Consider the following 71,373-nt stretch of genomic DNA (forward strand, 5'->3'; position numbering starts at 1 on the left):
TTTTTGTACATGTATATACTTTCGCAGGCTTTTTGAATAGGTATGCCGCAGTTATGGAAGAAACACAAATTTTTGCAGGCCAGCTTACGCACTCAAAAATACTTAAATGCATGTTGTTGATGTCACTACAGCTACATGTTCTAAAACTGTGGTTGGTGTCACATGCAGCGTAAGTGCAGCACTCCAGGCAAAGGTGTGGGGATTAAGGAAAAAAAACCTCTGGTCATTTCTTAAGCATTCTTTTGTAGCTAAACTTAATTTATAAACTTGTTTTTGAGAGTGTGTTTGGTATTTTAAGAGAACTGTATTAAGCTGTTTTTACAGCTGACTTGGTGACATTTTTCAAAGTATAATACGCTGTTGTTCCAGCATGGCAAAGGTCTGCGTAATTCATGTGTGCTCAACTTAATCACTGGTTTTCTTCTTGTGACAATACATGGCACTGTACCAAAAGCAATATATCCTGTGTGTAGTTAGTAGTGGAAATAATTATTACTGTGCAGCTTTTATTTTCATTGTCTTTCCAGCCACTAGCATGGATCGTGTGCATTGACAGTTGCTCCAGGCTATTAAAGATGTCTGGGGGGAAAAAAAAAAACAGTTCTGAATAATACTTTTTTGCTTTCTGGAAGCTGCTGCTGTACTTTGAAACAGAAAAGGGTTGCATCTGATGCTGCATTAAGCTTATTTTCTTCTGAGTCTTATCACCAGAATACATCTAGATCTAGAGCGTTTCTCCGGAATTGCTCCTCCACATTTTCCTCTTGAGAAAGGCCCAGGCTCAGCACCAGCATCGTTAGAGCCAAGGATTATAAGAGAGCGGAAGGGCTTTTTTTTCTCTGCTTGATTTTGGGATTCTGCTAAGCTATGCTCAGCCTTATTAGATCACAGCACTGTAAAAAGACTTGTGGAATGCTGCAACTGGTTTTGCTCACCTGCTACTTAACTCGAGACCAGATAAGACCGCGCAGGCAATATGCAATGCATGGGAACTCTAAGTTCTGTCCCTCCTGCCCCCCCAGTAGCAATTCTGCACTACTGGCTCTGCAAGTAAACCAGCCCTGGATAACTTTCCCTTCAAAGACGGAAGCTTTGTTTTTCCTTTCTGGGTGCTCAAAAGGGCAAGATATTAAGACCGTTCTCTCCCCACCACTTGCGTTTGACTGCTAGTGTGTAGTATTCATCATACTAAAGTGTCACTGTACAAAAATTTTAATGCTGTAGAACTAACAGGGCTGAAGAACTTGCTCTTCTCGACATGTATATTCCTCCTCGCTTTCAGTCTGTAGAAAAATACCTACTTTCAGTTATAGCTGAACAGCTTTGCTGCACTCTCTGCGCACATTTTTCTCTGCTGCCTCCTACTCTTCTTAGATGTGACTTATTTTACTGCTAATGGTGTTATAAAAACTGTAGTACTACAGGTGTCATGTGGTAACTTGTAAATAAAATTACTGTAAACACATGGTCAAGTTATTTGTGGTGCTGCTCGGTAAATGTGTGACATTACCTTAGCTGTAAATCTTAACTGTGGTCTCCTGAAGGACCTGTACATTGCACTTGGAGATTATAGAGCCGATGTCTGTGCCTTTTACAAGAAACCTTTCGCTGTGACCAGCCCCCACAGCAATCTGGTCCTAGTAACAAGTTCCAGGCAACTACAGCATTGACAGCAATTATTTCTAAGCAGTAACTTTGCAACGTTATTTGCTAGATGACAGCAGATCAACACGTCAAACACATTGTCAGTGGAGCAATAATACGTTTTTATGTAAATATCTCTAACAATTTGTAGAGCAAGTAGAGAATGTGAGGTTATTTATGGTTGGAAGCTGATTGCTGTGGTAGTGTTTTGTCCTTGGAGCCTATCGGCTCTAGCAGAGGACTGTTTCCTATCCAATTGAGAGGGTGGTGGAAAAAAGTGGAAGAGGTCTGACCTGTGCAGAGAACACAGTGCTGTGTTATAGTTAAAAAAACAGATACACTGCTCTGCTGTGTTCCCTTGGTGGCACGCTGTCAGAAACGGAGCAACAAACGCTGCGTGGCTGGCTCCAGGGGTGCGCAGGCAGGAGAGGTACGGCCTGCACTGCCAGGAGCTGGTGGGGATGTGTTTATGCACAATAGCCCCTTTCTCTTCTAGGAAACAGTCCTGAGGAGATGTAATTAGCAGTCAGATGTGAAGCTCTTCAGAACAATTTGCCTTCGTGTATCCATGTGCTGTGGAGCCTGTCATTGGTTGCTGTAGCTGTAGATAAAACCTAACGCTTGAGGGTTTTCATGGCTTTTCTCTGGGGATGAATGTTTTAGTCCTATGGAATAAGAAAATATTCCAATGGCTGAATTTGCTGCAGTGCTGGAGAGATGAGGCGCCTGTCCTTCCCCGGTACCTGGGCTCCAGGCAGCGGCCTCTGGTGCGCAGGTGAAACCCAGCGGCGGCTCTGGGACCCCCCGGCCCTGCCGCTGCTCCTGCTGGGCCCCGCATGGGACCAGCCCCTGCTGGGCTCCTGCCCCGGCCCTCGGGCTTCAGCCCCCGCCGCGTCCCGTCGGTGCAGGCTCAGTGATGTTGCTTGTCGATGCCTCGTCTATGACTGATGAGACTTTCCTCCCTCTTCCACTCCGTTTCTCTCGGTTCCCCTGGAAGCAACATTCACTACAATACTGAAATCAGTAATTTTCTTTTTTTTGGTGAGAACTGTTGGTAGTTATTACGGAGCTGAGTGTTTTGCTAGGCAAATGACACTTCCTCGTGAGACAGTAATAAAAACCTTGGCAAGCACCTTTGCCTGTGCTTGTTTTGTACAATGGAGTTGACAGAGGGATAAATCAGAACAGATTTTTTGCTTTCCTTGTGTATTGTGGCGACAGTTACGAAGAGCATGCTAATTTGGAAGAAACAGTTTTTAGAGAATCGCTCAGGTTTAGCAAGCATTTTGTGCATTTATTTTTAAAAATAATTGTTGTAATGATCTGCAGTGCCAGTACTGTTATTTGAAGGGACGAGCTGCAGAGGTCTGGGGACAGGCAGGCAGCGCTTGCACAACATCCAGTCTGCAGTTCCCCTGAAACTGCCCAGGAGGGGAAAAGCAAAGACGAGTTGTAGCTCTTTTTAAAAGCAGCTGGTGAGCCAAGAAAATGCTATGTGGTGCTGTCTGATAACCTTAGCTGTGTTCAGGGCTTAAATAGTGCCAAATAAATGAGCAAAGAACATATGATTTGCCCTCTGCTTTCAAGATGTGGATAACCAACCGTTGGGCCAGACTCCATCATCACCCTACTGCAGATACTGCCAGTCGTAGTTGGTCTGATCAAAGTGCCTGTATTAACGTGTGTATTTTTGACTACACCTTCCCTTCATGCCTTTATTAAGTAATTAAGAAAATTGCTTTCCATTCAAATCAATCCTTTAAAGTCGGAGGAGAAAGAAATGACCTTTCAGTGTTGCTCATTACTTTCAGTGACTGGATAGGATAATATTTCTGCTTCTCAGCTGTCAATTACTCCTGTAATTCTTCACCTTATTCTTCCCTTTAAATCTCCTTCCCTGCGACTGTTATGTACAGTCTTTGGGAGCCTGATTCTTTTCAAGGTATTTAAGTGAATTAACAGGCAAATACCACATGAAAACATTTATCAGGAAACAGTTCCACTTAACATGGATCAAACAGCTTCTTAAAGCAGGAGCTTGTGGCCTTTTACTGTAAGGGGTAATTGAGTTTATTTACGGCAAGCATATTAAACTAAACACTTAGTTCAAAGAATAAACATACTCCGAACCAATGCAACCCTTTTGAGAATAAAATGTCATGTCCATGATAGCTACTGAATGGAATCTCTGATCAAAAAAAACCCCAGGTACTAGAAAACAAAAATGTCTTGGAAGCAATGCGCCTGAATGGATGAAATTTGAGCATGCAACCGAGCTTGTCTGAAGGTGGTGATTATAACCCAGGCGTTTTTTTGTGGGTGGGCAGCAACAACGAAGCCCATGGCATTTCTTGTATAAACATTTCTATCCACAAATTGCCACACACCACCTCAAACGAAGATAGCAATTAATTAACCAGGAGAGCGCATTTCAGCTCTTAAGGTGCTTATTCAGGATATTTAAGTCTTGCCGTGGCATTCACTTGCACTGAGAATGGATTCATGATGACATTTTTGTGTTACGTTATTGAAATTTTGCATGTGTATATTTTGGTTTTATTTGAATGTATGAATCACTTGAACACCTAGTAATTTTCACTGTGAAAAGAAGTGTGACTGCATTTCAGGGATCCTGCCAACTGTACTTGAATTAGGAGTAGGGGGAAACTTCATTTGCCTTTCTTTTAGAGTGCACCCTTCCATGCCCTGGAATGTCTTTAGAATAAAATCATCTTCAGGTAAACTAGTAAAAATTACAAACTCTCTGTATGACCTGTTCAGGGATAACAAATACATCCGTATACCCTTTGCACCTCCTTAGGCAGTGAAGAGCTAGCTAATATCCAAAAGCTGGAGGAAAATAGGTAATGCAAACCCAGCTCGTGCTCTCCTATAAACCCAGTTCCTGGCTCCTGCTGGTGACTGAACCACAGGCTGTCAGCTTCCCGGGCTTGGTAGTCAGCTGAACTTACGATGCCACTGGGTGGTTTTTCCGATGCCATGTTGGCTTGTTACAGCAGTCCAGACAATGAATAAACCCAGTGCCCTGTCTCCTTCAGGCGGTAACGGCTGCAGCCAGAGGTGGGCTACCTGCTATCCTCTTGCAAAAATTTTTCCCTTTTTCCATTTGTTGTCTCCTGTAATCAGTTGTTTTCTTTTTTTTTTTTTTTTTTTCTTTAGTCCTTGAAGACTCAAAGGTTGAACTGGGGTCAGGTTAATGCCTGGCCTTAGCTGTCCATCATGCGAACTTTCTGTAATTCTTTGCAATTAATCATACATTAGCTTTTGTCAACAGTAGGCCGAGCTAATGAAGGGATCCACAGAAAAATGGAAGGAACCCCTGAGGGTCACCTGGTGCAACCCTGGCTGACAGCAGTGAAGAGGTGGAGAATGTAGATCTTTAGTTCTTACTTGCTTATACCTTACACTGCTAGTTTTTGCAGTTTTTAAGAAATACAGTGATAAAGTCAAAGATTGAGGCATGGAATTTCCCTTCACTTTTGTTTCCATCCATACTTCAGTCACGTTGCCTGTGGGCTATACAGAGTGCTACCCCTCACAACATCCTTTTTTCTGTGTTGACTGGAACATGTTGGGAGCAAAGAATGTGACTTTTGTACAGAGCCTTCAGCTGCCCAGAGGTGCAAACAATGAACCTGCCTTGCTGCACACGCTGCTCTTCCCAGCACCACCATAGTTTGGGCTGTTCCTGCTCTCGGGCTAAGCTTTCATTCCTCTTGTGCTGCCCCTTGCACGTTTCAAGCACTGGATTTTACACATAAAGACAATCTATATTCTAGAAATCAAAAGCTGTTTTGTGTAACATTCACTATTAATTTTGTCCGCAGGTCAAATTTTTCAGCAACAGGGCTATATGGTCTCCAAGAGAGGAAAAACAGCACAGATAAAATTGGCCCTAGAAAAGATGTAATAATACTTTTTATTCAGGCTCCCACCAGAAACCTTGCCTCTATGAAAATCCAAAGAAAAGATGTTAAAGGATATGGAAAAGCATAACCATAGCTCAGGCCTATGTGTTTCAAAGCTCTCCAGCTTATTCCAGTCACTGTAGAACATGATTATGGTCTGTACTCGTGCCATCTGCTGGTGGAAAGTTGCCATGAATATCGTTTATATAAATAAAAACCTCACTGAGAGACACTTAAACTTGATCATTAAAGAGCAAAATCAATAATACCTACAGCATTCTGAAATATATTATATAAATCCTCTAGAATTTAGCTCCAGAAGCTAACCTAGCAACAGTTTAGAGCACCAACATACCTCTGAAACTGCTAATGAATTGTTTATGTTTTTAGGTGATAGGTTTGGGGATTGTTTGGGTTTGGGTTTTTTTGTGTGTTGTTTTTTTTTAAGCAGGCTGAGTCTCACAGTGAGTGTGCAGTATGGCTGGTCAAGGCAGTAGAAATGAGAATTAAAAGAAAATTTTGTTGTATGGAGACTGGTTTGATCATTCTTCCTTTTTTCCCTGGTTTCTGGTATGGGTCCAAGCAATTCCAACCACTGACGAATAAAGCTCACCACCGTGTTAGGGCATGAAGCACAGGAGCAAGGTGAAGCATCAGGTACTTTCTTAATATAAATATTAATGATGATTGTTATGCTGGTTATGATTGTCAAACTTTGTACAATCTGTTCTTCCCGTCTCCATACCTGTCCACGCCTCTTCATACATACGGATCTAAGTATCAAAGGAGCAATTCAAGATAAAGAACTGGGAGAAAACAGTATTGTACCTTGATAACATGAAAAATTAACTTTAACAAACTGTTGCCATGTTTTAAAACTGCTTATATGTGATTCCATTTCTCTCTTGTAATGATATCTGAGGGACTGCAGGATCTTGTTTGTAGCAGAAGCAAAGTGTCTTGCAGGAAGTTTCTGGGTGCTAATGCTCGGGGGATCTTGCTGGTTCCAACAGTCACTCTGGGGCTCTGCAGTGGTTCCCACGCGCTGCTTCCCACCCTGCTCACCTAGGCACTCTAGCTGCTCTGGGGTTCTCTGAGTGCACAAAAGAGCAGATATCGCTTTTCTGATTAAATGTGAGTGACATTGATTTGTGCTTGTGTGCTCCTGCCAGAGCATCTGCTTTGGGCCTGGCCTGTGCTTCACTGAGTCAGGCAGAGGTCTCGGGTGACTTTTTTTTGAGCCTAAAGGTTTGAGATACCCCAGAAATGAGGCACAGGAATATGGATATTTTTGAAGCACTTGCAGAAAAGGGTGGCTGAACAGGGTCTTGACAAAGATACCAGGGAGATATCAAAACCCAGGATGCAAAATGGTTTTCAAAAAAGCAAAGGGCGAGTGTATCAAAAAAATCAAAGGGCAAGCACGCAAGCGCACCTTTGACAGTTACTTTGCCTGTGTGCCAGCACTGACACAACTTTTCTTGTACATGCTGATGCAGAAAAGGATGCTGAGAGCTGTGACCCGTAGGCAGTGTGGATGAGATACACCTGAGTGCCACCCTCTCCAAAACTCAGATACCGACTGAGATGCCATTGCAACATGTGCATTTCATCCCTGTGTTGCCAGTCAACTTTCTGTCCTGGTGCACTGCAGAACACGGAGCAGCATTACCTCTGCCTTTATTTTAAGTAATACTATGACATACGCCTGGTAACTTTGATGTGTGGTGCTGGATGCTGCTGTCGAGAGCAGATGTAAGATACTCTTTTATAGCTTCCTCCCACCCTTGTTCCAGTCACGTAAAGTGCTAACCATGCTGCGCTTGCAACAGCCTGGCCACCCCATTCCTCTCCCATCCTCTTCCCTGTGCTACCTCACTGGGCTACAAGCTATGCTGGTGACTGTGCCAGGCTCAGAGAACATTTTGACAAAGATGTCAGTACAGAATAAGCGTTCAGTGGCTGTATGGCACAGTACAGAGCACAGCATGTAGGTACTGTGTGCATAGTGCCTTCTGACAAAGCGACATGCTTATTTAATGCAAATGTTTTTTCTTGGTGCAAAATCTAGTAAGAAATTCTTCATATAAAACTGTAGTGCAGCTATGAGCAAATTTGATTTATGAAACGCATATGATGTACAGCAGAAAGACTAAGACTTTGATACTATTAATTCACTATGTGTCAGTCTTGCAAACATGCATTTATTTTCAGATTTCTGAGCATGTCTGCAGGGGATATAAATTAGAATTCTAGATATGGAATGTGCTCTGGCTTGGCACTTACGTTACAAGGTGCTTTGTCACTCCCCTTTGGATATCGTGGATGCTCTATGTGACATGGCAAGAGAGACTGTTCTTGCCAGGCACATTTTGCTGGGGCCTGTGACTCCTTGGAAACAGGCACTTTCTTTGTTTCCACGTCACATGGATCAGGGGATATATCTTTCATATTAAGACTGCCAAAATATGTGTGCAGCTAGCTTCATCTTGTCACATACCCAGTAACCAACGTTGTACCACTTTCTGGGAACATAATTTATATTCTTTTGTTCTCTGCAATCTTGCATCTCTGAATATTTTTAGAGTGATGAATGCAGTTTCTAACGTGACTGTTAGAAGCTCTATCCAGTAAATACAAGCTAATATACAAACAAAACAGAAAATCCAGCATACCTTGTTAGCTCGCTGCCTTCCTGCTGCCAAGACTGAAGGTGCTAAAAGTGAAACACTTACTTTTGCAGTCTGAAGAAAATATGTAGTTATGCTATGCACCAAAATATGAACTTACATAACCAGGATATGACCACGAGACTTGCTGAGCTAAGTAATTTCTGCAGTTTCTGCTGTGTTTTGCCCTTTCCTATGCCAAGTTGATGGTTTTGGTGGTCAAGCAGTCAAACCGGGGCAGTTACTGAATACACTTCTAGTTCAGGGATAGCAGGAAGAGCTCATCTGAAACATATCTGTTTTTTTTTTTTTTTTTTTTTCTATTCAAATGCTAGAATTTTATTTAATGACAACCACCTGAAAAATATTGGGTTTAGAGATAAAAAAAATAAATGATCCCAAAATAAACAACACTCTATGGTTTGGTAGAAATTCTAGGCAATTCTTGAAGGTAAGTGACAAGTTACTTCCCTGGCCACACCTAGTTAATAGTGAACAGCAACACTGCTGCCGGTTGGAGTTAAAAAATGCTGACAGACGCTTGTTCTCACTATGCCTGGCTGAGGCTTCTCTAACAGTAAGGAGGAGGATGTAATCAAATACCATGACTGATAGTGTTACCCAGGGAAACAGGCAATGCTTGCTTGAGCAAATCTCGTGTTTAACCAGTCTCCCCACTTCTCTATTACCAGAACCCATTTGTTCTAAAAGTTATAAAGGAAGTTCACACATTTGTTTGTCAATATTTATGTAAGGACGATGGTAAGAAGATTCAACCTGTTCTAAAACAATCAGTACAGTTTCAGCCACAAGATGGAGCCAGTACAGTACCAGGCACATCTTCCGGGTTGAAGAAAATGTTACATGCTATTTTGTCTCTAAATCCTTCAGCAGCTTTAAGAGGATTGTTTGCTTCTCAGTTACTGAGATAGCACTGGAGGAAAGAAGCAGTGATGCTTCTTTCTTTACTCTGATTAAAACTAGTCTTTAGACTCAGTTGCATTCTCTGTGGGTTTACAGAATTAAGTGGCTTGAGGAAAAGAAAGAAGGAAATATTAAGAGGAGGGAAAAATTAAAGGGTGGCAGATAGGGCCCTTGGGTTAATCTTAAAGAACCACGTGTAGCACTGTAAGTAATAAAACAGCAGAGGCAGCTCTAGCAGCTACCACAGTGAATTTACTACAGTGAAAATCCCAGTGAGCAGGACAGGAAGACAGGGTTGCTCTGTATGTTCTCCTTCCAGCAATCTTTTTAGACACTTTTTAGATGAGTTGTTAAAAAGAAATCCATCAGTTAGGCCTGCCTGCTGTGTCAAGTTATAGTGTACAATCCTGTGTTCTGACAGTTAAAGAGCATCTATATTTTCTTCATGTTACTACTGTTCTCCTCGTCAGTCTTCTTCTCATTCAGAGTTACACTAGACCATACTAATTACAATAAAAGCTTTTCATTTTGCCCTTCTCCGACAGAAAATTTCTGTGGCAAACATCACTTTTTACTTTGTGATCTTGAAATTGCAAAAAAGAATAAGCTCTTTAATAATACGTGTCTTTTTACAATTCTAGAGAACAGTGTGATGCCTTGAAGTTTTACCCTGTCCTGGTACATTTTGCCCTGTAAACAATGTGCTGGCTACCACGGGAAGTCAATCCTCCTAGTCAAAATAGGGATCTACTTTTTTTCCTCGAGCATAGCTGTACTAAGGAAACCTGTGTTCTGATTCACCTCTGAAAAAATCCAAATGACCCACTGGTTACTCTTGACAAGAGATGCCTCCTGAATGTAGCTAGGATTTTAACTTGTATGGTATGTCTGGACCAATCCAGGACAAAATATTAACAAGCTGAAAATGTTTTACAATCAATTATCTAACTTCTTTTTTTTTTCTTTCCCCTTATAGCAAGATTCTCAGTAGCCAAAGTCTTCATTAAAGTGTCAGTGTATTTGGTCAGTCACACCTCCACTGCTTTCAGCTTAAGAATGGATATGTTTTTATAACATATGATCTGCACACCTGTACTGCTTGTAGAAAAGACAGAAGTTAAACATCTGTAGTATTCATTTTATCATTCATATATTGTTTATTCAAACAGCTAACTATATTAAAATAGTTGCCATGAGGCTGATGGATTAATGGTAACAAAAATATAATGGTAACAGAAATATATTTTCTTAAGATTGTATAATCTATCATTGTCTAAAACCAGCTATATGACAGGGTCTGTGGGGTGCCCTAACATTTTTATTAGACGAATTAACAGGTCATCTCTTCCCAGAAGTCCATTTTCCTTATATGCTCTTAAACATCCATGATTTTCAAATCTAGTTTGCATGTAAGATGTTAGAGAAACTTTATATGTTCCTAGTAAGTTATTGAAAGTTGTGTTACAATAAAAAAAAAAAAAAAAGTAAATTTAACCAAGTGTCTCTGATGTATCCAAAATGCTGCTTATAATTCAAAGAAGGTAACAGACTCACCAAGATTTTGTTTCCCTCTCTATAAGGCTTCTCTGGGCTTTAAACTTTGCAGATCTCCTTGCTTAGAATGAAAGATGGGAGCAGGCAGGTATTCAGCATTTCTGAAATGCATTTGGGGATCCTAATGAAGAATCAGTTGAATGCCTGGCAATTAACCAAACAGATATGATCATCAGACTACCTAAATAGGAAAAGAACAGTCCTGTGCTTGACAGGGACAAAAATTGCTGCTGGGATCCACAGTTCAAGAAATCATTTGATAACTTGGAGAAGGATCTGAGAAGAGATACAGAAATAATTCAGAATTTGAAAAATGTGCTTTATAAAATGCTATTACTCAAAAGGGTCACTTGCTCTTCCATCTACAGTGAGTCCTATTGTCTCCTCAGACTTACAGATGAAGGTAAAAACAGCTGAACGATAAAACTAAATACATCCAAGGGAGAAATAAGATGCATATAATTGTCAATGAGAGTAATAAATGACTGGAACAAGGAATTAACAATTTGTAAAGACAGGATGTTCTAGGATGTTTTCCTAAGGGATGTTCTGGTTTAAATGACAAGTAATATCAGAAGTCACATGGCTCCTATTTTACAGCGACTTGTACCACATGATTCCAGTAATCCCCTTGGCCCTATTTACCTGTGAAACAATAGAAGGTGTTTGTGCTGGATGCCCTAATCTGGTCAGGATATAAAATGAGGATGGATATATAAGTCTAGGTTTTAAGATGAGAAGCACACCTCTTGAAGGAAGGGGGAAAAAAAGAAGAAAGAAATCAAATAAACCTAAAACAGAAAAAGCTTGAATCCCTGCCTTTAGCCAACTGTTTTGCATATATAGGCAAGCATATGCAGAATGTGTTTATACAAAACATGTATCAACAGAAAATTAATCTCTGCTTTTCTACAGCTCACAAAACACAGGTTTAACTTCTCAGATAAGTCATGGCTGGCCAACATTAGCCAAGGAGTCTGTAGCTGCATGAAGCAGATGACAATCCTATATAAAGGTGGATTTTATAATATGTATGTGTACATTGAAAAGCTTATGCAGTTTTTTTATTCTGCTACCTTTTCCTTTTGCCTTAGAGAAATGTGTCTTATGTTTTCTTTGCTGCTAAATGCAGACAATACATGCTAGCATTTGCTTTTGCACTTTAAAATACTATGGTCCTCATAAAGTGTGATTAGTTTGTATGTGGTGGTGTGCTGGTTTAATGTGTTGCCATTTCTGTTTGCATGCTAAATTGAGATTCAAATGTTCCACTGTGTTGTGTAATTTACTTACCATGAGTGAATAGCTGCAAAACTGATGATACCATTTCCAGTTTCACGGTAAAGTGAGAGAGCCCTCTCCACATTCAGAACTACCTGGCCACTGGCAGGGGTTCTGAATAGTTCTGTTTTTCCAGTCTTTGGATATGATCTAGACATCCCCCTCCCAAAGGAGCTTGGGGGGGTGGGTTTAAAAATAATTACTACTCTTTCAGAGATGAGGGGGAGGTTATAGAGCTACTGGGTTAGGCTCTAGTTCACTGACAGATTTTGTCCATGCCAGTCATCTATACCAATGCACTTTCAGAATCAGAAATTAAATCCAAATACTGAGTTCTGAAACAGGTCACAGACAGAGGTTAAGACTGCCTACCATTTTCATCCTCTTTTCCATCCCTAGTATGCTTTCACAACATTAACTATCAAAACAAGTCTGTATTTGCTAGATAAAATGCTTGTGCTTATTTCCTGTAAAGAGAAACCTGGAGTACATTGCCCATAGACAGTAAGATTTGGAATTTGAGATCTACAGTTTTAATTAAAATATAAAGACCTTCTAATTATACTTTTGGTACTGCTTTTTGATCTTGAATCTTCTTTTGTAGCAGTATAAAGCATATAAGAATGAGTCACAACACTAGGATTTAAGCTCTACTGTATCTCACCTCTGGGTCTTGATCTACAAATCCTACAGTTGCAGAGGTTGTAATTGATTGTGCCAGATAGATACACAAATGGAACAGTTATAAATTCTCCCATTAGAAAAATACTGTTAATTTTATATAGAGAGATATACATATGTATTCATACACTAGAATTATCTGCTGTGCTCTGGAGTCTCTTGAAAGGCTCTGCGAATCCAATAACAGCTAGCAGGAAAAGCAGAAACAACCAGTTGCAGGTCTTCCCTGTTTACCCAACCAGGCAAGTAGCTGCTCGCAGTCCCTGCAGCTGACTCTGCTTTTGTGGACAGTCAGAACTTCATGGATCCAGCATCTTTTTCCTTTCACAGCTTGACTAGTACAGGAAACAATTTTCAGGAATAAATATGGCTGTCACTTGTTCTTAGCATCACCATTTTCATTTACTATGCTTACATCAAGATAATTATTTTGTTTGCCTTATATTTTTGTTTAAAGACTAAAAGGAGTATATAACAAAACCTGAACTCTTATAAGCTCCTATTACTGTTATCCTACAGTGAAATGTCTAGATTTTATAGTGAAAGTAGATATTTAAGTATTATAAAACCAAATTCTGGAAAATAAAAAAAAAAAAAGAAAATACAAGTTTAACCTAGCTGCTAGGGCATGCTGAAGCTTGAAGGGCTTGTATGTTGGCTTATTCCCTGGTGAACTTCTCTGCTTTAGATAGACACTTGTATATCTGCCAGTCTGAATATTAGAAAAGTTTAGTTAACATCTGGCTTTGCTATTTCAAAAGTCACACAAGAGATAAAAGTAGAGCTTCCACAGTGATGGTGGGGATAAAAAAGAGCACTTGAGATTTTGCAGATGACAAATCACCCTCTAGTGGTGTATATTTCAGCCCTCTGATTAGAGAGAATATATATACTCCTGAATTAGGTATCTGGAGTTCGGTGATACAGACTTTTTTCCACCTCACATCCATTTATATGTATATGAGCAGATGTCTACATCATATAAAAATCATGATACAAATTTGTTTGATTCATAGCCCCCAAATAAATTCCTTTGCCTATTCTCCACTTGAGGATAGCTTGAAACATCAAAGTATTTCAGGACAGCTGAACGTATCACTTGATATTCACTCATCCACTGAAGCAATAGCTTCACTGCATCTTCTCTGGGTTTGCAGGTTTTATGTTGGCATATGTAGTACAATTTAATACTTATTCCTACTGGTTTCAAAAAACATCCCAAATGAAAAGATACTAAATTATTTGTTCATCTGAAATACCTCCCTACACACAGCATTCCAGACAAGCAACTAAAATATGCTGTGACAAAAACAAGTATAATTTATGACCTAGCAACAAGCTGGTTTGCAATTAATGCATAGTTATATTTTCATATTATATAACCAGAAATTCCATATAAATTTTGTCAGTTATTTCTATATTATACTTTTCAGGCTGGCTGCTGCCATGTCCCAAGAAATCAATGTGTATTTCTTTTCCTCGGAGAACACAGTGTTATAAACTTGAGTAACTGGGAAGAGCAAACTTTTTTTTCTTTTCATTATTAAGCTCACATTTATGGCAAACATACAGGAAATAAATTATTTTTGCTTTAAAAAAATATATTTTTCCTTCTTTCGGTTGTTTTCTTTCAGCTAAAACAGAGAACACGGAGCTTGACAATTCTAAGACAAACTGATTTATTTTTTTATAAATTTGGTTAATGTCTCCAAACTTTTGAGACTTAATATAGCCTGAAGAAGCAAAGGAAGAAATGATCCTGACATTCTTTCTCTGTTTAGCTGCCTTTAATGGTCTTTCCTGCCTCTACCTATCATGTTTTGAGCTCGTCTTGCTTTCAGAATGGCTTTTGATGGTTTCAGATACAATTCACCTACCAGTTCTATTTCTAATGTGCTAAACTACACAGGCAATGACTGCCTGCCATCCCTCCAATTCCTGTAACCCAGTGAATTCCAGATCCATAACCTGGATTAGAATCCCAATGAGAAACAGCAACACCACCCCCTCCTATTACAGAATTATATCTGAAGAGAAGTTTCATGATGCTCACAACAAAAACATAGGCAAGATTTCTCGGCGTCAAAATTGGTCCCATTAAAATGGTGCACATTATATTACTGATTATAATATGGTTGCAATATAATTAGGACACTACACAGGATTTTGTAGTAGTAGTAGTATGCCATCTGCTTTCCTAATCAAGATCAGATCTCCACTGTGAAAGGTAGACTTTGCCCTAAGAGTGTACAATCTAAACAGTATAGAAACTCAGATGCAAGCATTTTATTTCTTCCACACTTTTATTTTCACTGTCTCAATGGACTACATGCAGTACTTTCAAGTACATCATGCTGTACGAGAGGTTCATACATACAAGCAACCTTAACCTGCTACTGAAAGCACTGAATACATCCTTGACATGTCTTTATCTAAAAAAAAAAAAAAAAAAAAAAAAAAAAAAAGAAAAAAAAAAGAAAAGGATGGTATTCTAACAGTGCAGCTTGTGTATTTGTTACTAGGGAAACAAACAGCAAAGAGAAAGAAACCCTCAGTGTCCTTGTCATTTGGATCTCTCAGTGGAGAAGCAGAGCTTGTGTTAAAACAATGGAAACATTGTTCAGCTTTCAGGATCCTTTGCTGTCCTTGCTGAATGACAGACACTTCTTTCTCTCCCTTGTCCATCTTGTCATCTCTGAAAAGGAGAGTCATTTCTATATTCAGGATTGGACTGCTGGTTAATTTTTTCATTTCTCATGTAGTGTTTCATTCCTGATTCTGTGTAACCTGGTCAGTCCCTAACACCTAAACCAAGATGACAGCATGTCTCTCAAGGCAAACAGAAGAGAGAAACCTGATGTTGCATTCACATCAGTAGAAAAGCCTGTACAGCAGCACCAGTGATTCCAAATTTGCTCTTCTTTGAGTCGGTACTGAATGAGAGAACCAGCAAGACTTTAGAGAGTGCGAGAGCTACTGCAGCATTTGCTGCATTTCAGCATCAGGACCCTGTGCAGCTATGATCCCTGAAGAGGACTGTGCATGTGGGGTAGCACTGCCTTCGAGGTGCAGGGGCTGGGTACTGTGGTGGGAGCTTTGTTGCCAGCTTTGGTGAAACAGTGAGGTGTCGGTCCACCTAAGTCATGACTGACACCTCACTGGTTTCAGCCAGTCATGACTTAAGTGGACCAGCACCTCACTACATGAGTTGGGAGGACTACCTGCAGAGATCAATTATTTTTATTGTGACTTTCTGGCTGTTGCTTAATATTCCTTCTTCCTAATCCTCAAAAAGAGGTTAAAAGTTGAACTATGGTAAACATACTGTGGTATGGTACTTAGAACCTGTAAAATACAATGTAACTTAACTGTTACTAAAAGGTCAAAGCAATTACTTCTAAAGCATACATATATGAGTATTTTTATAGGCAACTGTATGGCAGCTGTGCAAATAGGGTCTAGGATCAGCCAAACCAAATGAAACAGCCATCCATCTAGTCAGGAATCTCTTAGCTAGATAAAGCACAGACTAAGAAGTCTATCCTGTTGAGGGAGAGTAGTAATAGGCCTCTCAAAATGAAGTAAAAGAAACAGCTTGTTAAAAATTTGTAAAAACCTTTTACAGAATATTTTTAACAGGCTGGAGCTGTTTTTCAAGAAGCATGTCGAGATTTACGTACTCTCTGCACTGTATCAGGTTTAATGTCATTTCTCTGCTCACCTATGCTACATCCCTGCCGCCTGCTCTGGTCCGGTTGTCATCTTGTTGCACATCTTTATCATACGCCTCATCTAACTCAGTTGTGGGAACTGGATTAGGAAGCTTGATTTGGTGCACTCTGAAGTGTAACTAAGTAAATCAAAAGGATTATCACCTTTCTCCTTTTTACAAGACTACAGCTACCAGCACTGGAGCTGGAGAGATGATGGGGAAATTGCAGTAAAAGTCCTACTGGAAATATGCTCACAGTTGTTTGTTTCCTGATGTTTTGCCAAAATATATTGTGCAAGCATGACTTTTTTGTACTGTTCTTCAAGAATGGCCATTAATTTGCTATTAAGAAGGAAGAAGCATATGACAAAAACTGTATAAACTTATGAATTGTAGTTAAAAAATGGATAGGCAGAATAAAATCAACTAGCACATGGTTTATTGATTACAGCCACTAGCTGAATTGTAATGGATTCTATTTCTTTAATATTCTGCAAAGTACCAAGGCCCCTTGGGTAAAAAAAACCCACTTCATAAAGATTAAAAAAAAAATATGCCAGTACCGACAAGAAAAGGAGGCGAAGAAAATTTTACTGATGCTGCATTTCTGTAGCATGACAAAAGAGCCCTGCCTCGGGGTGCAAAGTATAAATGACAGCTTTGTCACAGGCTTCCTCGGTTTGTATCTCTATACTCTGCCCCTGGAAACAGAAGAGTACAGCCAAAAGAAACTAGCGGCTAGCTTTTATTTACTTTTTAAAGGAAAACATGATCATTGCCGACAGAACTCAGATGCTTTGGAAACTACTTGGATGTGAGATGTATTTTGGTTTCCTTAATTTTTAAAATTGTTTTTATACCTTAAAACCTGTGTATTTTTCTCTTTATAAGCAATGAGCTCTTCACAAAACTCCCTTTCCAGAAACAAGTGTTCCGACCTATCCTACTTACCTTCCGATCTCCAACTGGGCGTTTGTTCTTAACGCGTTTCCTACGGCACTGAAATTTTAACAGACCCGTGTCATCTTCCAGGGTTTTACCTACTTTCAGCAGATATGTGGAAGACAAATACTCCCTGACGAGAAACAAAAGTCTGAGCAATCTCACATTGCTTAGTACAGCGCCTTCACGTGAAAACCCCTCTGAAAACACTCCGGGACGAAACCATAACCCAGCCGGCTGCTTCGGCGGGCGGTGCTGCCTCAGAGGCTCCTCTTGGTTCCGGAGCGGTGGGTGCAAATACAACTCACCCGAAGACGGGGTCTGAGCAGCCATTTAGACACGGGCAGGCAGCAACCCGTATGCTTAATTTTGCAGTTTCTTTCAAATCTTAAGGAAACCCAGCTGTCATGTGCATGACCGAAGCACAGCCTGTGCTGTTGTCTGGGAGTAAGAACAAAATAGTTGCCTCAGGTTTCTACGCAGCCTTCCACAAGATACTGAACAGCAGCTGTGAACCTGCTGCTGCTCGTAAGAGTGGAGTGAGACTGGAATTATTCACCATTACTAGAACAACTACGAAATGGTTCATGTTTTGAATCTTGCCTTTAGCATCACAAAGCAACAAGCTCTGTGGCTCTTACAGTGTGTATCAAACACCTAGGATTGCCCTCTTTTTGAAGAGAGCAGTATCAAATACAGTTTTGTCAAAAGAGCGTTGGAATTCTTTAGTTTATGCAGTTGAGCCTGAAAGAGCCCAGATTGCTTTTAGAAGTGTGAATTAAAACTTGCTGAACTCCTGCAAGCATTGAACTCATGTTTCAGTTACTGATCAAAAGGGTCTAATCCAAACGTTTTAGCTTTAGGTGCCTTTCATTCTGAAACTTTGGGGGTTCTTTTCCATTTCTGCAAACCTAAATAGAATCTGTATCTTTCTAACATTAAGAGGTCAATTGGGGAATTTAAAAGGAACCTCTTGCTTAACTTCCAGGATTTTATTTCTTGTGTTGTCTTTCTCCTATAATCTGTTACCTAATAAATGACTTAATATCCAGCTGTTCTACAGAAGCATGATCTTTTCTCCAAGCACTGAAATCATTTGTCCCTTTGCAGTTATAATTAAATTATCTTGAGACAATAAGGATATAATATTTAAATTACTGTATTAATAGTAAAGTTCTATGCTTCATGCTAACTGTGTTAATAGCTGAAATATATTCATGTATTCCGTATCAAAATTGTTTTCTTTTTCGGTGTCTTAACAGAAGTCCAATCATTCTGGGGCATAGATATGTGCTTTGGATGGCAACTTGTTCCCATTCTTGCTTATTCTTTTGGATTGCATCTGTTCTGCTATATGTCTTGTTTGTGCTTTATCTGTCTTTGTAATCCTTTGTTTAAGAAATTTTCTTGTAGCAAGTCCTTTAGTTGTTCTTGAATCTATTTTTCTGCTGCAGTCATAATCTCCAGATTAAAAAAAACACCAGAACAAAACCCAAACCCCTTTAAATCTTGCTGTGGCTGTCTCTTGTGCTAGGGTTGTTGTACAGATTACTTTCTCAAGACTTCTTTTGAAGCACAGTGAGGGCTTCCTACAAACAGTCTTTAATTTATGTGGTTTTCATTATCTGCTCTATTTGTATTACTAGTATCCTACTGCTAGAAGAGTGGTTAACTGCTGCCCTGCACACAGTTTACAACTGTGACAAGTGTTTGCATGCTCGTTTTAATAGCTGGATCAAGATACTGTAAATTCTTTATACTGGCTCTCATTTCTGTGTTTGTGCTATTGACCTACTCTGTCAGTCATCTGATAGCTGATGACATAAGTGACTGTGCAGTGTTCATGTTTGGATTGCTCATTAGCTTGACGCATATAGTGTGGTAACTGATGGCCTTTGACAGATCAGTAGATGGTGTTATGAATATTTAGAATCTGTAATTTTGAGGCAAACTCTAAAAAAGGCTTGCTTTCCAGCATAGCAGGAAGGTCTGGCCTTCTCTGTGCATGTAATGTCTCTTAAAGGCACTCTGGAGGATTAAGAACGCAATTGGGTGTTCTCTCTGTAGAATTTGGCTTTTTTTTTTTTTTTTTTTTGGTAGGATCCATTAAGACTATTCTGGTAGAGTGGGGAAGTATCTAACTAGGTTTGATCAAAACACCAGTCAAAAAGGTCTTTGCCTAAAGGCATAGTTCTCCTGAGCTCAAATGAGGAGGCATGGATCATCTTACTTATTTCAGTTAAAGCTAGATGTGATACAGCAAGATTTTTGCTGAAAGCTGAAGTGTGAGTATCTATTGTATGTTTATTGGATGTGGCAGGTGTTTTCCAAGATGCCTTGTCACTTCCTATATTGGAACTGACCACTGGATTTTTAAAGACAATTCACTTTCTCTAATCCCCTGCTTTCTGCTGTAATTTTCTGCATGGAGGTCTTAGAGTATACCTGATATATTAGAAAGTGCTCATGTTTCCTGGAGGACTGTTTGAATCTCCTTTGTTAGAAGCGTGATGGAGTAGAAGCCACTAGTGGAACAGAACTGCTTGTTTCTGTGTTGAATGGAACTTGAATCATGCAGCTTCATAGAAGGGGCCTGTAGCTTGCCCCAAATAACACCTTGCTTTGTCTAGAATTGCTGAATAACAAGTTTATTCTGGCCTTGTTGTAATCTGCTAATTGTTCTGCTCTTTTCACCTGCAGGTTGTGACTGTTTCTCTTCTGTCACTTGTGTGGAAAGTGCCACACACACTCCAGAACAACAACGGCTTTTGCTTGCATATTCCAGTGTTTCTTTTGTCAGCGAGTTCAGCAAAGTTGTAATTCTTCAAGTGCCAGCCCTGAGCTGAGTGAGGAGCCACCAGCAGAGATGGTAAAAATGACAAAATCAAAAACGTTCCAGGCTTACCTGCCAAACTGTCATCGAACCTACAGCTGTATCCACTGCAGAGCCCATCTAGCCAATCATGATGAATTGATCTCCAAGGCAAGTGGTTTGTTTAGAGACCTCATGAATTATTTCTTAACCAAAATGGTTATCACTGTATCACTGCTCCCGGTAGATAAGGGATGCAAATTGATGCATACTTCAGAGCATCTTCCCTGGGTTCACTCTTGGGTCATACATGTTGTGTGCTGAGGACTGGATATATTCTGGAAACTTTTGAATGTGGCATAAAGGCTGATCTAATGTATTCCACATATTGACAACCTCTGTCTGCTGTCAGGTAGGTACTATTTGTGAGCTGTCATATCTGAAGTCTGCTAAGGAATACTGTCAGAAGAAAACATGAATCTCTGGGTAGGGAAATTATTCTGGTTAGGTTTATTTCTGATAAAGACTTTTGACTCTGAAGGTCACAAAACTGGCTGTTTCCAGAATGTTCCACTTTTGTTATGGAAGCTGTAAACACGTTTACTTCTGCTGTATACCAGTTCCTAAGGAATATGATTAGCTCCAGATGTTCAAAATAGTTGGACTCTCTAAACTTAAGCTTAGAGGATGTGCAGATCCTTGAAACAGGCTAGGCCCATCCTTACCTGTTTCTGGAAGAAACCAAGATTTTTGATGTAATACGTAGATCTTCAAGGTCTTTTCCAACCTAGATGATTCTGTGAGTCTGTAGAAAAACCTGAAGCTTGGGCTAAATACTTGCCAGACTGTTTAATTCTTTGCTTCAAATAAGCTCTGGTGAATTTGCTCTTAACGGTGTCTTGGAGGAAACGCTTTAGTTACTTTTCGAACCTCTTAATACAAATTGCTTTCTATATAACTGTTATGTCAAATAAAATGCTTAGTGTCAAACTCTTTAATTTTCTGTTGCTTCTGCCTGTTTGTATCTTCAGCAGCGCTGAAGAGATGACGGGGAGGGTGTGAGAATGCTGCTACTTCTGAACTGAGGTTTTCTTTGGGTGAGGAGAGAGTATACCTGCTTGCTTATCCCTTAGAGGGCTGTCAGGAAATACGGGGTTTTCCCCATGCCATTTTTCTTGTTACTGATCTTTTTGATCTTTTAGATCACAAGACAACTTTTTGGTTCTAATAGTAAAATTGGGGATGGTTCTTGGAAGTGTTGTTTATTACTTGCTTCTGCTCTGCTTTTAGTCTTTCCCCATAAACCATTTTTTCCCACAGCTTAGTACATATATTGAGGCATGGAACTGCAAATGTGACAGGAAATGTGAAAGTGTGAGCTACCTACATATGTAGAGTGATGTGAAGAAATTAAGGAGGCCTTGTTTTACTTGTATTAACCTGAAGAATGTTCCTCACTTTCATTGTAGTGATTAATCTTACTTTAAGGTCAGCAAAAGCAAGAGTGTTATTCAAATAGTAATGTGAATGCATTTGAATTTCGTTTGTTTCCATGTTGACTTCAGAATTTGAATATAAGGGATCTTCTTGGAAACGCTGAATTCTAAATTACAAGCAATCATAGCTTCATTATTCACTACATGTTCTGGGCCAAAAACTAGTGGGAGGGGTTAATCTTTCCTGAACTTCAGGTTGTAGATGCCTACAGGAAGAATTAAACTTTCCTAGCTCTTGTCTCTTGATGTATAGATTCATTGAGACAATGTAATCCAAGCACACATACTTAATAGGAAGTTCTTCTTTTGATGGTCTTAGATGATGCATGTTGACTAAACTGTCACAGTTACCACATGAGTCGGCTGTTATCCAAGGTCTTGGGAATCTTGGTCAACAGAGTATTTTAAGTTCTTAAGCAAATTGCATGTTCCTATTACAGCTTCATAAATAATTTCAAACATTAAAAAAACATGTTAAATTCAAAGAATGTGGAGAACTCTCATCTAGTAAATGCAAATACTTATTTCTAAGTTGTTTCTGATGGTGTGGGGAAGCGTGTTAGATATGGATTCTGCTTTGTTTCCGGCTTCCATAATTTTCAGTGAAGACACCTTACAAAACTTTCTGTACTTTCAGGTCGACCATGTGTTTATTTGACAACTGATCCATATTCTGTCAACTCAAGATTTATTGATGGTGTTTTATTGTCTAAACCTGTGATAATGAGAAATATATTTAAATCTGAGGTGTATCTTTTTGTATGTTTGTAAAATAAAAAGAACATTTCTCATCTATTGTACTTGTATTTGGAACATAGCTTTAAAAAACTCACCCTTCTTTAAGCTTAACTTGTATGTATTCCAACATTGGAGAAGTTATTCTGGTGGAAACAACTGCAAAGCAATAGACACACTTGGATGACTGAAAATTAGTGCTGTCCTGGGGGGTGGCAGGGAAAGTGCTGGGAGGAAATAAGATGTGATTTGTTTTAAATGAAAACACAGGTTAACATGGAAAATAAACTGAAGAAATATCCTGGACAACACTTGTAGACAGAACTGTGAAAGGACTAACAGATGAGTGTACCTCAGAACTGGTGTTTTATATTAATCTCTTTTCTGAAGTTCTCTTAAAGTGCTTTCATTGTTGTATATTATGTGCAATGAACTTAAGTTAGAGAGAGGTGGGTTTTTTACTTATACTGACTATATAGAATCCTAGTTACTATATCTATCCAGCTGCTGCAAAAGTACTTAAAATAACGTGAAGGTAGCAATACTTAAAATAACCTGAGGTTGATTCTATACCATCTGAGGTTAACTAAGAACAGGGCAGTTCCTGTGCTGTTTGGGATTTGTTGATGGAGTAGAGAATGGGACTGCTCAACCACCATTTCCCCCACCTCCACCTTACTTAAGCTCTGTGTAACACTTATTAAATACAATTTTTGGTTAAGATTGTCTCACTTTTTTCCAAATGCTTACTCTACAATCTCACTCCAGAACCTTAGTGCCACAAATACTCGTCAGCAGATAAACACTATTTGATACCTAGCTGTAACTGCTTCATGTGGGTGGTTGCTGTCCCCCACCCCACCTTTCCTGGGTATGTGGTGGTTGCTGTTGCTGCCTTCTGTGTGGTTGGGGAAAAGAGCCTAAATACATGGTGCGCTCTTAATTTAAAGCAGCTACAACTAGCTTTCTAATGTGCTTTGAGGTATAAGCAGTCGTTATGCCTGACACCATAATGTTTCCAACTCCAAGATGAAAAGATAAGCTGTGCTATGAAATGAGTGGTGTTTCTCTTAAATGTTGGTCTGTCATGGAAAAGTAGAGTGTGCTGCATATTTCTGTCAATCATCCTTTTGATTCTCGTCCTCAGCATACCAGACTTCAATACAGATTCACAGTTCTGCTTTGGAGAACTGTTGATGCCAATTGTCTGACAAGGATGGCAGTGTACACGAGTCACCTTTTCATTTTATTTCGTTTCTGTTTGAGTAGCAGGATCTCTTTCTTGCCTTAGGATTAATCATCGGGCTCTTTATTTTTTTTCTTATGCCCTTGCTGGTGATAAAATGGCAACTGAGAGTCTTGGCAATGGCTTAGAAATAAGAATGCAGACTAATAAGAGTATAAAAATGTGCTACCTGCACAAGTGAATTCATTGTCTGTAGCTTTAGTTTGCAGCTATGAAAGGACTCAGTGTGTTGCCTAGTGTTGGAATCAACTTGGATGTTGGCGATTAGAATGTATATTTCTAGATGTTTTCACTATAACCTTTTCTGTTTCTTTTCACTATAACCTTTTCTTTTCTTTTCTTTTCACTATAACCTTTTCTATTTCTAGATGTTTTCACTATAACCTTTTCCTCTAGAGAGAGGAACTTGGGGAAAAGGGGAGGAGTGGGAAGAAGGCCCATTGAAAACAAGTCCCAAACTAAGAGGTCACCAGCAGTAGACATGTTGACAAACATTAGTCTATACAGCTGAACACATGCACACATTAATGAACAGTTGCCTTAATTTATAATGCAAATCATCTGGGGGAAGCACTGATTTGAAGGATACATAATAAGAGAAGTAACAAACTGTAGATGACTTAATTGAAATGTCTGATCTTGAAGTGATGTAAGGTAGATCTTAACAGTGCAAATCAGTAGTGTCTAACAAGTCTGCAAGTGCAGGATTTTTGATTTCTGTGGCGAAGACTACAAAGTGAATGTTAAACATCTTTTAAAAAGTACTATTAGGAGTATAGCAGTCTTTACTGCACTGGGAGACAGAGAACAGGGGAAGAACCTGCAGTTTTGTTGTTTTTTTTTTTTTTAAAGAATCAAATGGATATTTTTAGTCATATCCTACTATGACTACAAGCACAGAAGAAAATTAACCTCTATCAAGTAATCACGGGCTTTAATAAAGAGCAAGGCAAAAAATTGATGCCATAGGCGGTGTTTGTTGGATTTAAAATGTTCAAATAGCGCACAAAAAACAACCTAAGAGTATATGTTAATAATAACTTTTAAAAATCCCAACAATTTAAAAAATGGACAGTTGTTTGAGGAGAGACCTCTACAAGACACTTTGAAGACCAGGGGAAGTTGCCATTTGTGTGGCCTGTAAAAAAAGTTGTGTGTGGCTCTTAAAGTGATTCTAAAATAAGTTTTGTGAAAGGCTTAACTGAAAGAGTTTTCTTTGGATTTGTTTGTAAATGGTAGAAAATGTGCAGTGATTATTAGCGCTATTTAATTTTATAGGAGGCAAGTTTTGCTTGAAGAGTGTAAGTTCCAAAGCACTTGACAATGTACCCACTAAGTTCCAGTAACTGTTTAGAAATTCAGGCATGGTCCAACAAATTACAAAAATACAAATATCTAATAGAAATCTCAAAACCTAATGGATATGTTATGAAGCATAATGCTTTGTTACTCAAGGCTGACCTGCTTGAAAGACTGTTGAATTGTCTTCCAATGTCCCTTAATGCTGGGGATGGAGGAAAATCTGAATTATTTTGTATAGATGCCTGTAGGAATACTGTCACTTTCTTCTGTCTCATTCATTGCAAAGCATTTCTGATCAGAGGAGGAAAAAGTCATATGAAGTCACAGACAAGACTAGATGTGTCAATATTTTCAAGAACAAGTTCTGCATAAAGGTGTGTGTGTGTATGTATATATATATGTAACTGTCATTGACTTCACTGGGAAATCCTTGCACCTTATGGGTAAAAGAACAGTCTTGGTGGTTAAATTTAGTTCTCCATGGCATTCGGTATGTCTGCTATTATATTATTGATGAGAAGGAAAAGTCTTCAGCTTAAATAGCATTTTTAGCCTTGCTTAGCAATCCATGTTTTTGTCCTCCACTGTTTAGCTGATGAGTTCAAGAGGATTTTTTTTTCAAGTGCTTATTGTCTTTAAGTAAAAAATGCTGTTCTTAGCTTGATTCAGTTTGGTAATTCCCCCTTTGCTTATGCTATAAGGAGTACTTGGAAAGATACTTGGGCCTCTTGTATGCTTGAAGGCCATTTTTGTTCCCTGCTGAAAAAGTTGAGAATGGGCCTAATTTCATAAATATTCTGGTGATAATTTTTTTATCTAAGAGGCTTCCAGTTTTTTGGGTTCTGTTTTTTTTCTTCTTGGGGAACAATCTAGTTTTTGGAAGAGAAGCAATCTTTGGAGAACATCCAAGAATAGATTTGAAGGCTTAAAGGAGCTGGAAAATGTGCAAGGGAAGTGTTTTACTCTATGGGTGTTTTGACATAATTATTTCTGAAATATGTTCAAGATGCTGTATAACTGTCCTGCCTGACAAAGTCTTCACTTCAGGAAATATCACTCGCCAAATCTGCAGGCATGCAGTTTTTGGGGTGGAATTTTTTATGGTTATTCTTTACATACTGAACTTTATAACTTGCTTTACTAAAATCAGTAAATAATTGAATAAAAATATACTTTGAAAAATTTTTTAAAATACTTATGGAGTCATCTAGAATTTACCTAGTAAGCAGCTGAACAGCATTATCTCTAGTTCTCTGGAGTATTGAGGAGTTGGATCTGAGAGAAATATCAAATGGAACACATCTTGGTTTTCCCTAATAATTTTTTTTTTGTCGGTAGTTTATGTTGAATTCAATTTTCTAAATTAATTTTGCAAACCTTGAAGTGACAGGATATCCTTACAGTCTCTGATGCATCTTACTGAGAAGATCATTTCAGTCATCAGAGCACCTGTACATGTTTCTGGTTTACTTAACAATACTGCCCCTAAGAATGCTGTCTTCTGTATTAGTAGTATTTATTTGAACTGCATATTGGTTCACAATACTAATTCAGGTTGATCTATCTTAGCTTATAAAGTGAACTCTAGCAAATGAAACTCAAGAAAATGAAACAAAAAACCCACTTATGGACTCCTTTCATTTCCATTCTTTAAAATGATTTTTTTGTATTGAGTAGCTTGCAGGCTGTGCTTAAGAATGCTACTGTTAATGCCATTCTGACTTGCTCATAATAATGCTTGCCATAACTTTAATACATGCGAAGGTGGCACTTTCTCTGGATGTTTTCTGTGGAGCATGATCTCTAGCCATGCAATCTAATCCCATCTGTGGGGAATAATTAATTACATAAACTTTTTTGTAGCTTCCCTTCCCCCACCCATGCCCTTAGGTTTGCCTTGGGGCAGTAAATACACCTTCTGCTTAACTGATACTTCCTTTTCTCCTGGGTAAACCAGCTAATCCTGGGGTTAGAGTTAATGACAGGTTAGAAGCATAGATCATACCTAATTCTGCAGGTAGGTACTAGTGTGTAAGTGAAACAGCTATAAAGTTTCTTTACTACAAAATGTGTTGATGACTGAGGTCTGTCAGATGATTTGAAAAGATCATAATACCAAACTATTCTTTCAGTCGACTTTATAGCATAGTTCCTAAGTGCAACTGAGCAGTTTTGCTTACACTATCAGACATTCTAGATACAACTGTGCTGAAACAAGAAAAAATTATGGATCTTGTAGATCTTCCTGTAGGAATGGACAGCTAGTCAAATATGAGAATTTTTTAGGGAAAAATTTAACTCATAAACCAATATTATTAATTGAGGATCATAAAAAGTCAGACTTAAAACTGTTTTAACTGTGAATAAATTGCCTAGCCTCTAAGTAAAAATCCTGGTTGATGTGAATCATTATTGATGAGAGTTGATCACACTTGCCACTATCTTCTAATTCCTCTCTACTGGGTAAGGCATGTGTTTAAGACTCAGTACAATGTTCTGTTTTAGTTGCGATTTATGTATAGTGCTAGCAATCTTGGAAGCACTGAACAAATCCTGCAAAGTAGAAGTTTGTGTTTGCATAGGTGGTGTTTGTTCTGTAGAAGTAGTTTTTCTGGAGACTGGTTTGAACAGTTATGCCTGTTAGTCCTTGACACTGCCATTTAAAATACTCTCATTTCCTTTGGGGAGTTGACACACAAGGCGTTTAACCTGTCAGTCTCTTAAAATTCGTATCAGTATAACTAATTCATACAGAGCAGAGTGTGAGAAACTTAGTGCTGGTAAAAACAAATGTTTGTTCAGTATTAATTTTTTTCTGGTTATGCAGAATACTCTGTTTCTAGCCAAGTTACAAGCTTAGCAGGCAGTTCAAGTGCTGAAATGGACTGTCCTCTTCGTGTCTGGTAATAGGATGCATCAGGAAGTAGAGCTCTGATAATAAATCTTTCTTATACCTGCTCGTAGGTGGAACCCTACATGCTAATCAGTATGCTGTGGTCAAGAGAATGTATATGTGACAGGTGTATACTGTTTTTTATTGTTTGAATACAGGTTTTGGAAAAATATCTTCTGAGCTGTTCATGTGAGTAAGAAACTATGGCTGCCAAGCTCTGACAAGTTAAGAAATTCCCAAGAAGAATTGAAAGGCACATGTTAAAAATTGATATCTTTACAGTGCATTTGCTTCAGTCAGTGTATGAGTTCCACATGGATGGACTGCAGGTCATGAAAGTGCTCAATGTCATACTGATGTTGTCGCTGGACACTGATTTTAAAGGAAAGTCTGAGTTGTCTAGACCCAAGTTCTGTATTCCAGAATGCACTAACACAAGTTGCTACAGGTTGCTGTTATCTGTGGGTGACATAAACATGGAGGAACTTACTTTTTGCAGCTGGGCAGAGAAACAATTGTTCTATGGCATGTAAATGTAATATTTAGCCTCTAAACATGTGTGTAGGTAAGAAAGATGGTATCAAATGAATCAACTGCTAGCAGGAAGCTAGAGAAGGTGGGAATGGAGGAGCTTTTCACAGTGGAATGTTTGTGAACAGATTTTCTATCTAAAACCACTTCCCAGGAAAAGGTTCTGGTTTGTGTTGTTTTTCCTTCCACTCTACCTTGATAATCCTGAAAATGAGAAGGTAATGATGACAGCCATTTCTGAGGGGGAAAAAGCCTAGGAGAGTACAGCATATTTAGGTCAACAAGGCAAAGGGTGCAAGAAAGAAGAGTCATCTTTAGTTGTCCCTTTTTCCTTATGTATTCCTAAAGCAATACTTTCCAACCTGCAGCTTGTATTTCATTTGGCTAGAATTTTTCAGTTTATGTAACAAGAGAAGGGAAGAGCTGCTTTTTCTGCTATTCCTGGCATCCTGCTACTGGCCTCTGCTTAATTTTGAGAAATGCACGGTCAAGGGAGAGCTTTTATTAGGTGATATTAAGTCAAGACTAAACATAAACCTGGCAGAAATAATTGCATGATGTAGTTCAAAAGGTCTCCTGCCTGTTGATTTGTTTTGGAGTATTTTTCTTCCCCAGCTAGGTGAGGAACTTCAAGTATGACATATAAGTAGTTTAAAAAGTGATTGTGTGGGACCAGACAACCCCCCCCCACACACACATTAATTTGTATGTGATTATCATGTCTAATTACATGTAAATAGAGAAACTAGCGCATGATTAATAGGAGATAGTATTTCTTGGTGCAGTTTGAAAAAGGACTTAAGGATTCTGATTCACAGCATAAGAGTTTTTAAAGCAAAGATAAATGGCTGCAACTGTTCTAGTTTAAGAATTTTTACAATAGCTTAATAAAAAATAATGGTCATCGTGGCTTTGAACGTTCTTTTTTTGTAATTTTGTGTACATGGAAAAAGGAAGTTCTAGTTTAAGTTTACTACATAAAGAATAAGAGGAAGGAGGAGCTTTAAAATGTTTCCTTTGCCTTTTTCTTAAATTTTGGGGTTGCACAACTGTAGTTGTTTCTAAATTCGGATGTACTTGGCTTAGGCTAGTTACTCATTTGTTAATGGGCAGTTTTTGAGAGTATATACCTGACTAGTTTTTGTTTCAACTTCAGTAAGCATTCTCTGCATCGTTCTTGATCGTGAGACACTGGCTCTCATTTGGAGAGCGCTGCTTATTTTACAGAAACTACAGACTGTAGGTTCTGTACCACTCTGCCAGTTTTGTGATGCATGTTCAAGTATCTGAGAACTGAACTAGTGAGGATTTTTTTTGTCTGTTTGGTTTAAAGGTAGGTGTAAGGATTACTTCCTGGCAGAGCTGCTCAGACTATACTCAACTGAGTCTCTCCTTTCAGGGTCAGTCCTACCTGAAGTTTTAGCTTTCACTGTACTGCATAGCCTATCTTTTTTTCCTTGCCTTGTGAAAAATAAGACTTGCAGTTCTGGCTAATGGAGAGAGACTACCTTTTCTTTCGTCTTTGCTAGAGGTGAAGAAATATGTTCTGTCAATAAAAATCTCCATGTATTATTTTATCAAACATTTAAAATAATTGTTACTAAAATATGAATGCTGTGAGCTGTTAGGTAGAACTTCTCATTTTAAGGTGAGATTTTTCTGAGTAGCTAAGGGCTGTATGTAACTACACTGCCATAATTTCTACTTGCAGTAGCTCAGAGTCATGGATTTCTTTTAATATTATTTGTTGCACTACATAATCTGGTTAATGTTGGTCCAAAGTGTTCATTTATATACATTTCCCTTTTACATCTTTCTTTGCAAACTGGTCTGAGTAAGTAGTTAAGATGCGACAGTTATTGGTGGTGTGTTGCTAATCATTAGACTGGCAAAATATCTGTTTTGGTGTCAAGTGACTTCTAATGGTATAACTAAATATCCATTGCAGAAGGGTCAATCTGCCTTATGGTTCCATGTTACTAAAACCATTCAAAAATACTCCAGGTGAGATTTTTCCTTCCCAAAACCTTCCATGTTGATCTAATGTAGGTTTCAGAAAAGTTGGTATTTGGTCTTCAATACTAGAACTGCGAGAATTCTTAAAAATTATTGTGCTTGCTCCTCAGCATGGATAAAATGGTTCATTTTGTTTTGAAGTATGTTGGGGAAGGGAAATTCTAGAAAAAAATAAAGATAATCCAGGAACTTTTTAAAAATGGAATTTAGTATGGAAGAGAGAAAAAAGAAAAAAATCCATCTCAGTGTGATCCTGTTTGAATGGTAAATAATGGCTATGTCTAAATTATCAAGTAATTCAGTACAGAAGGAGCAAATCAACAGATGAAAGCAGTGATGTGTCTTAACATACATTTTGAATGTTTTACCTATGGCTGAGTCTAGTCTGCTCAGAAGTTTTGCCAGTATGTTTGTAGCTCAAGGCTGTTTGATCATGTTTGATCTAACATAATGTTCAAGCCTTTATGTCTTCATTAGCGTTTGTAGAATGCATAGTAGGAGAGCTTCTGGTTTAGTTTGGTACAGAAGGAACAAAGATGTAGTTCACAGGCACTGAAACTGCTCTGCAAGCCAAACCAACCCCCAGTAAGCGTGGTTGATTAGGGGTTTTACTACAAAACTGTGCTACTGCTCTGAACTAAAACATTAATTTAGATCCAGCTACGAAAGTCTAACAGTCATGTTTTGTCCATCGTCTATCAGGAATGTAAGAGATTTGAAAGCATATGGCTGTGCTTGGGCATTTGATGATAACAGTTGTTTTATTAAAATAAAGCTGAGCTTATAAACTGATCAGATGCATTTGCCAAACAGAGTATGCTGGTTTTATGCTTGGTCCAGAATTTCACTGGTCTTACATCAAATGATGCAATGAAATTGAAATAAATCATCTTTTGACTGCAGCAGGAGAGAACAGAGGAGATGGAAATAATTCTCTTTGAGTTAAAAGCAAATAATTTAAATAGCATCAAGGATGTCTAAGAAAATGAGAATTGATACCTTGCAGAGGGGTAGGAAAAAGTATGTTTTGTTTGCATTATGGATGCCTTCTTTTGAACAGTAATCCTTAACAACTTAAAATAGCTGCTGGGTAAAATAGTTGTGGGTAAAAACTTTGCTGACCAGGCTTTCCTATCAGGAATTGGTATAAAGTAATTTGCCTGAAATAGTTTATGTCTGTATTATGTTTATATGCTTACTAACACACTGTTGTGGGACTATTTTTTTTGTTTGGTAGGGGTTTTCGTGTTGTTTTAACAAGTGCAACTTTTTTTTTTCTTAATGCAGTCCTTCCAGGGAAGCCAGGGACGAGCCTACCTCTTTAATTCTGTGTAAGTACATTGTTATGGTTATGCACACTACCTACAGAGTGTAATTTTTCTGGTATGCTTCATAAGTGGAGAACAGTAGGAATTAATATTGCTGCACTTTGCCCTGTTCTTTTTAGTGCTGGCTTTACTCGCCAGCAATAGTTATTAAAGAGCTGCTGAGTTGATTCGTAAGTATTTCTTTGCACATATTAGTTTATCTTATATTTTGAGTAATTCTGCTACTATCTGAAAGTTGAGGGGAGGGTGTTAATGTGAAATTCCTTTTGTGCATGTAATGGTAGCTGTCTTGAGTAAGAGTTGCCATTCTGAGATATTCCAGAAGTCAAAAAATAAATACTGTGATTGTAAATTTGCTTTAGACAACTCTGCTGTAGTCTAAAGAAGAATTTTCCAGTGTGATAGTTAGATACATGTACAGGTTAATGTTTCAGTAAACTTGGTACATCTTAAATGACCTTGAATATTGCAAATGTGCTAGAGGCAAAAGGTCTCTGATCTTATCAAGCCTAATATTTGCAATTTTAGGCACGTTCTAGCCATGATATAAGGCTCTTTGAATTTGCTAATGGATTTATTTTAAGTTTCTAATATGCAGGATTGCATTTTTGTCTTAATTTTTCAGCAGTTTATTGTGTTGGAGCGTTTTGGAAAAAGAAATGCAGTTAAGTGTCTTAGTCTATTTTAGACCAGGATAATGGAACTGTAGCTGCAGAGGATTTGATTGCAGATCCTTGAAATTCTTTTTATATATAGTCATTCAGTGGTGACCTGGGACTTCTAGTATAATTGTAGTAGTAAGAATATGGTAATACAACCAAAAAATGGCAAAATCTTGTTCTTGTATATACAACTATCTAAAAACTTGGTTTAGCCTTGCCTTATGTTTTCTGCATTGACTGTTATTCATGAAAAAACCAAGTTTGATGCAGTCCTTCACAGGATGTTTAGTTTTGATATTGCTGTTTTTCATCATGGCTTACTCTGCTGATCTGTAGGAAAGAAATATTTATGAGCCTTTTTCCTTGCTGCTATTTTGGAGTTGGTTCTAAATTCAGCTGTTGGTGCTAATTTACTGGTACAGACTTCCATTATAGAGGTCTCAAGTTGGTTTTGAAGGAAAGCCCGAAACTGTAGCTGTGCCCTGTTACTGCTTAGTGTTCTGTTCTCTGAAAGTTTAAATATTTAACCTTTGTTGATGGGAGTAAGTGGGCATCGCCAACACTAGCCACTTGAAAAACAAAACACAAACCCCATTTTCCTTCCTGTCCTTCAGCTCAGTGTAACAGAGGAAGTTACATTTACAGCATTAGGCACTTTTTTTTTTAAACTATTTTTTGTCCTCTGGAGAAAAGGTGGGTAACTGGTAAGAAAAGAAACACTCTAGTGCAGTTGATGTAATTTATTCTCTTTTTTCAGGGTAAATGTGGGCTGTGGTCCAGCAGAGGAGAGAGTTCTTCTGACAGGTTTACATGCTGTAGCAGATATCTATTGTGAAAACTGTAAAACCACTCTTGGATGGAAATACGTAAGCAATATACTTAAGTCTTTGATAAATGTTTATATGCTGAAGCACAGATATTTGAGTAGGCCATTGAATAGCACCTATACTGACAGTTTCAGTGAGCTAGCTCTAGTGCTTTTGCGTACGTCAGACTGTAATGCAGCTCTCCTGCTTTACATCTGCTGGAATGCTGTAGCAGATAACTTTATTCTGGACTGCAAAACAGGCATGAACTATAGGTGTTATGACAGGTATGTAATACTTTTGTAATACCTTTTTACAAGATTGCCAACCACATACACTAAACTGGATGGAAGAAATTGTCAAAGTGGGTCTTTGATTTCTTGGGTTGCAAAAATTGTTTCACTAGCAAAAATACAAATTACAGTAAGTGGTACTGAGCACATTTACACTGCTTACAACTAATGTGAAATGGATTCTGTTGTTTGAAAAGTTACCTGTGCACTTGCACAGTTACCTGTAACACTAGCAGATGTGTTGCAAGTTTGATGTTTTGAAAATGTTAGATTCTGGGTTTTGCATGTAGGATTTCCATTGATTCAGTATAGCTTCAGATCTTACGGAAAGAAGTTGTCCTAATGCATTCCCTCTGATGATGAAAATAGAGATCTTTTGAAAAGGTTCCAGTTCCCTCTTTCATTGCTTCTGGGAATAAAGAAACTAAACACACATAATGTGGTATTTCCTAATCTTCACTTTAAAAAAATGTGTTAAAAATCCCTCAGCAGTGAGAGAACATGGGAAGTTCTAAAGCAAGATTTGTTTTGCAGTGGATCTGCTCGTTCCACTTAGGAGGTTTACTCCTATTTCCTTCTCGACCCTCTTCACCCTTTTTTTCCTCCCTTCCGCCCTTGATTTGATATAACCGATATGGGATGTTAACTTGAATTTCTCCACATTTGTATTTTTAATGCAAGTTTGATGTTTAAAATACTTAATTAATTTCCCCAGCTTAATTCAATGTCTTGTTTTTTATTCTTCCCAGGAGCATGCTTTTGAGAGCAGTCAGAAATACAAAGAAGGAAAATTTATCATTGAACTTGCCCACATGATAAAAGACAATGGCTGGGAGTGAATTGTAACCCTTTTTCCTTCTGTTTGGACAATATTCTGTGGAACATGCTTTACAAAGACTAACGCAAAGTAAAGGAAGAGCTTGGCTAGAGTGGCCCTGAGAATATCACTGAACTCTGAAACCTCACAAATGAGTAGTGTAGTGTAAGTGGCTATTTCAGGCCATGTTTGCCTTTTCTCCTTGTGTAAGTTCCCTCTTTTGTACATGTATTATTGTGTGAACAGTTGTTTTGGAACATTTTGGATGACCTTTTTCTAAACTCTCTCAAACTAGAGAAACAATTCACTAATTGAAAGCGGATTTTACTGGTTAGCATCTATCTCTGACCTATGCCTTCAATGCTACCTTCTGCTGTGCATGCTTCTTGCCTAAACACCTACACTCCAGTCCTGTAGAAGTTCTATATCTGAGCAGTCCTAAAGAATGTATGGGATGGGGTGCTTTTTTATATGTAGCAATTTCTGATGTGTTTGGCAGTGAAGAGGATGCAGTATTGTAGTTATTAATTTCTTTTTTAAATTTGAGTGTACCACAACCTATGTACATCTTGTAGGTGAATTGGTTAAAGGTACAGTGCTCACTTTAAAAAAAAAAAAACAAATTTCAATTTTTCAATTGCACTGACTGAAGTTAGCAGGTCTCAAGTTCTTAGGAAAGGTTATGCTAGAGGTTTTGTATCTTAATGAAATACCCTAGAAGGATTTTAAATCAATAATGCTATAGAAAATCTTCATTTAAGACCAACATATTCCCTAAGGAGTTTGCTGGATAAGAAATCTATAAAACTATAGCTTGCAAGATTAAAAAGGCAGAAAAATATATGCATCTTCTATTTTGGAAAAAAAAATTAGTTGGTGTAATAAAGTTTTGGTACTGTACCTTTGCCAGTAACAGGGACTTGAGCATAAGTAAAGTTTTATGGCTGGTTCCATGTAACTGTATAGTCCTAATGCACTGGACGAAGAGGTTGATGTCAAGGAAACTTGTTGAAGTATTCTGCTTCTGCTACATTTGAACAAAAATATTTATTTTTGTGAGAAATGGCCAGAGCCTATGACATGAAAATTAATATAGTACCTGTAGGAAAAGGAGGGGTAATAATAGGGAAGGGAAGTTTGTCTCAGTTTTTCATAAAGTAACAAGATAGTTTTTAAAACTTGGGGGTGGGGAAAGGGTTTCTTGGTTTGCTGGCTAAATCATCCCCAAGTACCTTTTTATAATAAAAATTTATATGAAACTCGCCTTCTCTTCTGTTCTCGTGCTGTTTCTTAAATGGAATGAGTTGAGAAAAACTTCCGGAAAGTGTATGCACAGTATTAGCTGTTGGTATCTGTGCATGCAAATTCTGAGCAACTGTGAAAGAAATGCTCTACATAAATTTGCTATCTTTATTTTCAAATTAAACAGTCTCTGAAAACTTTTTGTATTTTAATCTTTTTAATGCTTGAGGACAAAATGTTTGGAAAAAACCTTTAACACTACGTAAGTACTATAACTGAACAATGTGGAAGCCTTGCAATACAAAATCACTTTCTCTCAATAACAATTCTAACATGGCACCTGCAAGATTAGTCATAGGTGCTGTTGCTGCTGTTACGTTTTTTGGGAATCTCTTGATAGGCTTTCTAAACTTTGCTGCACTTTAGAAATTTTGTCATACATGAAAAATTATGCCAATGGGTAGGGGCAATATGAATCTTTAAAACCAGCTTTCCGGTCTCTTTGTGGAGAGGAAGAGAGAGAAGAGAGTTTGCCTATGTGTACTCACTCTCTATGATGCAGGCTGGCTAAACTGCAGTCAAGATGTAGTGATCTACAATTACGAATTAAAATGTAAGAATTGGAGAAGTAGTTTAAGCTGTTGGGTTTCAGTCCAGAGACCTGAGGTGGTACAGTCATGTTTAATCTGGATTTTGTGGCTTACACTTTACTACTTCACGTTCACATCAGGCTTCAAAGACTCTTTTTTAACAATGTTAATGATGCAAGATGGGCTTTGGTGTTGCCTGTCTCTTGATCTTTTTTGACCTGGAATTCTTGGGATTTTTTTTTTCCCTCCATTGTAATATATGTTGCCAACAAAGAAGGCAGTAAAACTTCTGTTGGCAAAAAGTTTGTGTTGGCTTCAAAGTCCAGTTGCAATGTTGATGCTTGTGAACATGCTTACGTGAAGTTTGTGTATCTTTGGGCTTTTCATATTTTCTGGCTACAGACTTGTTGAAGCAGTACACTGGACTGAACACAAAAGTAATGGCTGCTTTTCAGTAGAGAGTTGAAATTAAAGAAGATATGTAAAGTATTAAAGATTTTTCTCTCTAAAATTGGAGGTTTGGCTATCTCTTGTTAGTAAGTTAATGCTGTCTGTAACAGTCTGATTCTTACTTAGAAATTCAACCTCTTTCTTCAGTGCATTATTTATATTTCAAACTGGACATTTTCACCAAAACCTTAATTAACTTTGATGCCAAAGGTTGGGACTTCATCAAGTGCTTAGCACATAGAGCTTCAGACTGCTGGCATAAAGAGTTAATGATCGGTATGTGATGTTTATGGCTTTTAAGAGAACCAAACAAAGCAATATTCTTTTTGGTCTTTTAAGGGTGGACGCTTAGAAGGAGTAAGGAGTAGAACTAGTACAGAAATTGCTATTTCTTGCTGCCATGTAACAATTCTTGAGGCTCATTCTATTGAGGAGGGAATATGTGAATTTTCTTCCTATGTTGCTTGGCAGCATCGGTGATTATTTTCTCCCCTTGTAAAGATGTAGAGAGTTCTTGTTATTGGTTTTGGTGAAAGTAGAATCCAGATAGCAATGGCTGCTGGCTGATGTGAAGAGGTCAGTCTGGTCACTGAACCCTCCAGCAGCCATTTGAAAGAAAAATAAACTTACTTGAAAAAAAATTTTACTAAAGCATTTTCCCTCTAACCAATTTTTGTAATATATTAAAGATTATATTTAAAGTTTGTATGTGTTTGCTCTGGGCAAGTTTACTTCCCCTCCAACTTGAGCACTTTTGTTACTTGTACTGGTTATTTTTATTGTTGGTCTTAACATTTATTTTGTATTTTGTTTTTTATAAACTGTAACAAAAAGCTTTTGTGAACCTTTGTTTCTTGCTGGCTCTTTCTTGGACCAAATGAACTGACTATGAGCTGGCTTAGAAGAACTGTTCATTGGGATGCATAGGAATTTGCTAGCAAAAAATGTACATGTATTGAGTGTTTTTTCCTCTGAACCTCTAAAGCCACGCCTGTTCTAAAGTAATTAATCATAATTTGATGTGATTTTAGTAATCTGACCACACATTCTCTGTCTAGGTCCAAAATAATGGCTGTAACAATGGTATTCCAGGACTGAGTCTGCCTCCAAACACTAGAGTTATCCTTTGGCTGGTCACTCCCAAGTACCTTTTTGATTAATAAAAGGTAATACTGCCATCTATAAAAATCCAGTTAAGTTGCAAACTTGCTGTGAAATAAGCTGCAGAATTTGGTGAGGGATTGCTGACAGATCAACCTAACCACTTCTGCTGTATGCTTTTAGCAGTCGAGTAATCTCAAATCTGCCAGTAAAAAGGGCCAGAATATGAATTTCCCTCGTTCATTGTAAGATGTACAACGACAAACTGTATTAATGAAGTTTGTTATAATTCCATCTTAATTTCCCACTAGCACAGCCGGGTATCATGGCCAGTGTGAGTGGTGTGCCTTGCATGCTTGCTGTCTTTTGCAATCCATGGGACAGGAGGGGGAATTGAGTTTATGAGGTTTCTTTGAATTAAAATCAGGCCTCAGAGGTTCTGACAAATAGTCATTACTGTGCCCGTAACTGATGGTCATCCGTATTTCTTATTGGTGTATCAAGTTAGTGCAAGAGTTCATGAATGCTCTGTACCATTTTTGGTGGATTTAATGCTTCCCTCTGAGTAATGCTTGTAGAGCTTTTTCTGCACGCTCATCTCAGCAGTCAGGTTGCAACAGCAGTGACCTACGGTCTCTCAGACCAAATTTTGAACATCTCCATTCTTTGATAATGGTGATGAGTGGAAGAAGCTGTCAAATTACTGTTAAACTTTTTGGACACTATTGTACTTCATCGAGACTCATGTTAAACCAACCAGCAGTATAAACACTTACTGCAAAAGGGACAGACACTTCAGAGGTTTTTTTTTTTAAAAGGACTGTTACAAATGGTTTAAGGCCTAAAGCATGAGTCGTAAATGGCAGTTGAGTTGTGCCTCATTGTTTCTTAAACTCTTTACAATGCTTTCTTTTACAGGTGACATGGCTGTGTTGCTGTTTTGTCCTAGCAATACTGTACATCATTTGTTGTTTCACTATATTGTATCTACTTGAGGTATCACAATAAAAGCTTTCAATTGTTTTGTTGAGTTACTTGTTTTGTGTGATCTTTTCTTGCTAATTAAATTCTCCTGCTTTATCCCCTGATGAAGCCAGAGGGAAAAGCCAGTGCTCTTAGTTGCTCTTAAAAACTTCTAAATGTGGGTTGAATCTTACTTTTATGTGGTTTTAAGACTGTTACTAAACATTTGGTTTTTTCCTTTCACTAATCTTTCCAAAATACAGAAAGTTGTGTTGTTGCTTTCAGAGCTTTTGCTCATTTTGAGCCAATCATGGAATTCTCTTCAAAAAGGGAATGATTCTGTCCACACCCCAAAACTAACTTTCAGAGAAATTGGAGGAAGTGTGGGTGTGCTTTCTGTTGCTTTATCTTGGTCATGTGTTGTCCAGAGGAGCACTGTGAACACAGTCACTCAATCTATTTCTGCGTTGGCTGGGAGGAACTTCTGTAGTTCCTCTAATGAGATTAACAGTCTTCTCATGTGTCGGTGGAGTTCAGGTCCCTGCTGTGAGTCAGTAACAAGGGAATGATGAAGATTGGTCTTCTCCATCTAAGAGCCCAGGTCGTGGTGGGCTTCATACTGGCTCAGATTTATTCCACCTGTGTATCTGCAGGAGGCAGAGAGTGCTGTGTGCGTAACTGAAGGGATCCCTTTGACACTCAAATCTGAGCTTTTCCCTAAAGATCATGCCCATACATCTCTGCAAAACAGCAAGTTTGATTAAGAAGGGATGATTAAGTAGGAGGGAGATGATTTCTGTGATAAGCTGGCTATTTTCCTACTGTAGTCCCACGATGTGGTTTGTTCCTTTATAGCGAGGGGACACTTGGCTTATGTTCAACCCGGTATCCACTGTAGCCCCACAGGTCCTTTTCAGTTTGAAAATCCAGTCTATGGCACTCATCGATGATTTAGTGAATTGCTAGGGCAAGCAAAGCAACGCTTGCTTCTGAAGATAGTCATGTTAATGGTTATGATTACAAAAGCAAAGGTAAAACTGGGACTTTATTATTATTCAACCAATAAAAAAAAAAAAAAAAAAAAAAAAAGCTCTGTTTACTGATAGTTAAAATATCCTTTGGAATTTCTTAAAATTGTAGCAAGGGGCTATTGCAGTCATTTAGTTCACTCTTCTATATAATAACAGGTGCAGAATTGTCAGTGTGATAATAATCACATTAAACCATGTGAAATAACTTTCAAGGAAGTGCTTCACATCAGACTTGTTTACTAGTGAAGATGTAGGTGCATGCTAGGTAATACTAAAGTGTTAATGAAATTTTCCTGGAACTTCTAGCGTCAAGGCAGGCTAAATCGTGTCACTGTGATCATTTGATTATTTTTAGTATGATAAACCAGTAGGGTACATAGAATTCAGCTACAAAACATCAGTTGTTTGCATTTGAACACTTGGAGTAAAGTAGGAAATTGGTAGCAAGGACTCATACAGGATTTGGGGGGAGTTTGTTTTTTATTTGGCTTAGTTGAATGTTCAGTTACTGAACATTGGCAACAGTGCGTCAGATATGACCCCTTTGGACTGCCTGAGGCCGAGAATGAAGTCATTCAGTGCAGGCTTATTCAGTGCCTCTTCAACAGCCCATCATTTCATTTCACAAAGGGATGGGGATGCTCTACATATGAGATCAAACATAGTATTTCCATCTTGAGAAAAATCAAAGATAGCCTTCTACCTTTTCTTTTATACATGTGCTTATAAGTTATCTCAGACTAATTTTTTTTTTCTTTTTAACCTTTTCTTGGCTTTACTGTCTTAGATCATGAAAAAAGAATCCTTCCAGATCTGGAAAAAAAAAAAAAAATAAAAAAAAATTGGCATTTTATGAGATGAATATTTAGTGCTATTAATTGAATAAAACCAACTTCTGACATGGAGATAAAGTAATAAAGATTCAAATAACACAGAAATATCTTACATATTCAAAATGTTCACAGTAATCCTGTTGAATTTTGGTGTAGCAAAGGAACTGTTAAAATGCAAACTGTCAGCAATTGAGTTACCAGAATAATTTTGAAAATGTGAACTCTGGAGTTGTGTTTTAACAGCTGGAAAGTACCGGGGATCTCTGACTTCTAGATAGACAGAGATGGGCAGAAGCCTCATCTAAAAGTTGGGAACCTTCCATTAAATGTTTCTGCCCATTAAATTTCAGTAAATGGACAGTGATCTCAGCTGAGGGTTCTTCCCCTACGTGTAGGTGAAGCTGTAGCATGAATCTGTTTACAAAATCCAGTCAGCCTGAACAGGGGAACAGGAACAATTAAGGCTTAGTTTAATCTCTGAAAAGGGCTCTGGTTAGGTTATTCTGTCCACGCAAGGTTTTCTTTCCATTTTTGTTTCTTCCTCTGCACCCTCCCCCTTGACTCTTCCCCGATGGGTCCAACCCGAGGAGCGGAGCTGAGCACCTGCACTGCCGCTGGCACTCACACCTCTGACAGGCAAAGCAGCTGTGGATTAACTGAGGCTGGACAAAGTAATTCCTTGGCTGTGAAGCAGCTCTGCTGAGCCATGGAATTGATGAGCATTAACTGTTTCTCCACTAGCAAAGGCTGAGCTAATCTGAGGGTTTGGCTCATTCATTTCTATAGTATTGCTGGATAAGATTTGAGCAGAAGTCACAAACGGCAAAGCTGAGGATCTGAGATGCTCTATGATCCTGGTAGCAGCTTAATATACTCGTGTTATGTATAAACCTGATTGCCCAAAGATATTACTCAGTAAAGATCACTCTAGAAAATAGACAACATAGGTTTTCCAGTATTTCATGAAAATACGGAGGTTTTGCATAGTCTGATTTCTGTATTTCAGCAGCAAATAGCGTAGCTTAACTGCCCTTCTTACCTAGATAGGCTTTAGAGGTTTGTAGCTCAATCAAAGGCAATGGCAGGATGGAACTAGTCCTTTATTCAAAATGGAGTCTGCATCGTGATGTTAAAATACATACATGTATTCAAATTCCATCACGGAGTGTTACATTGTGGCTCGCCCTTTACCTGCAAGAAGGGTTGCAAATGTTAGTTAATCATCACTATGTCACCTTTGTGACACGACTAGCAATGATCATCCCATTTACTTTACACCTGGTGGAAGTTAAGTTAGTTTTACAAAATCATTTATGAGCAAAAGCCTCCAGTTTGGGACCTGGAGCTGATGACAGTGCAGTCATGGTATATGGTATATAGTATCAAATTTTTTTAATCTTATGTTTCAAGTGTTGTAAAATCAAAACTTCAGTGACGTAAACAGCAGTCTGATTGCTACTGATTTTGCTAACCTTTCTATTCTGTGCATGTCTGTACAATTCATATGTCAAAGCGGGTAGCCTTGTACTTTATTCCACAAGGCAGACTCTTGTCGTCTCATGAGATTACAACCAACAGCATCTTTGAGTCAGGCTACATCCATTTCTGATCACACATTAAATTTCTTCAAGTTTCTTTGTCCCTGGAAGCAAGAGCTCACCCTGCACAGGAACCTTCCGTCCCAGTAAGTTCAGGCTGAAAGCTCTTCTTGTCGGTATGAGAACAGGGAAGGTATATTACTGAATGTGGTAAAAGTTTTAAAATTTTTTGAGCTTTGGGTTGAGTGGCACTAATAGCCAATGTATTTGAATTGTGATTCAAGTTATTTTTCCTTTTTAAATTGAAATAAAATAAGCTTTATTTTGCAGGAAAGGTTGTTTAAAATGTTTCCATACTGATTCATATAAAACCACTCTGACGGAGGTGCAACGCTAGAAGTGAAAAAAATCCTAAACCCAACAGCAGGAGCTCTGTGCATTGTGCAAACAAACTTTTTTTTCCAAAACTTTCTTTAAGAGCTCACTAGAAGTCAGGGATCTTGTGACAGGGAAAAGGGCTGCCAAGGGCAAGAGGAGCTTGTTTTGCAATTGGGGCCTGGGGGATTGCTACATCTGGGAACCAGGTTGCAGATGTAAAACACATGCTTTTGAGGGCTGGGGGGCTTTCCTAAACAAACGTATTTCCTAAACACGTATAAATAGAATCTCTGCCATGCGCAGGGAAAACCTGCTGATATAGCAGTGAACCTTCGATCTGTTGATCTGGAGCTGCCGCTGAAACCATTTCAAGAGGCAAGTGTTAAGTGCCACATAGCCAGGGTTCGAAAGGTATGTAGGGCACTGGGACAGGAGCGGTGGGTACTGATCTCAGCAGCGCTGGGGGGTGGCTCTGCCTGCTAGCAAAAAGCTGAATCTGTAGAAGAGAAGTCTCTTACAGCCTGCCCTGCAGAGAGAGTTCGCCTGCAAATCAATGAGAAAAGATGACATTTTGTGATAATTTGGATCCCCAAAAAGCCATCCATCCCCAAAGCCTTGTGTTAAATGGCAAATGAAACTGCTTTTCGTGTGTCCTGCAGAGAAGGCTCTGCCTCTGCCCGAACACCCTGCTCAGTGGCTAAACACCCCCTGTGCTGAGCATCAGGCGAGCTGGGGGCGAGTACTGCCTGACACCGGGGAACCCACAGCTCTCCTAACCGCTGCGCTCTGGGGCAAGAGGCTGCTTCTGGCCATAATCTCCTTACAGGCCTGAATTACTCGCCTGTTTCCCACTGATGGTCAAATAAGCCCTATTGCACTGGATGGCACGCTGCGCTCCATTACCTTGTATAACCGATAAGACTATAAATCTGCTTGTGTACTTAAATTACCTTCCCTCCCTTTCTTCCTCTTTTATCTTCCTCCTTCCTCAATTCCCCACTTCTTTATGATACCCGTAACAGCCCAAAGTCTACAGTATTTTGCTTTTTGTTTTTCCTCTTCCTTCCCCTCCAGAATGCCTTATCCCAGGGGCAATTACCAACTCATGGTCAGGCACAAGTCTGATACTTCACAGTGTTTGATTCACTTCTGAATCAGAGGGAAGCGCCGTGTTTCCACCCTGCCCGGCGGGAGTGCAGCCCTGTGCCGGGGCGCAGCACGGCCCGAGCTCCCGTCTCGAGGGCAGAGGACAAGGGGCTGCTCCTTGTTACTGACCTATCGCTGCTTTACTGATTAAACTCCTGCAGCAGGTTTGAGGCCAAAATACTGTTTCTCTGGCATGGTAATCGACAGAAAATGAGCACAAATGAACCACAACCCCATAGCCCTCCAGTGATGCTGTGCTTTATCGCCTCTGCTCCTGCTCCCAGGCTGACGAAGCCAATGGATTTTGCTTTAGCAGCAATTTTCCCCCTTCCTCCTCTCTTCTATAATGAAAAGTTTCTCGCAGCATAGAGGCTGGAGACACACATTAATGCCCTTTAATTACCTACCCATAACACACAAAAACAAAAGGTTTCTCACGTCATTCTTTCAATGTTTACTAAAATAGAGACTTTGCTCTGGCAGACTTCTGCTTCAGTGGCCAAAACTCACGCTGAAGGTTAACAGCTCCCGAAGTTAATGATTATCTTTCCTTGTTTGCTCAGTGTTTCACAGCTAAAACATGTAAATACGACTCCCCCATGTAATTGCTGTGGTCAGCCAGGGACGAGCACTGCAGAAAACATGAACACGTCTGTTAGCAGAGAGAAATGTTCCTCCCTTGCCTGGCCTCCCCCGGCTCCCTGAAGCGTCCGCTCGCCCAGAACAGCCAGTGCAGGGTAACACCGGCCGCTCAGGCTGGCCACTGCATGGAGCCTGCTATGAAAACCCCCTCTCAAAATAGCAATTTCTAATCTCCACCGAGGCTGTTAATCGGGTTTCTAATCCAGCAAAGCTGTCTGTACTGTAACACGCTGCAGTTCCTGGGCCTCTATTAGAAACCCCGCTCAGTTACAGCATTTACTGGGTTGGGGGACGGATAGCGATGCTTGCCTGGGCAGCAATAGCTGCAAATATTTTGAGACAGATGTGAGGTAGTGGTTGATGCCACCACCTGGCTGCACCTTACCTGGGACCGCTGGAGGTTACCAAAGGCTTGTCTGCATAGAAATACAACACAATGCCAGCTCCTAATCTTGTGAGGACTGAAAGCAATCTCTGCTTTTCTGGAAACAAACGCAATAGCTGGTCCTGTCCAATTGCTTTCAAATTAGATAGAAATAGCCTGAACACATGTAACAGTCAAAGCTTTCTGGGCATCTTCAAGGGAACGGAGGCTTTGACCCTGTACCCTTGGCTAAATTGCAGCTGGTAATTGCACCTGCCTCTTGCCCGCTTTTCCCTGGGTGGTTCTGACCGTCTCAGAGGACCTGATGTGTGGGTGACATGACTGATGTGGGCAGCTTGCATGCAAGTATGTGATATCTGCAGTATTAATGGGGATCCCTCTGGAAAAAGGTGCTATATAAATGTAAGCTCGTTGCTCACAAAACAATTCAGCATCCTGGTGCAGGGCTGTACGCAAGCACAGTATTAGTGAGGCAATGGGCTGTTAAATCTCCATGTGCTGCAGGAGCTTTAAGAGGCTTCGTGTGTCCCAGGATGATATTTAGCCTCAGGCTCTGGTTGAAGAGATCCAGGCTCCCAAAGGGGCTCAGCTGGAGGATGCAGCAAGGACAGTGGGGGCACCACGACAGGGGGCTGTCCCAGTGCTCAGCAGTGCCTGGCTGCCCGGAGGGGTGGGGGGGTGCCCTGGCTGAGCCCCATCTGGGGATTTGCCTCAGTGCTTCCAGGTCCGTATGGCTGTGCTGTGCCCCAGTGCCCCTGCCCAGCTGGCAGAGGGTGCAGCAGGGTGGGGGGTGTCAGGGAGCTCAGGCAGGTGGGCAGCTCCTCCTGTGCCCCAGGGCCTGTGCCAAGCCATTTTAAGCAGACCCACCACCAGTCGGGGTTTGCAGGAACCATCAGGAAGGCTCGAAGGCACCGTGCTCTGAGACCATGGTGGTAAGCAGCAACGTGCTGCACTGAGACACCCCTTTAACACCAAAGTCAGGAGGGGAAAAAGTTTAATAAAACTTGGGAGCTGAATTGAGATGTGTGAGAGTCCCAGATAACCAAGCACTGCTAACGTTGAGATGTGCACAGCGGTGCCCCTCTCCAGGAAAAGCCCTTTTTTGCCTCCCAGCCTCCCCTTGCCCAGCTGTGCACGCTGCAGCAGCCTCTCTGCAACACACATTCATGGGGAAGATCATAAATACAGCGTGTTTTGTTTCTTTATTTAGCATGTTCCTCCCGAGAGGCACTAAAAGTCTTGAACTCCGGGTTTTACTGAGCTTGCTGTTTATCTGCCTGGGCCTATGTGTGCATGTAGGGAGGGCTGCTTTGGTGGCAGTCAGGGTGAGCTCCCAGGGGTGAGGGGTCTGGAGCAGCCCCGTCCTGCTGCTGATGGCCTGCCAGCAAAGACTGCAGCCGCCTCTGTGCTCTGTCAGCCCTCAGCCAGCACCTGACTGCACCCACATCCTGACCAGATCAGCTGGCCTCCCCTGGGGTTTTGCTTTTGCATTGTGCTGTTGATGTTTTTCCATATATTTGAGCCTCGATTTGCTGTTCCTTTTTTCCCCCATCCCCTCCCCTTATTAACATCATTTGGCCAGTGCCTGGGAAGGCTCCCATGCCCCACGAAGCCCTGTTGCTTCCCCACATCTCCCCTTTGCATCTGGCTGGCTCCACGCCCCATCACCCAATGGCAGCCTGCACCCTGTTCTGTCCCGAAGCCTCTCCGGCTCCAGACTCCACACAGAGGTGGTGGAAGGGGGAAAAAAAATGTTATCCAAAGGTTAATGTGGTGCTGTGAGCGGGGCAGGTGTGGGGCTGGCAGCATGCTTTTGCCCCACACTGTGGGTCCTGCTGGCTGGAGCCCTGTGTAACAGCCAAATGAGAGTCCCCACCTCGCTTAATCACCCACCCCTGTCCTGAGAAGACTCCAGAGGGATGTGGGGCTGGCGTGTCCCCAGTGCTGGATGCTGCCAGCACAGGGCAGTGACTCATTTTTCTTCTCGGGGCTCTGGGTGTGGATGTCTCACTCATTTCTTGCCTTGGCAGCAGCAGCTTCGCCTATCAAGGGCTCTTGCTCCCTGCCCAGCATAGCACAGCGTGGCTGACACTCATGGTCCTTGTCCGCTGCACAGTGTCTGATCACATCAGGCCACAAACTTGCAGCAAAACTACCTGCCTCATCCTTTGGTTTCTTAGAAATCCAGTGGCTGGCTTGGCAGGCAGAAACCCAATCCACAGGGCTTCTTAAATCAACACAGCAGCGACCATTACACGGAGGTTTGCATGACGAAGTGTTTGCAGCTGTGCCAGAGGGTGGGGGGGATGTTTTTTAATGTTTGCTTTTTCCATTTGAACTGTAGAGGCGAAGCAGCCCTTCAAAACAGCACAGAGGGACACAGCCTGTGTGCACAAGCAGGCAAATCAGGTGTTTGAGCCGTGTTGGGCCACTGGAGCCCCAGAGCCCACAAAGATGCTCTGCGGGGCAGGCTGCCGGGAAGCCCAGAGGGGCAGGAGAAGGCTTTGGAAGCTCCCGATGGAAACCAGCCCCAACCCAGGGAAACAACCTGCTGGGTGCTGTGCTGGGGCCGTTAGATGCTCAGGCTAGTGGTGTTGAAAGAAAAATAATTCCAGTGCAATTAACATAACTGGAGATGCAACTCCAGCAATGGGACACGGGCAGCATGTCCAGCTGTTCTTCTGGGGGGGTGGGAGCCCCCAGAGCCTTTCTACAGCCCTGACTACACCCCTGACCATGCGGCAATGCCACCCCTTGCCACTGCTTTCCTTTGCATCTCTTGGATTTTCTTTTCTCTTTACCTTTTTTCCCTCTCTTCTCTCATTTTTATTTTTCCTTTTTCCCCTTAACTCTCTCTCCTCAGCTCTTTCTCCCTTTCTGCTGTGCCACAATCAGACAGAGTCTGACAGCCAGGAGCAGTTACTGGCTTTGTGAGCTGCTGATGTCCAGCAATACCACGGCCTGACTTTGCTGGCTGGGACATGACCCCTTCCCAGGTGAAGGAGCAGCACTGTCTGCCTGGGAGGGAGCCTGGCTGATCCAAGGTGCAACATCCGAGCTCTCTGACCACAGGTGCTGCAGTTCTGGTGCCTGTTAGCTAGTGTTAAACACGCTACAGTTTTGCCACTCAAAAATCCCAAGACTTGTAACAAGAGCTGGGGCTTTACCCAACACTGTCAGCCTGAAGGGCTTCATGGAAACGTCTCTGGTTTCTGTGCATGTTGGCTCTGAAAACCAAGCTTGTTTTCTCTGAGCCATGCAGCAGGCCCTTGATTTGAATTATGTACAAGAGGTGAGGGCAGCACCCGGGCTGTGCGGGTGTCTCCATACAGCCTTCACATCGTGTAGGTGAAATCTGCCCAGGCTGGCCCAGTCAGGATTCCCGGGCACCAGCACCAATATCCATAGAGCTGGTGGTTACCCCTCTTCCCCATTTTTTTCTGTTTTCCCCTCTTTTTCCCATGAGGCTGAGCTGCACAAATGTTTGGTCCCCTGAGACAATGGACTGAGAGGTGAAGGTGGGTGTTGTCCTCCTGGGGAAATCTCCCTGCTGACAGCACCACCTGGCTCCAACACTGCCTTAAAGCTTGGCTGGAATGTCTGTGCCTGGTTACTGCAGCGTGCTGGGGTGCGGGGTGCTGGGCAGGGGCCTGCCTGTTTGTGGGCAGGTTACAGGATGGATGCTGAAGGCAGCTGATGGGCAGGGACACGGACCTGGGTCCCCTCTGCTCCCCATCGCTCAGCACCCTGCCGCCACCTCTGCACACCCCGGACGATGTCTTCTTGGTACGAGCTCCGAGTGGCATCTGGTTTGACTTCGCTGCTGCTCTCTGCAGCTTCGTTGCGCTACAGGCTTGATGTTAATGGCAGATGAAAGCGTGGCAGGGGCGTGGAGGCGGGAGAGCAGGCCCTGTGCCGAAGGAAGCTCAGGCTGGCGCCGATTCCTCCACAGAGCGAGCAGTCCTGACGCTGCGAGCGGGGCACGTGCAAGCCCTCACCCTTGGAAAAAACACATACACGCTAAAAAAAACCCAACCTAGAGCAAGGTCTAGCAGCATGTAACCTGTTTTGTTATAGATTAACTGCAGCACTTTGCTGAACTGGCCGTTTAACCTACTCTTCTGGTTGTTTTTTTTTTTTTAAGATGGGCACACTACAAATTGCCATCTGTGCTTTTGTGGGAGCTCATGGACTGCCAAGATGTTTGACCTGCCTCTGTGAATCAACAGGCAGGAGGCTGGGAGCAGAGGGGAGGCCCTTCTCTAAGCACCCCAGCCCCAGGTGTGGGTCTGGGGAGCACCCTGCCGCAAGGCACGTGTGATGGCCAGGAGCCAAGACCCTTCATTTCAGTGCCGAGTAGAAATGCCACGTATCGACTGATTAATTCTTCCTTGAGCATCTGCTGTCTCCTTGCAGGGGCTGCCAGAGCCTCTCTGCCCCGCCGGGAGGGCCCTTTGCCGGGCACAGCGGTGCTGAGCTGGGTGGTTTCCTTTCTGGAAAGGTTTCAGGTGCCGCCCGGAGTGTGAGAGGGTTTTGCTGACCCTGCAGCCTGTAATCTTACTCCTGGACTCAAGGCACCTCCTGAAGCTGCTCTTGGCCCTGTTCCCTGTTCCTCCGTCCCCAGGACAGGCTGTAATCGTCTCTTGGCAGGACAGCCCTGACCTGAGCGCTCCAGCTCCCAGCAGATTTCCCCAGCCTTGCCGAGTGTTTGCAAAGAAATGCAATGATTTAGTCTTGACAGCTCAGCTGGGCGGCGAAAAAAACATGTTGCTCTTTACATCTACTCTTAATTTTTTTTTTTATTATAACAGAGGTTGCCAACAATAATACAGCAGGAACAGCTCCCGGCCCCACAACTGTCAGTTTTCTACCCTTCCTTTGTGGCGAGTGCCAGCCTGGTTTCTTGCCAGCCCAGCGTCTGCTGACAAAGTGTCTGGCAGCGACGTGGCTGGGGTTTAGCGACGGTGTGAGCCAGCCATGGTTCCTCGGCCCTGGGTGCTGATGGGGAAGGCAGATGACACCCAGCCCTTTGCTGCCATTTGCAGTCACTGGGAGGTGACAGCTGTGCCGACCCACCCCCCACCCCGACCCCCCAGTACGTGGTTATGGAAATATGGCTGAATGAAATGCAAAACCAACACAGACAGATAAAGCTTACAGGCCAGTGCTTCAGGATGGGAATTTTCTGGGAAGACATTTATTCTGGAAATAAGAAGACAGTTCCCAGCTTTTTTGGTCCCACAGGATGAGCGTGTTGATGGGGTGGCACCACAATGGGCAGAATTGAAGCTGGAACCATTTAACTCAGGCCTGGCAAGGTGGGGTTGATTTGTGTCACCCGATTCCCTTGTTTGCACTGGGTGCAGGGCTGTGAGTGAGCTGAGCTCTGCCCCCATGGGCCGCACCCCGCCACTGATGCCACCCAGCATCCCCACAACACGCTGTTTGCCTTATGTGGGGAGGAGAGAATACATCAGTGTCTTAAAATGTGACCCTCCAGGTTATTCGCTATGTAAATATATGTGATTAAATAATCAAAGCTGTAAAAATTAGTTAATGTCTCCCTTGTGTTTCTGCCTGCTTCCTTGCAGAGCTCCACAAGGTCTGTAGCCATAAAGCACAGCAAGAAATGAGCTTATTGAGCTGAGGACATGGGAACCATGGGGACCAAGAGAGAGACCAGGACTGGTGGAGGTGGAGCAGGATGGAGAAAGCAGGATGACTGTCCGGGGTGAGGCTGGCATTGCCCAAACTTGGGGGGGGGGGCAGCACCCAGCCATTCTCCCTCTAGCTGGGATGCCTGTGGGAGCTGGGCACGATGCCTCTGTCTCTGGACAAAGAAAAGCTGCTTCCTCTTGTCTGTTGAAGCCTGGGAGTCCCATTCACCACCAGTCCCTCTCCCCAGCAGCCCTGGCTCCCTCTGCCCTCCCCAGGGGTGGCTGCAGGGCTTGACCCCCATCCCTGTGTCCCAGGGTGCCGGTGGCGGGAGCGGCTGCGGGAGAGGCGAGTGGGCTGACCCCAGCATCCCAGTGCCGGGATGGCTGAGCCTTCCCCCCCCTGCAAGCCCTGCGCTCCCCCCTCTCCCCGCTGCGGTGCTGGCCCACAAACCCAGCTGCAAACCCGGGCTGTGCAACGGCTAAATACTGGGAAACTGGGAGGGTGCCAAGGACTTTGATCCCCAGCCATAAAAACCTCCTCCACAAGCTGACTTCTCTTGCGAAATATCCTCGGGGAGGGGACTGAGCTGACGGCGTGCTGCCCCTGCGGCCTTCGCAGCCCCAGAAAAGGGAGTCTGGCTGGTAACCGTTGAGAAGGTCCCACTGAGGTGTGGTGCTGGTGCCAGTGCTGGTGCTGGGCAGATGCGTGTTTGCACCAAAGACACGCATTTACCTTGGACGGCTCCCAAGCGCTGCTGCGCTCCTCCCTGGTACATCTGCACATACCAGCCGCGGCAAGGCCAGCTGAAAACCTTCCCAGTTGGGAAATGCCAAGCAGAGGGCATGTGCCCAGCGTGGCACTGAGCCCCTTCTCCTGCAGATGCCTGGGGGGGGCAGGAGCAGGGGCACAGCGCTGCGGGGAGGGTGGCTGGAGCTGCTGCACCGACAGCAGAATTACCACAAGTGGATGTTAGTGTCTGCCTTAAAAACCTTTAAAAAGTGTGGGGGTTTGTTGGGGTTTTTTAAATTATTTTTTTCTTTCCAGGGGGTGCTCGACAGCCACAGCCCACCCTGGCTTGGGGGTGGGTGCTGGACATGAAATGTCAGCCTGGCCTGGCATGAAGGGGCCACAGGTTCCCCCTGCTAGAAGGCTCAATGATGAAAAATTTCTTTTTCCTATCTTTGTTATATTTATTTTAACTCCGGCACCATACAGCATTCTGGCAGAGTACAGCTTTTATGTTATTTAGAGGCAAACATGGGAAACAGAGGGATTTTTTTGTGAACGCCAGATTGCAGCTTGATCAAATCACGGCAAAATGGGGTCTGCACAGACATGGATGTGTAAAAAGATGGCAGAAGAGCATCTGGGCTTCTCATACCAAGAAGCCTCCTAATGAGGCAAACACAAATCCCACCACACAGTCCTCAGAGAAGGGGCTGGTCTCCCCTAAGCTGCTGCAGCAAACGTCCCAGGTTTCCAGGCGGACACAGAAAGTGCAAGACTAAGGCCACGAGCTGCTTTTATTTTGCTATTCTGTGGTTAAACCCAGATTTTCCCTGTTCTTGCTTGTCACTTTTATTAGCCTTTCTGCTCCTTTATAACTGCAGCCTCATCTCTCACACCCATGGACACAGGTGTCAACAAAATGCCTCTGCGCTGGGGTCTGGTTGTGCCTCAGTCTGCCACTTACTCCCTGATCGTCCCCTGGGGTCGAGAAGTTTAGGGTGTCAGTGCCACCAAGACTTTATCATCACTTCAGTGTCACCTAGCTGTGGCTCCCCAAACACAGCAATAATTCAGAGTGTTTTTCTCTCTCCCAAGGACCCTGAGTGACTTCCAACGCTCCCCTCCCCACCTCCCTGCAGTTGGGCTCCACTGTACTTTTGGTCATGCCTGGATTTTATGTTTCTTGCAGCCTGCCCCACTCCAGGGCAAGCACTTTGCCCGCAGCACCCAGCTGGGTCCCGCTGTGTGTTGGGAGCATCCAGCCGCTGTGGCTCCTGGTGCTGCCTGAGACTGAGCAAAACTCGGTGCATTGGTGCCAAGCAGTACAGCTTGCTGCAGGGCTGGGACTGCCACTGCTGGCCCTCAGGGTGGTGTGTCCTTCTTTTTTATTAGCAAGCATGCTGAACTTTCTTGTACCCCCCACGAGGTTCCCATGGATCAGGGTGACATCGGGGTTTGGCTCCACATCAGCCTCTACACAGCGCCTGGGAGGGAGACGGGCCCAGTTCTAGTCCCAGTGGAGGGAATGGAGGCAGCACCATCAGTGCACCTTTGTCCTCCCACCACGCTGACTGGGACCACGGCACCCACCAGCTCCACAAAGCTGGGCACGGGCACCCTCTCTCCAGGGAAGAGAATACTTTTTAACAACAACAACAAAAAAATAATCCCAACCTCAAGCATGTTTTAAGAGAAACAAAGATTAGAAATACTGTAAGCGGTGGAGACAAAGCACCAAAAATAGCATCCGAAGTTTCCTCCATGTGCTCTCCCTGCAGGCAGCCTGCACTATATTTGTCTTCACTTGCCATTTCTGCTGCAATCAATTTGCAATTGCCGCTGGCGAGGAACCCATCTATTAAAAGCTCGACTGAGATCTGTGGCAAAGATGTCTGTAATAAAAAAATCTGGCTGTTCGTTAAAAGAAAAAAATATAGTGTCCTTTCTGCAGGTCCTCCTGACCCCAACAAAATCCACTAAAATTGTAACCGGCCGCATTGTCCGGGCTCGGGAGCAGGCGTGGAAACCCCCTGGGGAGGGATTTGCTCTGCAGCCGCTCAGAGGCTTGGAAGCACTTGGCATTTGCTGCATGTCGGTGCCTTATCTCTGTGATTTGCTGCAGGCTGCCCTGGGGAGGCAGATTCCTCCAGGGTCAATTTCTTTTATCATAAAAACAAATGTTTTCTATCATCCTTTTCATCCTGGGATCAAAGTGCAGATAAAAATCATGCAATTTCTGGTGTGGCCTTGGTGGGCCACGCTGCTGGGTGCTGCTGGCCACTCACTCTCCCCAAAAAGAAATGGGGTAGGAGGAACAGGGAAGGCAAACAGGAACCTGGAGCAGTCCCTGCCTTTGCCTTAAAAATAACCCCATGGGGCTGCCTAAAAAATGACCCCACGGGGCTCTCCGGAGGCAGAGAGTTTCTGCCCCAAAGCACCCATCTGAACCCCTCTGCTCGAGGAAGGGATGCTGAGGGAGGCAGGAGGGCGACGGGGCTGTTTTGAGGAGGCTGAAGGCACGCAGCCAGTGTAGCCAAGCAAAATAGCGGCTGCGGGGGGATACAATTGCTGCCTATAAATAGCACCGGGAAGCAAACATTAGGGAGGGAAAAAAAACTATTCAAGCTAAAGGACAATGTTGGCACAAAAGCAAATAGATATAATTACCCATTAATAAATGGAGGCCAAAGATTAGAGAAAGTATCTAGTATCAGAAAAGTGAGAGCTCCGAAGGCTTTCCAGGGGGAAGAGTAGAGGAGACCTCAACCAGCGTTTAAAACAGGCTGTGGCTATTTTTTAAAAGCCATTAAGTTATGAGCTGTCAAATGCAGTCTGCTGTGATTGCAGATGAACCTTTTTTTTTCTGTGTAAAAGGGAAGATTTGGCCTCTCCATGACGTCAGGATCTGCAGAAGGGCCTGGGAAGCTGCCCCGTGCACAGCCCCGTGGGTACAACCCCAATTCCCAGTGCTTCATCCTCCCTTGGGCAGAATGATCGATCCCCGCCCTTCCTGGGGCTCGCTGTGCCCGTTCTGCCCTTCACAACCCTGTCAGGGACCAAATCTGCCTGGTCGGATGCTTTGATACCCGAAGCTTCCCAGCAGTGCTGGGGGCGGGGGGCAGGTGCTGGCCCCTTGCTGCAGGCATCCCCTGTGCCAGGGATGTGGGGCTTGGGAGGTTTTTTTTTCTCACCACGGTTAAGGCATCATGCTGGCACTGACAGCTCCTGCCAGCACATCCCACAGCAGCCAGCGATGTGCTGCTGCAGCGGGCCACATCCTGCACAGCCAGCCCAGGGCCCTGCATGGTCAGCGAGGCATGATGACCCCACACCCTCCCCATCTCTGGAAAATATCAAGGCACCAGCCTGGAGTCATGCATAGAAGAAAAGCCTGCAGAGATGCAACTCCCTGGGCCAGCAGTGCAGGAAGAGCCCCAGCGGAGCAGAGGGATCCAGGAGAGGTGGTTTGTTTTCTTTCCTTTTTATGAAAGGAAACCTGAACAAACAAGTACATGAGGGATGAGTGACAGTGAGTGCCAAGGTCACTTGTCCCAGCCCTGCTGACCTTAAACAGCAACTGGTGGGAGCAAAGTTGGCACTGGCACTGCAGCACCCCCGAGATTTTACAAAACTCCTGCTCCCACCCTGGGCAACAGATGCCCGTATGTGCCCTCTGTGTGCCACGTGGCAGAGCCCTGACCCGGACACAGGGACCCGCGCCGTAGGACACCCACCCTGTGCCGATGCCAGCCCTCCAGCTTGGCCTCGGCTGCAGGAGCGCTGTCCCTGCATTGTCCCCGTGGGAAGACCAGCATAGAGACCTGTGGGGGCACCCCATGGGATCTCAAACATCCCTGGCCTTTGCGGCAGACCCACAGCTGGGCTGTTTGGGGATTGCTGTGAGCAGCCCCAGCAACGCTTTGCTTGTACAAGCCCCACGACAGCTGTTCACCCGTGATAAGAGCAAGAGGTCCACACAGGCGAGGAGCAGGCAGAGTCCCCATTATCTGCTCCAGCCACTTCAGGCTGCTGTGATGGCTTTGCTTTTCTAGGGGGGAACTGCGGGATTAATGTTCCCTCGAAGCCTTTCTGGAAGACATGTTTTAGCCGAGAACTCATTACTGACTTAAGTGCAAATTAGACTGTCTGTGCTGTATGAGCAGGTGGGGTAGATAAAACCGTGATCTCTCAGGCCTTGAAACCCTTTGATTGTCCTGACTCCTGCAGCAGCATCAGCACTGTCCCTTGCAGGGACGGCAGCATCTCGGCTGCCAAACGCCATCGTCCCCGTGCAGCCACGGGGACTCGTCCTGTCCCATCCTGTGCAGAGCAGCTCCAGCATGTGTCCGGGCTGAGAGCAAGACCAGAGGGCTGCTCCTGCCTTGGGGCTCAAGCAGCTCCTGGGGCTGGGGTGCAGGCAGCAGTGCAGGCAGCAGCGAGCGCCTGTGTGCCTATAGGGTATGGCGGTGACAGAGAAACCGTTCCTCCTCAGTTGCTATTTCCAGCAGATGAAGTCACCGGGCTGCAGAGCCTGAGCTCAGCGGAGGGTGAGTCAGTGCCGGCCTCGCTGGGGTGCGTGCGCAGCCCCCACAGCCCCCGCCGTGCCCCGCACCAAGGCGGCAGTGCTGCGAGGCACGAGGGCTGAGCTCTGCAGGGGTCAGAGCGGTGTTGGGCCCCCCAGCCCCACCGCGGCTTCACCTCAGGATGCCCCCCTGGGCTCAGCTCTCCCCCCATGTTTCCACCACCACCAGCTCCAGACATCACTGAGGAGGTGCTTTTCAGAGCTGCCTCAGCATTTGTCCCAAATGGTCACATGTCCCTTCAGTGGCAATGTCCCTCCTGGGGATGTGCCCAGGCTGCCGTCACAACATGCTTTTTGTTTAAAAATCCCTATGCACGTTTTCACACACGGCTGCTCCCCACAACGGTGTCCAGAGTGGGACATGCAGACTGTGGTCGGCCACGATCCTGCACAGCCACAGCTGCTGCTCGCTGGGCACCAGGAGTCAGGGCTGGAGCGGGAGGTGGGGGCTGCGGGAGTAGGGGAGGGACTGGGATGCCACACTGGCTTTCACAGCAGCAGGGCTGATGCCACTGGGAGCCTCTCTCCTCTCCAATCCACCTATTGAGCTACTTTGGCTTTTTTAGAAGTGTCTTCTGCTGCAGGGTTTAAGGCCTGAGAAGCAAACCCACTGCTGGCTGTTTGTGCCAGATTGGTGAGCTAAAGCAGAGCATGGGATGGGCAGGTGGAGGGCAGCGCCTGCGTGGCAGGGCAGGAGGGTGTGGTGCCACCCAGTTGTCCCCCTCAGCACCACAGCCTGGTCACAGCCTTGCTCTGCAGCCAGGGTCCGGGTCCCTGGGTGTGGCAGGGACGGGGACACCCAGGTCTGAGCCAATGGGATTGGATGGCGCTGCCATGGAGGTGGGTGTCCCAAAGCGGAGGGGCTGTGTTCCCTGAGCTCTGAGCACAGCCTCGGCTCCAGCTCCTTCCCCACAGTCACGGCACAGGGCAGTTAAACGCTCTGCTGCAGCCCTGGTAACAAATACACTTCCCAAAGAAAGAGAGGAATGGAGAAATCCCTGGCTGTGCGCTGTGGTGTGACCCACTGCTGGCCATTGCAGGGAGCTGCCCACCTCCTTCCCCTGCCGTCTGATTTGGTTTGTTTGTCTTCTCCAAAGCAAAGTGTTGAAACTGGGGGGGGGCTGTTTGGCAAATCCCCCCCCTTGCTTACAAAAGCTGCTTCCTGGCACAAGGTTTCCGGCATCCTGTTTCTTCCAAACACCACTGGCGAGGGGTGACAGGGGGATCCCAGACATACATGATAACTTTAGCTGACAGCTGCTCCCACCAGCTGCAGGGTGGCCACGGCCATGCCTGTGGCTCTGCCACTGGCCGAGGGGACTGACGCAGCCCATGCTGGGGTCACCTGTGCCCGGAGGGGGCTGCGAGATCCCTCTGCACCCACCGATGCTGACCTGTATGGCTGCGTGTGCAACTGCGTGGCGCCAGCCCTCCGGCAGCCATCGGCTCCAGTGTGCTTGGACTTCCCCTTCCTCCAGAGGGTTTGGCCATGACTTGGCAGCATTTAGCACTTTAGTCCCTCACGGCTTTTGCTTAACCCCTGGTCATGGTACAGGCATCTGCCACCTGCATGCAGGATGGCCAAAACCCCATACTTCCCTGCAAGCTCATTCACACGCAACCATAAAACCTGCAGCTGACCGAAACTATTTCTCTATCTCTAAAGACAGCCTTTACCTTGCTGGCCTTAAAGCCTGAGTGCCAGTGGCACAAACTGCATCAACTCAGAACAGATCCCCCAGGCAGCTGCACCGCACGGCCACATCAGACGCAGCATTGCTGCTGCAGGTCTCCTATGGGACCACAGGCTCTGCCAAAGGGAATTGGGCAAACAGCAGCTTTTGCTGCTATTAATTCTGCTTTTCCTGCTAGGTGAGGGACATAAAGCCTCAGCACGCACCCTTGGTTTCAACAAGATGTGCAGGGGGGACACAGCTTCCCTGGAGCCACTGGCGAGCGGTGCGCCCGCGAGCACCTGCAGGAGCCCTGCCACGACCCAAGAAGTGGATTTTTGTTTACTGCTGGCAGCTTTTCAGCCAGCTGAGCAGTGGTTGACCACCACTCTTGAACAGAAACTGCATCAAAGTTCAAACCATGGACATCGGGCCAAAGCCCAGGAGACCAAAAGGGTGTAAATCCCCCCTTGCCTGGGCGGGAAAGCAGGTGTTCATCCTGGCTTCTCACCCCAAGGTCTCTGAGGCCAAGTTGGGTTGGAAAACAGAAATTGTGCTCAACAGCCCCAGCAGAGGCTGGGGTCAGCAGGTCTGTATTAGACACAACACACAGGCACATGTGGACAGGCACAGCCCCATGGCAGAGGCACACAGAAGCACTAAGGGCTGAGAAATCTCTGCAAAAAACCTGCCAGGAATTGGCCAGGAAGGACCCAAAGAGCAAAATGGATCCCTTCAGGTATATGGTTCCCCTCTGCAAGGTTCCATGGATGCTTGTGCAAGGTGGAGGCACCTGCATGGGCAGCTGCCACAGGGCAAGGATGTGCCACCTCCGTGATGTGCTCTACACAGTCCCCAAACCTGTGAGGTGGGGAGTGCCCTGGGAGGCAGCCCCGGGTGCTCCTCTCCTTTGCCCCATGGGTATAGCAGCTGCCTCAAGGCTCTGGTAGCTGCAACCTTCACACCAGGCTCCAGCAAGAGTTCCTGGCACACTCAGCTGCCCTTCCTCCCCCCATCCCCCTCCTACCGACCATCACAGGCTTCTCAGGCTGTCTCTGTCCATCCATCCCTGACCACGCTCTGCTCTGCTTCTGGTACCAACAGCATCCGGGATGTCTTCCCTGTGCCCACCATTCAGGCTCAAGAAGATACGACAGACAAATCCTGGAGCAGTACCTGGTAGAGATGTGTTCTCTGTGGTTTTTAACTCACAAGAAGTAGTAAATTGGAGTAAGTTTAGCACAGATGGCAAGTGAGCCAAGCTGTGCTGGACCGAATTCTGCATGCACTTCTCTGCTCCACCCCATCGAGCTCCTCACCCTTACAGCTCGGGTGGCTTGGGCTCTGGGGAACGCTCACTGCTTGGTCCCTGTCTTGAAAGGAGCTGGAGGGAGAAGCAGGATTTTCTTGGAGACCTTGAAAGAGTTTGACTACTCACAATTCATGGCCCCACGTGATATAGGGACCACTATGATCTACCACATGATGCTGAAGCAGAGCAATTGGTTATACATGCTTCTGCTTCCAAGAGAGTGGGTTGTAGCAATTCAAACCAGTGGGGAACAGGCAAAATTAAACTGAACAACAGTATGTTGGGATTTTTCTCTTGGTAAATATGGAAATACAGTTGCAGCTATTTTGGTTGAAAACCATTCCGTCGGTGCTGTTTCCCACGCAGGCCGTACTGTGGTCCTTGAGGGGCCAGGCTGAACGCATGGCTGAAAAAGCAGAGGTGAGCTGAGTCTCCTGCCAGCCCCACGTCTTTGTGTGGCTGTATAGAAAGGAGCATCACGGCTGCCAGCCCCACCACATGCCACCAACTTCTCGAGGGTGTTTCATGCTTGTGATGTTCACTGCTACAGTGCCAGATCTCAGGAAATGATGAATTTACTGGTCACCCAGCACCTCCAACTTTCAGCAAAATGGCTCAGGTATGGAGCAATGCAAAGAGAGCACTGGTGTTATTCTAGTCAAGGCTAGACAAATGCTACTTCAGCCTCTAAAATCCTTTTTTCTCTTGCTTTTACTGAAAAATTGTCAAAGAATGTAAAAATGTGCTTACAAATAGCACAGCCATTCCCAGGAGTGCACTCCTGTAGTAAAGCTGCACAATTCCTGCTTATCCCTCCAGCCATGCAGGAGCTGCTTTGAGTATTCCTTTAGCACACTGTCCTTGCTGGAGAACCAAGAGATGAAAGAAGCAGAAAAGGTTTCAGCAAAGCCTCCTTCCTCCCCTTTCCCAACTCAGGTAATGGTAACTCTGCAAGTCACCCAGCAAAGAACCAGGTTTTGTAAAAATGAGGGCTACAGCACACTGCCCTGCTCTCTGGGCACCTACCTTGTGCCCTGTCACTACCGCTCACATTTTCCCCATGTCACATTGTCCTTGTGCTTCTGCCGACCAGAAGAAAAGCTGAAGTTAAAAAAATCTGACCCCTTATGCAGACATACAGGTGTGGGAGGGAGCAGAGAGGTGGGAATTCAGAAGAAAAATTAGTTGCAGGGTCTGGCTGCCAGAGCACCAGTGGTGGTCACTGCCCTGCAGTGGCTCTCGGTGCAAACCCCAGCGTGGCTGCTGGCTCAGCACATGGCCTCGGACAAACGGCTTGACCCCTGCACCCCCCCGTGGCACCCCGGGGACCGGCCAGAGCCAGCATCTCCCACCCTGGGAGGGAGCAGCAGGGAGCACCAGCACCAGCCTGAGAACTGGATTCAGGTCGAGCAGTGAATGGAGACTGAAGAGCTTCATCCCTGCCTGGAGAAAAACTAAAAGGCTTATGCTCAGCACTTCCTAGAAGCCAGGAAATTGCTCTTTCTTTTGTGTCTGATGTTATGGTGGGAAACTCTAATGAAAGAGGCAGGGCAAAGGCGGTGCTTTGCAGGGCAGCAGGCCTGTCGGTGCTTTGCAGGGCAGTGGTTCTGCGTGGACTGCAGCGAGCGCTGCCAAAAGGCTGGAGTAGAAAGGGAAAGTGGTCAGTTATCTCTGCAGCCTGCTGCTGCAAGAGGAAACTGTCCCTTATATCAATCTGCAGCAAGGACTCTTGCTGAAACAGGAGTCCTTGTCACACCTCTGTTGCCTTCCTTGTAATCAAAAGCTCCTTTCTCTCATAATAATCTCCATTTTAATCTAGTACGGAAAAGCATTTTACTCTTATGGATTTCATTAAACTGCCTATTCCAGCTCTAGCAACACTGTGAACTTGATGACTTAAAAACATTCTGAAGCAGAATGGTAGGTAGAAGGTATCAATAACAATTTATCAGGAAAAGGCCAGCCCAGGAGAAGCAAGAGGTTTCAATAAGACACAAGAAATGCAGCTTGAGGAAAGTTCCATCATATCCTCCGTTCCAGGAATCAAACATGTTATTTCAAACTTATACGCTGCAAAATGTTGCAAAACAAAAACCCCCTATTATTTTTTCAGACCAGTTTGAACTTCCTATGATTTAACAAAGATGTAATCATATCCGCAAAGATCCCAGAGTTCCTTATGAGCATCTTAAAAAGTAGGAATGAATCATTTCCTTGTATGACAATCAACTTTGCAATGCCATGATCTTGGAAATGACAGTTGAACAGTCAAAGGCAAGTACTCAAAAGAAAATAAAAGCATTTAATGCAAAACATTTTACCAAAAGTTATTACAGCAATTTCATATAAATGGAGTCTTCTCTTAAAACATGAAACCACCTATATAAATGTATTGTTACAAAGCTGATTACAAAACGATCTCCTCAGCCACATAGAGAGGTAGGGAGGGTATTTCTGTCATCTGAAAACACCCAAGATGAACCAAAAAATAACGTTTGGGATCTAGCCTGCTACATCTAAGTGATGGTAACACACATACAGATGGATTAAAATGTCACAGGCTGATATATCTTTACTCCATAAGGCCTTTATTAAGCTTTCTAATAATTTGTGGGTATGCAACAGTAACATGTGAGATGCCTGGCAGCTATATTATATGGTTTTCCCTAATGATGGGAGGACTGATGTCGAGAAAGACTACAGTGTGTGTTCCCCTGCAAGGAGCAGGCTTTAGGGACTGTTAAAAAAAAAAAAAAAAGAAAAAAAAAGAGGAAAAAAAAAAAAGGTGTTTCTATTCCTTCTCAATTGCTCCAGGCTGTGCTTTCTGAGACCTGAGGAGAGGTTTGAGAAGTGGTGCCCCTCTGGCTGCCCAGTGGCTCAGGGAATGCCAGCCACTGGAGGAAACGACTGGTGTGGCTACCCCAGGCTCCCCATCTAGATTCACTGCTTCCCAGGCTGTCAGACTTCAATGGGTACAGAGCTCATTTTGGAGTGAGCGAGGCCCTACGGAGACTGACAGCAGTCAGTCCAGCCAGGATCCTGGCAGTCCCGCAAAGAGCAAGGGACAGAATTGGTCCCTGTTGAGAGCTAGCAAAAGGAGCTGAAGGGAAGGGCAGGACAGGCTGGAGCCCTCCCCTCCCCTCCGCAAAGCGCTGCAGCAGCACGGGCACTTCCTCAGCACATTAATTCATTCCTTCATTTGACAGACTTGGCTTGTCTGGAAACGGTTACCTGTGAAAGGAGCTCTTTCACCAACGTAGCTGTTCACTGGAGTAGTGTCCTGCGAGGCTGGGCTCTGCCTGGTCTGCTGCCAGCCAAGCAGAGAGAGGCTCCCGCTAATCCCCAGCGGAGATGGGCTGCCTGCTCCCTGCTTAGCAAAACAACAACAAAAAGGCCTTCGAGGAAGATGCAGTGGGGGGAACACAGCTCTCTAGAAAACAAAGCCACATTAAACAGCCTTAACAAAGCAACAGTTTTCTTTTTTTCCCCAGTGGAAGGGCAGGCTGGTGCCTTCCCTCCCCAGGACAGACTGTCTTTCGGGCTCTTCGGGGACACGTGGGAGGATGCCTTTTCTTTTTTTGCTGTGCTGCTCCAGTGCTAGGCTCCCCGCGCTGCTACCAGGAGCTGAAGTCCCCGAAGCCTGTACTCTTCTTCTCTTTCTTCGCAGCTGTGCTGGTTGAAGGCCCATCATCTTCCATACTGCGCTTCCTGGAGCCAAAATGAAAACAACTCTCAGGGACTATCTACTGTTTGGTGGGACAAGGGCAGCTTTTCCTCTCCCAGCACCGCCTATACCAGAGCCAGCCCATCCCATATCAGAGAGGAGTGCAAGCTCCATGCCAGCATGGGGACCACAGGGGGCTGGGGGCCTCTGGCATACCCAAAAAGAGGAAGAGTGGGTCAGTCTGTGGGGATAAGTTGAGTCAGGCTTCGAACACTTCCAGGAACGTGTTTGAAACTCAACAAGTTCTCTGGGCCAGAGCTGAAGATTTAACAGCTGTACTTTTTCAGCACAGTCATGATGAAAATGTGAGCCACAAGTTCTCTCCCCACCTTCTCACCTGCATTTGTGGCAGCAAAAGGATTTATGGGGAATTAGGTGTAAAGCAGCTGGGCGAGGTTTTCAGATCCTTTCCTGTTTCTTGAGCACAGCCTGTTGCAGTCGCTGCCGCTATTCTCAACCTCTCTTAAGCAGACTTTGCAACCCCATGAAAACACTACGCAGCCAGCTCACATACTGTGGTTTTACTGTCAGGTATCAGTAGCTGACAGGGAGAACCCTGAACCTGCCAAGGGGCTGCTATGGCCCAAACTCCCAGTTTCAAGGCTGTGATGAGAGAAGGACTAAGAAAGAAAAGTGTTTTCTATGCTACTTGGCCCTTTCCAGAGAGCTGAAAAATTCTGCTTGGGTTTCCTCTGTAAATACATTGCAGAATGGCAGCAATTTTAAGCTGAATATAATATTTTAAGGGACAAGCAATATTTTGTAATTGAAACACTTAACTGACACACCAAACTGACCTACACAGGTTAACATATTTTTGTTCTCAGTTATGCAAATGCCTCTAAGTCACACAGGCACACACAAGCTGATTAAATAGCTGTCCAGATCTGTGTATGCCTAAATACACACCTTTATGCAGCAGACAGACAACACCATTTTTGTAAATGCTTTCAGAGAAGTCTGCAAAAATCAAGTGGAAGGCATTTATTTTAATCTATCCAAAACTTATGCAAAGCTGCCACTCAGGTGGGATTCTGTACCATCCTTAGGAAAGCAAGAGATGCTGCCAATGCCAACAGGTTTACAAAGGGTGTCTGGGAGAGGATGCTGCAGGACAAGCCTGTACAACCAGACAGGCTCCCTGGAGCCATTTGCCAGACGCCCTGTGCTCCCACAGCAAGCCTGGGAACCTGCTCCCCTTTCTGGCTATTTCAGTTGTGCTGGTACAACTGTTCGTGTGGCTGAACAGGGAACCAGATCAGCAGATTGATATGGGCTTAAGGCAACTATATCGTGCAGGGCAGAAGCTGCTAAAAGAGAAACAGCTGTGGGACCGTCGCCTTCAGAAATAGCTGCAAAAGAGGAAAAGAATAAAAGATGGTGTAGGAAGTGACACAGTACAAGGACTTCTGAGTTGTGGCAATGTATCTACAGTTCTGAAGTCAGCACATGCTGTTAAAGACTAACTTGGTCACATTCAAGCGCTAAAAAAAAGCTCAGTTAACTTGTAATCTTGAAAAACAACAGAAGTAGAGGGAACTCTTGACTGTTAGGACTGCATGAAGGTGTCTTTGCAAAGCCTGCTGGCACAAACCAAAGATCTGAGCAATGGCACTGGACAGGGTCAGCGTCCAGCAAGGAAGGCAACTAAAACACTCAACAAAGATCAGATGGCAGGGAACTCACGCTGCAGCCATGTTAATGTATTTTCCAATCCCCTGCCGGTAGGTTTTAGGAGTCTGGACCTCTTTTTTTGGTGGGACCACCTCAGCTTTTGTTTTGGCTGCTTCTTCTTCTAGCTGGACCTTCTCTCTTTCTGCAGCAACCTGTGGGAAGCAGAGAGTGCAGTCTGTTGTAAGAGCTAGTCCAGTGTAAGGAGAAAATGTCTACAATTCTTTGAAGCTTTGAAGCACTCTAAAACAGCAATCAGCACCACTATGATTACAGGGCAGGCTGTCGGAGACAGACCTCAAGGGCCACTACAAACAGGCTGGCTGCAGTCATTATAACAAATCTCCTCTCTTCTCACCTGCAGCTACCCATAGCTACTGTGGGCATTTGGGAAGGAAGCCATCGTAAGCGTGACGGACTGGGAGCCGTGCCAGACTCAGTTACAAGACCTCTCCGCTGAAAGAGTGGCGGTGATCCTGGCACACAAGGCAATGGAGATGGCAGCTATTTAATTTTAGCTTGCAACCATGTGGGCCAGGGGGCTGCCCATGTTCAGAGAAAAGGCATTAGGTTACACAGTTCTTCAAAGAAGAGCTCTGGCCTTTCAGAAAAAACAACCAACCAGCTATCCTCACCTGGGCATCTGCCTCTTCATACGGATCAACAAAAACAGTTGTTGTCTGAATTCGTATTTCCTCCTGGGAGCAGAAGAGAAAAAGAACAAATCAATCTGCTGATGAAACTGCGCCATCTCCCCCACGTCTGGCATTCAGAGAAGCATCAGTGGGGTGAACTGCAGTGCCACGTGAGGCCGTGTGTTTTCACTCCCTCATGCACAGCCCTTGGTGCATTGCATGTACCTTGGGACGGTCTGTTTTTGGGTCACTTTCCACATTCTCCATAGCAGTCAGAGTCTCAAAGCCACCAACCACCCTAAAAAAGGAAAGACACAGCTTCCAGCTATCACAACGCACTCAAAATATTCACATACCCTTACATGTAGTATATCCAATTTATGCCCATTACTCTAGTAGATTTTTAAACCATCATGTCTGGGAGAAGGGGAATCAGCAACTGTATTTGGAAGACCTAAAATAACGTCATTCAGCGTGGAAGGTAAGAATTTTTTCTCAAATTGGGGATTTGAATTTAAAATTAAACAGAACATGGAAAAGTCAAACACTCAGAGGAAAAGCAAAGCCATTTGCTGAAAAAACTGGTAGCCACACAAATCAGCAAGATGGAGAAGCAGCAACTGTGGACAGCTGTCTGTGCAAGGCACAAACCCATTTCAAAACGGGTTCGCTTGCTAATGCTACATTCATAAATTTAGAGCTCATTTGTGACTCCCGTGAGTTTTGAAAAACCAACCAACAGACTTGGTCCAGAAAGCAAATGTTTTCATTAGCTTCAGATTTTTTAATTATATATATATTTTTTTTATTGTAATGTCAGACCAAAGAGTGTTATTAGGAAGAAAGGGAACCGTAACTACAGCACTACTGGAGCGTGGCGACAGAGCTGTCCGTAACAACACCAGTAATGCAGAAAGTGCAGGGTTGCTCTAGAAGTGCATCATGACCATGAGCTCATGAGAGCTCTGGGAGGGCAGCAGAACATCAAGTCACAGCCACAGGATAACACCAGGACACTTTTCACCACAGTTTTTATTTAGGAGGATGTTAGACCCTTGACCTCTCATTCTTCAAGTCAACATGTCCAAATACTTACTTGAAAATGTCTAAGAAAGGCTGAAGACTTTCTGGACTGTTGCATGTTCATTTTCAAAAAAAGTGTGGAACAATGGGAAAGTTCCAGAAAAGGATAAATGGGGTGACCTAGATAATTATAAGCCTGTCATCCTGGCATCTATCCCAGCAAAATAATGGAATAGTGGAGACAGGACATGATTAAGAAAGAAAGGAAATAAGTAACAGCAATCAACAAGGTTTTGTGGAAAACAGAGTCTGTCAAACAACCTTCTATCTTTGAGACAACAGATGTGGTTAACAGGGATAACAGCATCCATGGAACAGACTTCTGGAAGGCGGCTGATATTTTGATTGAGAAACCAGAACTATATGAAGTGAACACAGCACACATTAAATAAAAAATGGGCTGACAGGTGTCAAAATCTAATTTTAAATAAGAACCACAGAGTCAATCTATTTCCAGAGGGGTCCTGTTGGGATCAGATCTTGGTTCCAGGGTATTTAACACTTTCATCCACATCATCATCCCCAATTAAATGTTAAAAAAAGCTATACTTAGAAGAACAGTAAATAAAGATGAAGACAGGCCATTGATGCTGAGTGATCCAGACCCCTTGGAAAAGCAGGCTGTAGCTGGACAACATCTGTTTTAATAGAGACAAGCCACATGGCCAGGAACCAAAAGTACAGCCCATATTAATGGCTGTGGGACAATAAGAAACAGCCATAATTTTCAAAAACCCTGCTTCTGAAGCCAGGGATGTTTGGGGCCAGGAGATCAGCAGCAAATGCAGGAGCTGGCCATTGAGGAGCCCAGGGCTGCCCATGGCATGGACCAACCTGAGAGCCAGCAATTCTAGTCTTTGCAGGGTGGAAACTGCTGGGATTACTGGGACTGCTGTACCAAGACAGGTATGCTGTCAAGGCCTAGGCAGACAAAATTGAGGAAAATCATATTAAATGAAACTGATGGAAAAAGCCAAAAAACACCCCACAAAAAACCCAAACTGGTAGAATATGTAGAACGTTTTATCATCTAACTCTGCTTTCATATCAAAGAAATAAGCCATACCTCAACCAAAACACACATCATATTAACATTCACCTTTATACACTTCTCCTAGGATATCTCACTCTTGCAGGTGTCTCACAGCCAGGCAGCCCTCTCCAGTCTCGGCATGAGAGTCTGCCCGGCCAGCACCAGGATAGCGCCTGGCTGTCACCTGCGACGGGCTCAGCTGATCCAACACAGAAACACCTCCTCTTACCACTCCACACCACACTCCTTACATGCTTCACGCGCTCCTCCCAAGAGCCACACTAACCAAACGAAACAGGCTGACCCTGTGGTTTGAGAAGCAAGTTGATCCTTCTCAGTCAACAGCCCTTGTCCTTAGCGTGGCACCACTGCCCCTCACTGCTGCCCCACGGGCTGGGACAGGCACTAATCACAACCAAAAAGACAGACCCCATCACAGAAAATACGCAAGTCAGAGAGGGTGCTGCTCAGCACCTGCCCCGAGGAAAATCATCCTTGCTAACATTTCATTGCTGCTTCGCTGCTCCCAACTTCTCCCCTGTACTCCCCAAGGGCCTGTCGATATTCTGTAATCAAGTTGTGACTTTTAAGAGCAATTAAAAAACATGTATGCAGGCTAGAACAGCCTCATTCATTTGCAACTGGAGGTAGAATGCTGGGGAAAGCTGCACAGGGCTCGAAGACCCTGTATGAACTTTAGAAAGTTCATAACAAAAACTCAATTTTAAAATCCTCCTCTAGGCCAATATCAGATTCACTTGTAATACTGATGATTAACACACAGCCTAAGATATATTCACTGTATTTTAATTGCCCCTAAAGGAAACTTCTGATTTAATATTGGAGGATTTTCTAGGCAACAGCTCCACTCATTATCTGCTCGTATGTTTTCATTTAATTAGGTTCTGATAATTTGAAATAGCCAAATCAGCTATGCACTGGCAATCTCAACCAAGTAATCCCTTAGCCCGTAGCTAGACCTCCCACAATATTAGCCCTAATGTGTTTTGGCGATGCTCACGAATCTTCAGTCCCTATGCTAATTCAACTTTATTGGGAACACTTTGTCACTTGTACATTTTAAAAGACTGTGATAGACGTGGCATTCACAGGTCATCAGTAAATGACCTAAATAGTCTATTTTGACATGATTATAAAGAGCTAAGGGGGAAGAAGACAAAGTTGTTATGCCTGTAGAGCATGTAATTGTCTTTTTTTCTTAGCTTCTTGTCTCTAAAATGGAAAATTGCTCTTTTATGCTCCTTCATTCACTAACATTTTGCAGAAAGAGTATCTTTATGGATTTACAGAGTCAGCACAGTGAGCTCTCAATATAGGTTTATGTCTTCAGACATTGCCATAATAACAGTAAAAAAAAAAAAAAAAAATTGAATACAAACCACCAGCTCAGAGAAGAGAGCTCTGACCAGAGGAATGGGAAATATTTTACTAGTCACTTTTGCTCAGGGAGCACTTGGAAGCTTTGTCAAGGATCAGGCCCAGCTGAGACTGGTGTTTCATCAGTAATAATTAAAATCAAAAAAAGACAAGATCTGATTGCAAACATCACCTGTCCAGTAAAAACTGAACTACACACTTACCAGGGCAGTCATGCCTGGATGTAGAAAAGTGGATATTTCAACATAAGGTCTCAAACTGTAAAAGGTTTTGTGAACTTTCCTCTGATTTGTGCAAGCAGAGAGGCCATGAACATGCAGACTCTGGAACCGCTACATGTCCTTACTGTCAAATCTCATGATGCTACATTGCAGCACTAAAATCAGTTTGATGAGATATAATGTGTCTAAGTCCATGCACTGGCACCCCTTAGAACAACTGTTCCTCACAGAAAGCGAAAACAAACACACCAGAGTAGTTTTGGGATTCTTTGCTTGTCCGACAACACGTATTTTGGGTGTAAGAAGAAAAGCTCAAGCTCACAGACATCTTGCCAAGAAAAAGAGCTCATACAAGTTATATGTAGAGAACGCCATAAGATCAGTACATTAAAGCATTTAAAAAAAACCTCTGAAGAGAGTGACACTACTTAATATTATTCTAATTTTCAACTAAAAAAGAGATAAAATATGTTCTATGAATAAATCTGAGTCTCAGCATAAGGAACTCTGTACATAATTTTCATTACAAGAAAATGCAAACTCTAGAAGTTCAGATTAATAAGCCTTTATACTCTTCACATGTGCTAAGAGCGTTACACAGAGGGTGACACAGCCTTTCTCATGCAACAGCATTTGTGCTGAAGTTGGGAGCACAGCAAGGAAGAGAAGGCAGAAGGGCAGAAACAAGTTTAACCTTTCCCACTGTTTCTGGCTCTGTTCCTTTTAGAAGGTGCCACACATGCTTTGTCCTAAATTGACAAAGTGAGGTTTAAACAGATGTTCAGATGACATCCTACAGTGAAAAGGACCTTCAAGACACCGTTTACATTAGAACAACCAGTGAAACCGAGGGTTTGCTGTGTACTTACAGTAGATGTTGAACAGAGAAATGATGATCTCAACTATATATTTAGCTCAGCATCCCTGAGACAGCTTGTTGTATTTTTAGAGGAGCTTGATAAATGTTGCATTATATTTAAGCATGGATGACAAGGTAGGTACATTTAGGTTTTCTTCTGTTAGCATAGTAATGAAAACAAAAATGTGCCCTTGTTTATGCAACTCTGTTTTCTTGAAAAATGAACTAAGTTAGCACTGGAAATCTTTGCATTTCAAATTTAGAGATGTTATTTAAAATCTTATTTCCTGTTAAGGCTCCTTTATGCAAACTAGTAACCTTGCTTCATAACCACTGCCAATGCCTTTGCATGAAGTGAAATATCTGGAGCAAGCTTTATCCATTGCAATATGCCAATGAAAGACTTGCTGCTACATTAGTTAGTGCTGCTCCCAAAGAAAACGGCAACTCCCTAGCAGCCTCACAGACATGCATACACGGACTTCCTATTTCTCATATTTTTGTTTAGAAGAACTATAGGAATTAAGCTTTATGCAATGCTGTGGATGGCAGTGGTCCAAGACGATAGTTTCCTGGTCAGAAGATGATATAGGAACAATGTCTGGTCTTTTTAAAAAAAACCCTTTAAACTAGAAACAGAAACCAGAAAGAAACATTGTTGTTTTGTAAACACATTCTGCCCTCAAGGTTATTTTTATAAAAAGGAGTACATACATTTATATACACACAGAGAGAGAACAATACATACATGTACAAACATGTATACTCAGGACAAAATGTTTTCTACATATACACCCAATCTGAAATGGAGCAAGCAATTTGAACTTGCAACAAGGATGCAGTCAAAACATCTCCATCTCTAATAAGGGCTTAATCTAGCAGGCGAGACGCAGTAATGAAGGGTGTTGAAAAAATAAAAAAAAACTTGGAAAAAGCATTTTGAAACTAGACTCAACAAATGAACCTGGCATGTAAGGACTTCTCTGCTTTGGCACAGGTTCCTCTTCAGAGCTCATACAACTGTTTTGGAAATGATAGCAGCCCTCGTGCAGCTCTGACAGCCTAGTCCTTGTGTGCTACACAAAATCACAGCCACGGCTTCCACGGGGAGGCCTGGCGTATTTTCCCACCTTGCTCTTCACTCCTATCCTGGTGCCTGGGGAGCAGATTGCAGTGCAAAATTAGGTCAGGCTCCCAACACAGGTTCAATAACAGAATCAGCTCTTCTGCTGTCACACAACTTCTCCCTTCTTCAGGTTTATTAAAGCAGAAGAGAAACAAGAGTTTCCCAGCTTAGAAGCCATTAGGGTTCACTGTTTCAAATCATACAGGAATGTTACAAGTGGAAACAGACACTGTGTGTTACTTAACCATACCTGAGCAACAGAATAACGCCTGGTGGTTGTTTTATGTAGCTAGTTACTTTAGAGAACAAGAGTTACTCTCATTGCCCCACTGTACTGAATTACAGTAGCAATCATTAAACAGGTTAAGGAATACTTACTACAGTGATACTTATCCAGGGAAAGAAACTATCTTCCACAAAAGCATCTGACAAGGGAAGGAGGGAAGAAAAGAGAAGACTAAGTTTCCCAAATCACCTTGTTCATTATTTCTGGGAACAAGAGAATTGAAGAATGAGCGGCAGAAACCTCAAGAGATAGTTAAAAGTTATCTGTGTAAACAGATACATGCAGCCACGTACAAAAGGGAAAACTGTCCTCCATATACTCATCTCCTGTCTCAGTTGCCACATCCTGTTCTCCATTCTTGACAAACACAGGTGATGCTCTAATAAACACACAGATCATTTCCAGCTTTGCCACTCTGACCACAGCACTTCTTGTTATCACACCACATACCTCCAACCTGGCCTCATTTTCAAGCTCATCTTGCCCTGCTTGTCCTAAGTCACCCAAAATTCAGAGACACCATTTCTCTCCTCATGCCGATCAGCATGGCTCAATCACCTTCCACTATTATTTTAAACATGCAATTTTTTATGTGTCCCTTTAGCTTTGGAACAGGCTACCCCAAAACATCCACAAAGCCATTTCATTTCTCCTAGGGTTTTCTTTTTCCCTGGTTCTGAATAAAATGCAAACTGTTGGTGGAAGGGAGGCTGAAAGGGGTCACTATGGTGACTACCCTGTTTTATGCAGTTTCTTTTCTACTTACCCAGCTCTCTGGGACAGAGATTATGTTTCTATTTTTGCTTATAAA

The 71,373-nt window shown here is 43.0% G+C and overlaps 3 protein-coding genes and 1 long non-coding RNA gene across 4 annotated transcripts in view; 2 read left to right on the top strand and 2 right to left on the bottom strand.

Moving 5' to 3' along the window:
• The window catches only part of MAPK1 (mitogen-activated protein kinase 1), a 25,302-nt gene extending 23,841 nt beyond the window's left edge, over nt 1-1,461 (top strand). The window contains exon 8 of the mRNA XM_026859689.1: nt 1-1,461. This exon is cut by the window's left edge and continues 7,773 nt beyond it. The gene's annotated coding sequence lies outside the window, so the exon portion shown is untranslated.
• A 9,262-nt stretch (nt 1,462-10,723) lies between these two features.
• Nucleotides 10,724-17,602, bottom strand: LOC113486054. Its single transcript, XR_003399526.1, has 3 exons — nt 17,346-17,602; nt 12,917-13,017; nt 10,724-10,864 (listed from the first exon to the last, which is right to left on the bottom strand). It is a non-coding gene; the product is annotated as an uncharacterized LOC113486054 (long non-coding RNA).
• Nucleotides 17,603-19,967: 2,365 nt separating this feature from the next.
• On the top strand, nt 19,968-38,686 carry YPEL1 (yippee like 1). The gene is made up of 4 exons (XM_026859690.1): nt 19,968-20,319; nt 31,655-31,698; nt 33,115-33,223; nt 34,206-38,686. The coding sequence occupies exons 1-4, from the start codon at nt 20,203-20,205 to the stop codon at nt 34,293-34,295; spliced, it is 360 nt and encodes a 119-aa protein (XP_026715491.1). The 5' UTR covers nt 19,968-20,202; the 3' UTR covers nt 34,296-38,686.
• Nucleotides 38,687-60,808: 22,122 nt separating this feature from the next.
• The window catches only part of PPIL2 (peptidylprolyl isomerase like 2), a 73,216-nt gene continuing 62,651 nt past the window's right edge, over nt 60,809-71,373 (bottom strand). The window contains exons 16-19 of the mRNA XM_026859827.1: nt 64,782-64,854; nt 64,557-64,619; nt 63,937-64,076; nt 60,809-62,234 (exon numbers count right to left, since the gene is read on the bottom strand). Of these exons, the coding sequence (XP_026715628.1) occupies nt 62,141-62,234; nt 63,937-64,076; nt 64,557-64,619; nt 64,782-64,854 (370 nt within the window). The 3' untranslated portion in view covers nt 60,809-62,140. The remainder of the gene's footprint in view (nt 62,235-63,936; nt 64,077-64,556; nt 64,620-64,781; nt 64,855-71,373) is intronic.

This window comes from Athene cunicularia (genome assembly GCF_003259725.1).
Source record: "Athene cunicularia isolate RWA chromosome 15 unlocalized genomic scaffold, athCun1 chr15_part1, whole genome shotgun sequence".
NCBI lineage: Eukaryota > Metazoa > Chordata > Aves > Strigiformes > Strigidae > Athene > Athene cunicularia.

Bases quoted from the DNA above. Each gene is read 5' to 3' on its own strand.
- YPEL1 (XM_026859690.1), top strand. From the start codon at position 20,203: ATGGTAAAAATGACAAAATCAAAAACGTTCCAGGCTTACCTGCCAAAC. The intron at 31,699-33,114 runs GTAAGTACATTG...CTCTTTTTTCAG, and splicing joins GCCTACCTCTTTAATTCTGT to GGTAAATGTGGGCTGTGGTC. The intron at 33,224-34,205 runs GTAAGCAATATA...TATTCTTCCCAG, and splicing joins CCACTCTTGGATGGAAATAC to GAGCATGCTTTTGAGAGCAG.